At 41.1% G+C, this 60,575-nt stretch overlaps 9 protein-coding genes across 14 annotated transcripts; 2 read left to right on the plus strand and 7 right to left on the minus strand.

The window, feature by feature from the left end:
• The first annotated feature begins 483 nt into the window (after positions 1-483).
• On the plus strand, positions 484-11,301 carry LOC115753521. Its single transcript, XM_048276707.1, has 15 exons — positions 484-922; positions 1,004-1,282; positions 1,417-1,596; positions 2,414-2,549; positions 3,483-3,811; positions 3,937-4,066; positions 4,786-4,914; positions 5,032-5,076; positions 6,862-6,941; positions 8,578-8,674; positions 8,789-8,878; positions 9,310-9,363; positions 10,590-10,655; positions 10,724-10,877; positions 11,051-11,301. Exons 1-14 carry the CDS (start codon positions 579-581, stop codon positions 10,874-10,876), a joined length of 2,112 nt encoding a protein of 703 aa, XP_048132664.1. The 5' UTR covers positions 484-578; the 3' UTR covers position 10,877; positions 11,051-11,301.
• A 218-nt stretch (positions 11,302-11,519) lies between these two features.
• LOC115753531 (probable plastid-lipid-associated protein 10, chloroplastic) lies at positions 11,520-15,784 on the minus strand. 2 transcript variants are annotated; one of them, XM_030692172.2, is made up of 9 exons: positions 15,767-15,784; positions 15,498-15,655; positions 15,305-15,418; positions 15,010-15,144; positions 14,576-14,671; positions 13,906-13,986; positions 13,471-13,557; positions 11,986-12,041; positions 11,520-11,904 (listed from the first exon to the last, which is right to left on the minus strand). In XM_030692172.2, exons 2-9 carry the CDS (start codon positions 15,651-15,653, stop codon positions 11,787-11,789), a joined length of 843 nt encoding a protein of 280 aa, XP_030548032.1. In that variant the 5' UTR covers positions 15,654-15,655; positions 15,767-15,784; the 3' UTR covers positions 11,520-11,786. The 2 variants fall into 2 exon arrangements, with proteins under 2 accessions (XP_030548032.1, XP_030548033.1); XM_030692173.2 differs by lacking the exon at positions 15,767-15,784 and having other exon boundaries at positions 15,305-15,409; positions 15,498-15,669.
• Positions 15,785-16,552: 768 nt separating this feature from the next.
• Positions 16,553-19,590, minus strand: LOC115753534 (soluble inorganic pyrophosphatase 3). 2 transcript variants are annotated; one of them, XM_030692175.2, is made up of 9 exons: positions 19,368-19,590; positions 19,025-19,161; positions 18,895-18,923; positions 18,523-18,588; positions 18,110-18,217; positions 17,410-17,475; positions 17,180-17,300; positions 17,020-17,101; positions 16,553-16,841 (listed from the first exon to the last, which is right to left on the minus strand). In XM_030692175.2, exons 1-9 carry the CDS (start codon positions 19,403-19,405, stop codon positions 16,799-16,801), a joined length of 690 nt encoding a protein of 229 aa, XP_030548035.1. In that variant the 5' UTR covers positions 19,406-19,590; the 3' UTR covers positions 16,553-16,798. The 2 variants fall into 2 exon arrangements, with proteins under 2 accessions (XP_030548035.1, XP_030548037.1); XM_030692177.2 differs by lacking the exon at positions 19,368-19,590 and adding an exon at positions 19,253-19,271.
• A 1,262-nt stretch (positions 19,591-20,852) lies between these two features.
• LOC115753536 (protein CURVATURE THYLAKOID 1B, chloroplastic) lies at positions 20,853-22,540 on the minus strand. 2 transcript variants are annotated; one of them, XR_007197936.1, is made up of 6 exons: positions 22,284-22,540; positions 22,046-22,149; positions 21,835-21,921; positions 21,511-21,710; positions 21,292-21,329; positions 20,853-21,165 (listed from the first exon to the last, which is right to left on the minus strand). XR_007197936.1 is itself a non-coding variant. In XM_030692179.2 (6 exons), the coding sequence occupies exons 1-6, from the start codon at positions 22,450-22,452 to the stop codon at positions 21,108-21,110; spliced, it is 519 nt and encodes a 172-aa protein (XP_030548039.1). In that variant the 5' UTR covers positions 22,453-22,540; the 3' UTR covers positions 20,853-21,107. The 2 variants fall into 2 exon arrangements, 1 of the variants encoding a protein (XP_030548039.1); XM_030692179.2 differs by having other exon boundaries at positions 21,648-21,710.
• Positions 22,541-23,278: 738 nt separating this feature from the next.
• Positions 23,279-24,150, plus strand: LOC115753535. The gene has a single exon (XM_030692178.2). The coding sequence runs from the start codon at positions 23,539-23,541 to the stop codon at positions 24,061-24,063; it is 525 nt and encodes a 174-aa protein (XP_030548038.1). The 5' UTR covers positions 23,279-23,538; the 3' UTR covers positions 24,064-24,150.
• A 2,205-nt stretch (positions 24,151-26,355) lies between these two features.
• Positions 26,356-32,363, minus strand: LOC115753527 (CBL-interacting serine/threonine-protein kinase 9). 2 transcript variants are annotated; one of them, XM_048276722.1, is made up of 15 exons: positions 32,018-32,363; positions 31,426-31,488; positions 31,132-31,203; positions 30,915-31,022; positions 30,724-30,798; positions 30,179-30,232; positions 29,963-30,088; positions 29,804-29,893; positions 29,435-29,557; positions 29,073-29,180; positions 28,430-28,546; positions 28,277-28,333; positions 27,600-27,674; positions 26,672-26,783; positions 26,356-26,576 (listed from the first exon to the last, which is right to left on the minus strand). In XM_048276722.1, the coding sequence occupies exons 1-14, from the start codon at positions 32,192-32,194 to the stop codon at positions 26,712-26,714; spliced, it is 1,317 nt and encodes a 438-aa protein (XP_048132679.1). In that variant the 5' UTR covers positions 32,195-32,363; the 3' UTR covers positions 26,356-26,576; positions 26,672-26,711. The 2 variants fall into 2 exon arrangements, with proteins under 2 accessions (XP_048132679.1, XP_048132678.1); XM_048276721.1 differs by having other exon boundaries at positions 30,718-30,798; positions 32,018-32,362.
• A 5,400-nt stretch (positions 32,364-37,763) lies between these two features.
• On the minus strand, positions 37,764-41,813 carry LOC115753529 (probable protein S-acyltransferase 12). Of its 2 annotated transcripts, none has more exons than XM_048276750.1 (8): positions 41,245-41,558; positions 40,682-40,925; positions 40,335-40,426; positions 39,670-39,796; positions 39,475-39,560; positions 38,665-38,730; positions 38,018-38,135; positions 37,764-37,875 (listed from the first exon to the last, which is right to left on the minus strand). In XM_048276750.1, exons 1-7 carry the CDS (start codon positions 41,431-41,433, stop codon positions 38,019-38,021), a joined length of 921 nt encoding a protein of 306 aa, XP_048132707.1. In that variant the 5' UTR covers positions 41,434-41,558; the 3' UTR covers positions 37,764-37,875; position 38,018. The 2 variants fall into 2 exon arrangements, with proteins under 2 accessions (XP_048132707.1, XP_030548029.1); XM_030692169.2 differs by lacking the exon at positions 37,764-37,875 and adding an exon at positions 41,784-41,813 and having other exon boundaries at positions 37,878-38,135.
• Positions 41,814-45,266: 3,453 nt separating this feature from the next.
• LOC115753538 (transcription factor MYC2) lies at positions 45,267-46,851 on the minus strand. The gene has a single exon (XM_048276714.1). The coding sequence runs from the start codon at positions 46,849-46,851 to the stop codon at positions 45,370-45,372; it is 1,482 nt and encodes a 493-aa protein (XP_048132671.1). The 3' UTR covers positions 45,267-45,369.
• A 4,197-nt stretch (positions 46,852-51,048) lies between these two features.
• LOC115753526 (rho GTPase-activating protein 3) lies at positions 51,049-55,488 on the minus strand. Its single transcript, XM_030692162.2, has 5 exons — positions 54,444-55,488; positions 52,860-52,980; positions 52,635-52,754; positions 51,850-52,080; positions 51,049-51,668 (listed from the first exon to the last, which is right to left on the minus strand). The coding sequence occupies exons 1-5, from the start codon at positions 54,896-54,898 to the stop codon at positions 51,132-51,134; spliced, it is 1,464 nt and encodes a 487-aa protein (XP_030548022.2). The 5' UTR covers positions 54,899-55,488; the 3' UTR covers positions 51,049-51,131.
• Positions 55,489-60,575: the final 5,087 nt, after the last annotated feature.

Genomic DNA, 60,575 nt, shown 5'->3' on the forward strand with positions numbered 1-60,575 from the left:
CTATTGGCAACCACGCCAACCGGAGACGAGGGCCACCCACCCTCACTAGGGTCCGGCCAAGGGCAGCGGCTCTCATCCGGATCTAGGAGAGGATCGCGGCCCTCTCTAGGCTCTAGTGAGGGCCGGCGGGCCCTCGCCTCTAATCGGCGGTGGGGCGGCGTCCACGACCCTCTCGCCTATGGTTCTTTTTTTTTTTTTGTATTTTAATTTTTAGTTTTTTATTTCTTAATTTATTTAAAAATTAAGTTAAAATAAATTTTGACGAAAATGCCCTTGATTGGTCCGAATATTTGAGTGGCTGGTTGGCCGACGAGATCATACCCTTATTTGAAACAATTGTGCCTACTTCCAGCTCTTTTTTTGAATTTTTTTTCCAATTGAATTGTCAAGTGAGAAAAGAAAATACAAGAGTCAAAAGGAGGAGTCTTCAATTTGTATATTTGGAAAAATACAAGGAGTGTATTATATAATCAAATAATCTCGCCGGCACAGATATCAAGACAAGAGACACAACCATTTTCCAAAGAGAAACAGGGTCGCAGTGTGAGGTGGGAATCAATCCCCCGTCGTCGTCTCTCATGTTATCATGTCAAAGCTTAACCGGCATCGTTGTACCATCGCATTGTTCGCCGGCATCTCCCTCTTCGCGGTCCGGCCGTTTGCCGAGGATGTCTACTCATCCGACGCTTCCTGATCGTCCCCTTCACCTCCTTCTCAAATGCCACGAATTGCCGATTGAGATGGAGTCCTCATCATCATCAGAAAAGCATGATGAGGTCGATGACGATGAGAAACCAGAGCGGGTTGTCCATGCGCCCCGGCAAAAGTTCATCCCTGTCACTAAGGCACAGCTTTTGGACGCCATTTTGATGACCGCGTTCGACAATCAGGATGAAGCCCTTCAATTTCTCAATGTATCTCGGTAAGACTTCCTCTCTACTCCTCATCTTCAACGTCCGCACTGTATCGCGAAAAACTTGATGGTAGTTCCTCACTCGTTTAGGTGTTTGGACGCCATTATTCATGCTGAACATAAAGTGGTTTTGGAAGACATGCGGGCTGATTATTCCATCATTTCGGGTTTCACGGAAAAGGAGGAAACGGTTGATGGGAGGCACGGTGAGCACGTCGCCGATAAGATGAAGTCTGACGCGACCTCGAATGGAGCGGAAGGTAAGATAGAAGTTGAGGAGCAGTTTCCTCTAGTGTCCGCTACTATGTTGAAGAAACTGGTTGGTTCTTCTGGAAACAATAGGAGGAAATGCAGTGGTGATCCATCCAGGTTAGTAATGATGCCATAAAGCGGCAAACATGCTTCAAAATTCAAGTGAATTAAGTATCTCATTGAGTCACCATTAATTTGCTATTCCAGTTCATGCTCAGGAAAATCTGACTCACAACGGCCATTTTTGTTAGAGTTGCTGTGGCCACTCGTTTCCAGCGGGCTTTCATGCAACTTCTCTCTAATGCACAGTTTGAAGAACTATCGGCTAGCGATTTAATGTTGACATCCGCATTGAATACCGACTATCTTCTTACGTTGCCCATATATGTTGACTGGAAGAGAGCTTCAAAGGCCAATGCTATAATATACAGGTAAACATATCCCAAAGGTGTTTGAAGTTTGATACTTCACCAATTTCGGAAATGCCAACTGAAAAGATGTACTTCTGTTGGACAATTTTCATTCAAATAACCTTGTCGCAACGCAATCCACTGTTGCATTATTTTCCTTTGACTCATCATGTACTAGAGTGCCTGCTACATGTCAGCTTATCAAGTGTGTGAAGAAGCTGCTCAGATGAGAGTGCATGCTCTGTTCTTACAAACAAACACTTGGGCAAATTGGGACTGTGGGAACCCGATACAACATACATTGGTAATGCTAAACGCATAACTATAACTACAGAGTGTGTGTTGCTGATCCCACTTAGTGGGATAAGAGGCTAGTTTCCCTTACAGCTAAAGCAACCAAGAAGTTTGGCTATACTTCTATTAAGTTGGGTTTCCATTTCTGAGCTCTGCCACTATATCTCGAGTTATTTAGATTTTTACTCTGCCAGTGTAGAATCATTAAACTCAGATTGTACTGCTAATTGCTTTATATTAATACAGTCCAGTAAATAAGAAGGTGTTTGGATGTCTTACAGACCTTCTTTACTAATATACTGACAGTAAAATTTTATTTGTTGATCTGTCTAATTGTTCTAACTAAGGACATCAGTTGGATATTCTTTTCAGTCAATGGATCTTTACCTTAGTTGTGGGAAAAATTTGTAACTTCTCTGCAGCAGTGAGCTATATGAAGATGCTGTCTTTCTCATTTGCGATCTCTTCAGTGAATCTACATAGATGACTTGCTATTGGCTTACATTTTCTTTCCAGTCTATCATTATCACCTCGTATCATGCAGGCGGGGTTATGCAACTGAGAGGCAGAAGGGCCTACTGTTAGTTGAAAAATTGGATTACATACAGTCCAAACTTCTGCAAGGAATTCTCGTTACCATATCAAAACCATTGGGGAAGCTTGGGGCGTGGGTGATTGAGGTCATTCTTTTCTCTGCAGCATGTTTTTACACCCAAGGGCCTCATCTTTTCTTTGTAATTACCGAATGCTTGTAGATATAAGTGTAGACTGTATTTGTTTAGTTCAGTAGAAACATGCTTTTCATTCTGGAATTCTTTTTTCTACAGAACAATAAAATCTAAAGAACTTTTTGGATAGCAAGAATATAGAGTGAAGGTTTGAAATTTCAAAAGATGAAAGGAGAATTGTGGAGATGGAAGTTCAAGAGCAAAACTAATTTGATAGGAATCTTTTGGCCCCATATGAGTGTAGATTTCTTTTTCCATGGATAAGCTTGTTACGTATCCATGGAAGCTGTTTCGAAATATGATAACGATGTTTTTTTAAGCGATTATAATTGAAATGATAATTTTAGAAGATTTCTGTTAGTTGACAAAATACTTCAAAACAGCTGTTTTGAACAATGACAGCATTTTTTGAAAAGTCTATACATACTTACCTTACCAAAAAAAAAAAACAAAGACAGCATTTCATTTGTTGCAAAATAAATATAATATATATATTGAATTTTTTGTGCTGAAAAATCTAAATTTCCTTAGTGTGTCACAAGCACACTCTGTACTATATTATTTCCCATGAAAAGAGAAAATGATGGTTTGTAATTTTGTGAACCAAACATACTCGAAGGTTTTTTGAGGCTTGCCCTTTGGGTTCTGCAATTTAAGAAATGTGATTCTCTTAGTAATGTGTAAAGTCCACATAATGCAATTCTTCTCTAGGAACTTGCTTCAAAATGCAAAAGAGATGAAGTTAAAATCACGTTTTTACTTGTGTCAAGATGTACTTCCTAACAGAAAGAAAGGACAATATCTGAATACGAATTGCCCTTAACATAAGCATCATCTGCTTTTCTCCCTTTAGAGAATAAGGCTTAATTTTATTGTGTTAAACAGAAACTGAAAGATTCTTATTCAACTGAAGAAATCAGTGATTGGACAAAGAAGTTTAAGCAGTGGGTTTTAGAGGCTTCTGACTTGCAGAACTCAGATTTTCCAGAGATGCTTGATGGTACCTTTGAAGTAGGATCGCAGTTAAATCAGGAGCTCCCTATCTGGCTTGCAGCCCAAAAGGCAGTGACGCGTTATGAAGGCATCTTATCGTCAACTGGACCTCGTGGAAGGCTTTTAAGGAATTTGCTTACATGGACTGGACTTGTGCCACCAATGCCAGAAACCCCATACGAGTTCAAGGGTGATAACAATGAATCTGAACCTTATTTAAGGTTTGTGAACTCAATTTCAGTTTTCTTCCTTTTGTTGATAAAATCCTTCAATATTTATTGATGAAATTTTGATACTAGAAAGCATTTTGTTTAACCTAATAGATTAACTGTTTATGTTCATCCAGACCAGTCTCCATATCCAGGATTTCACTTAGTGACATATGGAGGCCAGTTACGGAGAAATCTTGGGCAAACAATGCTTGGGAAGTGTTGAAGACCGGAGTTTCCATTCTCCTCTCGCAATCTACCCTTCAGGTATTCTTCTGCATGACATGTACTTCTTTTTTAACATCTTAAAACTTTCATTGATCTATCCTTTTAAGTTTTAGGTTGTCGATTAGGTTAATAAACACTTTGTACTGTTGAAAGTGGAGGTGAGCACGATCCTTTTTCATTCTGTTGGACACCAACATAAATAAACTGCATTAATACAGCTTACCAAACCAAACCACACCAAGTTCATTTTGGTAATTTTTATTCTGCCCTATTTTTAAATGCAAGTTGAGCTGCTAACTTCCCTTGTTTTATTCGCAAATTGTGGGGCAAGCCAGACTCTGTTCACTGATCTTCTGCTTAGTGTATTTCTTCCCCTACAACCAAAAGAGATTTCTTCTAAAATCTATGGCATGACCCGCTTGATTTTGAGTAGGTTTTGGTGAACAAAAACAATAAGGCTATAGTGCCCTGCATTTAAGGTTAGAGTTAACCATTTTTTTTTTTTTTTGGGTAAGGTAGAGTTAACCATTTTTGTATCTTGAAAAAATCCCATTTGAATGTGTTCTCATCTTTGGTCTGATTTCCCTGTGGTATGGCTGTACTAATGGACGACTATGTGCACTATTAGGTGGTTTATACTATAACGTAACCAAGCTTTTCCCTATTTGCCATGCTCTACTGTCTTTATTAGGAAGCAGCCTTGTTTTATCATGTAACCAAGCTTTTCCCTATTTGTCATTTTCTACTGTCTTTATTAGGAAGCAGCCTTCCAGGAGTTGGTATTGCTCTACACTGAAGAAGCGAATGATAGTGATGTGCAAGGTGAATCTGAGTTCAAATCATTGCAAGTAAAGATCTATGAGAGAATCCCTATTCCAGATTTGCCGGTAAATACTTTTTATTCTCGACATTACCATGTTTGTCGTTTACTTAATATTTCCACATGAATCAATAAGTTCTGAACTTCTAGAATTGAATTCGCTTCATTTTTTGCAATTGACTAGGTCGTCTTTCCTCACAAAAGGCTATCATTCCGTATCATAGACACGGTATGTAGAAGATCTGCTCTCATCATGTCTCCAATGAACTTCTTTTAATTTCTCTAAATTTAGTTCTTCCTTAAGTGAAGTAGATCTAAAGAAAGTGATCTATGTAAATTACTCCATTCACATCATCCACGGCTTCTTGTTTAATTGCCAAAACCAAAATTCCCTACCAGTTTTACACCATTTCAAGTAACTTCTACGGTTAATTATAATGATAAGAACAAAACTTTCATGGTTAATATATTAAAATAAAGCAAGGTACAAAGGATGGATATCCACTGGATAAGAAGACCTTAAATCCCAATACTCATTAAATAGTGTTAAGTTGCTCGATATTGACGCTCATAATAATCTTTTAATATTTAGGAATGATGTTGAGTTTTGCCGAAATAAGAGCATACAAGTTCCAAATCTATTATTTGATACTCCTGATAATTGCTTACTTATAGGTGGTTTGTGCACACATAAAAGAGTTACCAATTGCTATAGGACTTCAATTCTGGCTTGCTGTTAACTACATGTTATGGGTTGTCACCCTATATTCTTGATATTAGTTAGAGAGTTCGGATTAGCGGTGTGCACCAAGTCCACTTCAAGACAAGAATTGGCTAGAACCATCCTGATCAAGTCTAGTTTCAGGTTGGTCCCCAGAAAAACCGGTCCAGTTCTCAATACTGAAACCATGGAACTGGCCTTCATCTGGTTTGACTCCTGGCTCTTATGTTAGAACCATCTATGTAACCTTGGACTGACCAACCAAGCTGGTTCTAGGCTGTAACCAATCTCGAACCAGTCTTACACCTTATTTGGAAAAAAAAAAAAAAAGGAAAAAGGAAAGCAAGAGCTTACTTGACAACATCTACATAAACTAATGTATGACATCTATGACCTAATTTTCACAAAAGAAACCTGGTTCTCAAGTAGTACTGGAAACCGACCTGAAATCAGCCAAGTGTAATTGATTCAGTTCCCAATTCTAGCCTCGGAAATGAATCGCCCAATTCCTGAGTAGAGTCTCTCTTGTGAAAATCAGGTCACAGATGTTGTAGGTTACTTTGCATTGCTCATATCCAGGCCAGTTGCATATCAAGTGTAGCCAATACCTCCAGGGTCCGTCCTGGGTTCTAGCCTTGAAATTGACATGTCCTGGTACCAATCACCCATAGTCTAGATGTCCAAGCAGCAACATTCTTTATAAATCTGATTTTTCAATCACAATTTTCCCTCCAATGATTCCAGGAACTGATATGCCACCAATTGCTGTAGGGTAACAACACTGTCCTTTTTTCCAGTTATCAGACCCTTTGCCGGATTATTACATATATAATCATAACTGGTTAAGGTACTGGCGGTGTGTGGGGGGGCGTTGACTGTTCTTCCCGCAGGGTGTTGTTGCTGCCCAGTCTCAGTCAGTAATGGATGGGAGAGTTATGCAATAGAAGGGCTCTTGAGAGCGCCTGCTTTCGGCACAGCATATCCCCTGCTGTCAGATCGTTAGCTCCTCCTAAAGAACTTGTGCTATCTGCCATTACCGAACTTGTGCTATCTGCCATTACCTTCACATGGCTTTCTTTTTCCTAGTTGAACGCTAAACCTAGCACTTGTGACTCTTGGACATGGAAAGGCGTTACACCTGACTACAAACGTTAGAATTTTTGTGAATTAGTGAGTAGTTTGTATAGACATGTGTTCCTTGATCATATGAGTCAGTTGTGACATAACAGCATTGTCCAATATCAGGTTTTGTCCCATATCAGGCTATTGATCAGATATACACTTAATTTGTAGGTGCGCTTGGACATTGCCACAGTATTGGGACTTCTGGCCTACATCATAAACTACAAATTTGAAGATATAGTATCCTCACCGTATGGAATTCCTGCCTTTGCACAATTCTTCGCCTGTTTTTGAGCATCCTCCTTTCAGAAGATAGGACGTTGCACGTAGGATAGAACCTACACACTATATTTTGGGCACCCGGTAGTCTTCTATTAAAATGGCAGATCGTATTTTATATGTTTTCTTCTCCAACTAAAGTCTCGAGCTGATGCTTTTCTACTATGTATGATGGCAGTTGTACTTCTAAAATTGCATTATCCTTAGAGATTTCTCTTTTTAAGTTTCCTTGAGAGTTTAAGCAGCAAAGATGCCCTTGCAACATGAACTGAAACCAGCTTTTTGTGTAGAAGAGTCCAGGAGGTCTTGCTGGGGAAGAGATAAAGTGTGAGAGATGTGCATTATATGATATAAGATGGCACTGAAGTTCTAGTCTGGGTTTGGGATGGAATGGATGAAATTCGTTGGAAGAATAGAAGTTCATGAATCAACTGGTTTCAGAGTTCGTACGCAAATAAAAAATGATGTTTATGCATCAGAACTTAACGAATAGTGGATAAGGACACTAGCCATCTTGGAAATAAGGGAAGCAAAAAAAAACACTGATCAACTTTTTAAGTGCTACATTTCTCAAGGTTGGACTGTTTTGTAGCTATGGGCTTAGATTTTAACAATTACTAATGAGATTTTTATTGCTTCTGAGCCTTTCAGTTGTCTTATCATATTGCATGCAGATTGTCCTATAGATTGGTTATATGGAATTTCTATTACTATTCTTTTTCCTTTTTGGCCCAAAGTTTCTATGCCTATTTAAAGATGACAATTATCAAGCTTTAGGGGTATTCTTTTTAACTGGGCTTTGTCCATCATCCCATGATCTTTGATGAGACAAAATGAAAAAGATGGAAGTCTTTCACTATGCTTTGGAAACTGCTGTGCCTTTTCGTTTCTGTGGTGGATGGACTGCAGAATCTCAAGACACATACTGATGCAAATATTAACATATTCCACTGTGTTTCCCTCAATATCAGTTCAATTGGATTTTTGAATTTTTCCATCTAAAGCACTGATGGTTTGTTGTCCTCTGTGTAACAGTACATGTAGTTAAAGAGACACCATAGGAAGTCCAGTTTCCCTGGAAGATCAACGGCAAAATTAGACCGCAGAGATTAGATGCAAAATTTGACTATTAAGGTTGGTTATATAGTGTAATGAAAGCCTTTGGGTCATTGACTAAGATGGAGGTGAAATGCAATTAGTGAAACTCTACTAATATTATGCAAATTTTGTCGTTCATAATACATAGTAAATGGCAGCAAGAAATATTATGTTAAATCGAAACCAACACAAAGTATTAAAGGAGCTTCGGCCTATTCTTGAAAATCTTGACTGGCTTGGCTTGGCTTGGCTGTGTGGTATAGTGGAGCAAAGAAAAAAAGAAGATTAGGGGACTGAAAGGGAACAAGAGGATTCAAGGAAGAAGATTAGTTACCTACTCTTAATGGTCAAAGCAAACCCTTCCATTCTGAGTTCTTTATTTCGAAATAACGTCAATGTTGTTTCGGGATTAAACTTTTGTCTCTATGATGAGTATTTCAGAATTTTCCAATTTTTGACTTTAATATCTCCTTTGCAGAATACTCAATTTTTCCACTAAAACTAATGTAGGTCAGCAATATTTCTGGATGCAATTGCCATTAGCGCCCTTGTTATATTTCTGATTCGTGTAGTGCTGGGTTACAAGCAGACACGAGATAGGTATCAAGTAAGCAAATATAACTTACTTTTATGTGATGAGTTGACTACAGAAGCATGCTTTTTTACTGTTACGGTTAGTTGAGATCATACTAATGATACTTTTAATGATCTGTTATTACAGTTATTGGTAAACAAGACTCTTTACGAGAAAACTCTAGCAAGTGGATTTGGCTCGGTTCATTTTCTTTTGGATGCTTCCGAACAGCAACAGGTAAGAAGATATCTTTTTGCTTTCGAGGCATGAGATTAGCCTATCATCATGGAACTATGGACAAATGGCTTCAGTTTTTAGGCAATCGAATCTTCAACTTTTTGCCATTAACTATGCCACTTGGTCTTCAAGTACATGAACACATTCTTTTTAAAGGACTTAACGCAATAAAGGGAGTAAATACAATTGTCTCAGAAATCAGCCTGGATAGGTTTGTTGGACAGAAAATAATATTAAACTGATCAGTAGCTGGCTCCGTGGAATTGGGAGTAAGCCGAATTAATACTGTCCCCTTCTGGATTACTTTACAAATTTTGTCAGGTTTTCAAATCATTCATATCAGCACTACAGCAATGCAAAGCATTTAAATAGTGAAATAAGAATACTTATTTTACATTACATAATTTACCATCTTTGATTTCTGCGTGCAGTACAAGGAAGCTATTTTGGCCTATGCAATCCTACTAGAAGCAAACCAAGACCAGGTTTTCTCTCTCTCCCTTTAATGTTGGTGTGTTCTACTGAGTGTGCATAAAGCAACTAATCTAAATTCCCCAGTACATGCCGCATTAACATGGTTCTACTAAACACCTGCGAAGTTGCTTTGTGTTAAAGTGTCAAAGTCATTTTTTGTAATCGTGTCAAGTTGACACTATTTTTTCATTAATCATGCTCAAAACAATTCATATATATTAAATTAGTATCAATTCATGTTGCTTTCGTGTTTGCTAAACAATTGTGTTTGATAGTGTTTATTCATGTCGGAAATTGCCAGCCTCTTTTTTTCATTCAATTTTCTAATAAAAAGCTAGGTTCGGAATGAATCGGCATGTGATATAGAGTGATCAGCTAATATGTAAATATAGAGAAAGGGAAACAAATAACTTACTTGAGTTGATTGATGGGGAATGGCTTTGGTAGTGCCAGATCCAGGTGCTGCATGTGGATGAGTGCAACCATAATCGCTCTACCAAATCAGCTATCCAAAGGACTCTTTCTTTACCTTCTGAATCAGCATCACTTGAAAACCTAGGTTCATATTCACCAGTCCTCCTTCATCAGGTGCAATGCCTATATAATTAGGACTTCACTCTTTTCCTTTCTGTTTGTAAAATTGTTGATTGCATGAGGGGGTTTTCTGTAAGCATTGCCAAAAGCATTGCTACTTCTATTACTGGTCCTTTCAATATCTGAGGCTCCTTGAAACTCTGAAAGAGTTTGAGCTGTCGCACAGCCCTTTTCCTGCTTCACGCCTGTGATTTGGAGAGGGCAGTCTACTGTCCTTATCTTCATCTCTTATTTCGAGAGCCACTATGCAATTTTTAATTAGGAAGAAAAGCTCTAAAACCTGTTGCTCGGAAAAATGAGTCTGCTCATGCTTATGGAACACTTGTTACACCTCATGCTTATGCATAGCCAACTTTCAACAAACATCCGACAAGTTTTTACCTATCGCAGCAGCTGTTTTATGAATTTGTAGAGCCCCCATACTCTGAAATACTAGCTGCATTTCCTGAGATTCCTTCGACTATGACATGCTCCAAAATGTGGATCATCCCATTATACTCACTTATATGTGCAATCAGTTGATCTTTGACATCTTTCCTTCAGATTGATAGTATGTATGAATAGCTTTTGGAAGGAATTAATGCATATGTGAAAGTCTCTGTATTTTTTACTTCAATATTACCAACAATTGTGGTAAGTACAGGTAAATGCTCGCCCTTGCATTGGAGACAGATGTGAGAAATTCATGTATAATACATTTAAAGTGAAGGTACGCATGTTTCCTATTCATGCATTATTGTTCACGTCCTGTGGCTTAGGGATGTCAGCCCCATGCAGGTTGACATGCCAGTTGATAAAGCAACGGACACTTTGATGAGGTTTGGTCTAGTTAGGGAAAGACATATCAATGGAAGAGCCTCACTGCAGGCTATTCCCTGTGTAGAAGCATATGGAGCCCTTAAGGTCCGATGGGACAGTATGCTTAGCTAATGTTGTTCGGCTAATTGTCCAAGTCTTCTTATTTTGCCAAATCTATCAAGTCTTTGTAAATTTTTGAATTTTGGTTGTGCAATATCTCAATATTGCTATTTTTTCAGCGTTGCTATCTGTACCATTTTGCAGTTGCTCTCTTTGAATGCTGAACTTAGATTGTTTGGTGGGAAGGAAAGGGTTATAATAAATTGTTCTTCCATGCGTGGTCATCACAATTTGTATCTTGTTATTTGGGCTTGATTGCGGAGATATCTCAACAACGGAGCTTCTCCGTCAGCTGTAGTTTTATTTTTTTTTTCTTTTTGTCTTGAATTCTTGTGTGTTAATTCTACACTACCAATATTGTGTTGGTGAAACCATTAAATGCTGAGTTGGCACGGACATAATGCTGTTAATGTCTATTTTAAAGTGTTTGCACGGTAAAAGAGCTTGAAAGGCCATAGGAGGAGACGATTCGCAATGAAGTCCTATGCTATGGGTACCTTGGTCCCTGCAATGATGCGACAGTTTCTAAGAGGATATATTGGATTTGGGTGGCCATCTAACCTTTGGAAGTATTGTTGTAGGAATTCTTTAATCTGATGAGCATTTCAACCATCGAGCCGGAAGATTGAGAGAGAAGGAAAACACTCTGCAATCATCTGAGAACTCCCGAATTTATCTGAAGGGAGACAAATTTAAGAAAAAGTGCCAATGTAGGCGAATCCTGGTTGGGTAATATACATTAATGGCGGAAGTACATTCAAGCTCTACTTCTGTATTCATGAGCCGAGGATAGAAAAGAAATGAAATGGCAATAAATTTCAAATTAAAATTCACCATCGGCTGCATAAAACCTTGTCATTGTGGTAGCACTTCGCAGATAGTTATCATCTAGGCAAAGTTCGAGTGTAGTTGTCCCCATTAGTCAAGACTCAAGAGGTTGAGCTCTGGTGAAAACAAAAGCTCCTCCACCGCCAACGGCCCGCCCCAAAAGCATGTTGTTATCTAAATATGAAAGATAGTATAATCCGCCAACTGACCGCCTGCAAGTGGATTCACATTCTCATTTTCGTAAGCAAACTGGGAAACACGCGAGGAGTAGGACTGGGGTAACGTGCAATTACCTATCTTGATTCCCTAGAGGAATCCGAGCCTTAAAAGCACGAATAAACTGCAAGATCTGCATTTAAAAATCCTTCAGCTCCCATGAGAAAATCTTGCAATTTTACTGTGGCAAAATATGCAGAAACATGACGTGGGCAGCCTGGTCAGTAGAAACTGCCATTGTAACCAGGAAATGTGCAGGTTCCAAAGTGAGTAGACAATCAAACATTCACTATAGCCAACTTGTTCATAATTTTTGGAACCTTAAACTTGCTCTGTAAGCTCTGGGGACAACCCCAAAAGTTGTGAAATTGTGGTTCAAAGTGCTCTGTACTAGTTTTCCGATCATTCACCAACCAAAATAATCCTGGGCTACCAGGGTACTTGACATAACATGACAGCAAATCACACGATAAAGAACATATGATTCGTCAATATAGGGAGAAGTTACAAAACCGAGAAACGTGGGGATTAGAGAAATAAGTACCGAGAAAGAGAGGTAGAACCACCACCAAAACCTCCATATTTATACGTTTGAATTTCCAAACTCTAAGATTCTAGTGGTTCAACTAGAAGAATATTAAATCGTCATCGAAATACTTGACAATACGTTAATGTAAATATAAAGAATAAGAGATGTATAATTTATTGACAAGTATTTCATAAGATTCTCACTACAAGCTCCTCTCATAGAACAAAGATGTAGGATGGTTACATGGTAGAATGACCTCATACCTTGGAACCTACCATGTAGGTATTGCTAGACCTGATGAACGGATAGGTGACCGACGGCCCAGCTCAGGCACACCTACAAATGGGTGAGCTTGGCTAGATTTCTTAGGCCCCCTGGGCACACAAAAGTTCCAAGCTTGGCCAACCCTTTTTTTTTATTTTTTATTTTTTTGTCTATACTCTTAGTAGTAACCTTAATTTGAAATTGAAATTTATAACACTAATAGAACAAAATAACAAAATATCTAATGTGTGATAGAAATCTAGTATAAAACTCAGATAAAGTAGTAAAGTAAAATAACACAAATCCCTAAAGTTCAGGCATGATGGACAGGCCCTGCCCACCCATGTTTTACCCTGTGCCCTGCTCTAAAGGTTCATGCCCCGAGCAGGCCCGGCCAGAGCCTGCCTATGATTCCAAATTTTAGAATCTTGAACATATCCAGCTCTCAACTAGCCATCCATAGATTTTATGTGCACTGAGATTGGCAAGGACTACAAAAAAAAGAAGAAGAAGAAGAAGAAGCTGCAGGGATTCTTGCACTTATGTTATGGTTGGACATCAATTCAGTCATCTATTTATCCAATAAAAGAAACATGCAGTCATCTAACTGAAGCTTATGCTGGCAAACACAAATAAACTGCATCGAGTTCTCCAGAAAGCATGACAATCAGGAAGCAATCATACACTGACGATAAAAAAATTTGAAAATTGTATGCATCTAGTCTAGGACGAAAAAACAGATTGATAGTAAATCAGCAAAACAAGATACCTGCAAGCTCAAAAATGACCGTGGAAGCAGCGCGGGAGCTATTAGAGCTTGCAGCTCTCCACTGATGTTTATATTTTCCAAAGTTACCTGCACATGCCTTACAAGCTTCATAAATATTTGGTGAAACAAGCATTTTGCATCCATAGAACATTCTGGCATTCCAATAAACCAATCTAGGAAAAGAGGGAGAAGAAGAAAGGAAAGGGAGAAAGAGAAGAAAAAAGAATGCAAAGGAGAAGGAGAAAAATAATAGAACGAAGAGGAGATGGAGGAGGAAAGATTGGTTGTGTTACCAAAGTCCAGGTTCATCGCAGCATCTCCAACTCATACAACCCCCTCCTCCCACACCCAACCCCCCCCAACAAACCAAACCCCACATCCCCCGGAAAAAAAAAAAAATAAAGTAATGAGTCTCTCAGAATAAGAAGTACTGACCTCTTCAAACTGAAGGTAAATGTTCCGAGCAGAAAGGACGGAAAATTTTGCAGAAACAAGCAGAGTGACACCATTGTCTTCCTGTTAGTTAGAGCAAAAGCAGTATGAGAATCTGCTTTTTAAGGACTTCTTCAGTTTCTCTTTCAAGTTACCTTGATCCATCTATAAAGAATTATCCAAGCATTTAGCTTCCCTCTCACCAAACTCCCAAGTTTTAAAAAATGAACTTCGCAATTTCTACATCCGAATCCTTACACCGTAACCACTTCTGATTTGGTGCTTCCCCAATCAACAATGTTTCTGGGAATCTCCTTATTACTCAAGATAAGCATAGTCCGATGTTTCAAATTGGGAACACAAGAGTTGGTTCTGACATTCAGATCATCCCAGCAAACGTTGCAGCACTTGTGCATTAAGAATTTATCCATGAAAGGTTTGTCAAAAATAATCTATAGCGTACCTCAGATTCAGCTTCCAATCAAATTGTCCAAAATTACATCGAGTATGGAAAGTACCATTCAGATAGAAACGTATACCAAATGATAACATTGTCCATAAAGAGGAAAACAACTATAGTTTCAAGGTGGAATTGCCAAAATTTGAAGTTGATGAACATTTTCCTAGCAAGTCAGACAACACAATATTGAAGGTAGAAAGGGCACAAATTTACCTCTAGCAAGGTCGGGATGCTCCATTTGACTACATTGTAGACGACGCCACCATTTGACTGATCCAGGCAATCAAATTTTTGGAATATCTGCCCAACCTAGAATAACGCATTTAGTTAGAAATGACCAAGTAGGAACGATTCTGGACACGATGTGAGAGAAATGTACATTTATCAGGGGACATAAAATCCGAAAGATGCACCTGATCTCTACAGAGAATACAGTTTAAGCCTAGTTGCTGTGATTATTAACATGCACAGAAGGAAAGAAAATGTTCCAAAGACCAGCATAAGCTCTCATCTAAAAACAAAGAGGAGTATATGAACGGCAGTCCACAGCAACACATAGAAGAAGCTAAACCAAGAATAACTGGAAGAAATGAATTGCTCACGGTATGTTATATCGCAAGAGGAAGTAGAAATTTCAATCTTACTACCTGGAAGAAAGGGAGAGTAGCAGCAGACTCAAGAAGAATGAGAACATCACGAGCAGATGTATACTGCAGACGCCATGTCCCATCCAACTTCACCAGATCAATTAGTGCACCGGAACAGTAACACTCTAGGTTCACCTGCCAGCGTTTTATACGGAACAGTGCATCACACACAACCTTCTCTTTGATGATCGAGGACTTAGTTTACAAAAGTTAAGAACCTTGTGAAGGGGGGAAATGAGAGAGAGAGAGAGAGAGAGAGAGTTTGTTTAAATTTAAGAGAAGAGGGGAAGCATGCCATAGCCTCTTCAATGTCAGAACGTTGATGGGCATTGGTAACAAGACCTCGCTGGGTGTCCTGGATAGCTCTTAGAAGATTGTGTTTCTCATTCTCCAACGAAAGCTCTGGCACCTAGAAGCTCAGCAACAGGTAAGCCAAAGATACTGAGATAATCAAAATGCGCAAAAGAAGAAGGGGAGAATCAGGTAACCTGGGCTCTCTGGGTGGCGCAACAAGCCGCTGAACGAGTTCCTCCTTGATGGTGTAGCTTGAACGGGCCATGGCGACTTGCTTGAGAACCATCAGTTTCGCGGGTGTCCGTCTTTGTAGGCCGGAAGGATAACAGAGGTCCAAACGCCAACTCCATTGCTTTACCATATGATGTACAGGCGAGTGGGAGTAGGGAAAAATCTTAAATTTGAGATGAGCAAAACTGGGAAAAGTAACGGAAGAGAGGAACCAAGAGGCAATTACCCGTACCCTCCCTCCTTTCCGACGAGGTCCTCTTCTTCTTTCCTTCCATTCCCTAAGTTCCCTGCCCTTTTTTTTTTTTTTATGGTTGCACCGTATGATGATGATGATGATGATGATGATGTGGATTTTGATACTGAGATAATAAAAGAGGCATCTTTCCTTTCCTTTCCTTCCCTTTGTATTAGATTCGTAGAATTCCGCGCCTTCTTCTTCGAGAAAATTAAGGATTTACCATGAAGTCGTGCGCGTTGCATCACTTCTTCTCGAAATATTTGATCCCAACTCCTCCTTTTGCTGTGAAACCATCAGCTCTCAAAATCACTCCTTTTTCTCCGAGTAATCATTTTCGAAGAAATTGGGTTTCAAGACCCCTACAACCTCTTTTGGATGTTTTTTATTCTTAAGCTCATTTGGGTTGTCATTCTGCATCACACACTTGAAATGAAATGAAGTTATTTTTTGACCAAAAAAAAAAATCATTTTCGACGAAAATTGATTGATTTTTTCTTACTTTGTCTACTTAAAATGTGACTGGAGATATTTTTTTTTTCTCTCATTTATTTTTCATCTTGATTCGACTTTAATAAATAATTCATTTTAAATATAATCGAAATTATTTATGACCAAAATCAACTTAGCTCTTTGCTTGGTTCTTTTTTCCACTTAACGTTATATCAGTCAGGAATACATTGTCCTGCAAAAATAGCTTTACTCCAACCCAACAACGCACATACATCGATCGATCGAGTATAAATAAGAAATTAATAAAAAAACTTCTTCTTGATTTCTTGATTTCGGAGATAGATTGGACCTCAATGCTGGATTATATAGCATCTTCCTCTGTCCCAAGAATACATTATTACCATCTTAGACAATGCATACTACTACTTTGCTTATTCTCTACATCCTGGACTGGACCAGAATGTCCAAGCAACCAGTCAATTACAAGTTATTCATACCCCCAACAACAACAACAAGAACAAAAAATTGATGCAACATCTCCAAAGATTGAATGGGCCACCAGCAGCAACACTTTGCCTATCGCCTCAAGGTGTGAAGAATGTATTCTGCATAAAGATCCCTGCATCATTGACTTTAAATTAGTCTTCGATAAGCGAAAATATGTACATGAAATCTGCCTAACGGGGCGGGGCGCAAAACATCGTGTGATGTCCCCTGTTCTAGTCTGCTGATTTGTGCTCAACTATTTGGTTTCTTGATTGCGTTGAGACATCATCGACTGTTGATTGTGAACTTACATGGAATATTGAATGGCTTCAGTTGCGGTGGACGAGGGTAGAAAATCATTCACAGCAACCTCTTTGTTCTCGTTCTTCTTGTCTGTAACAATCAATCATTAAAGAAAACAGTGGACTTCCAATCACAGACACAAGAAAATCTCAAAGGTGACAAGGATACAATCTTCAAAGAAGCGGCGTATTTCTGAAAGGCGGTGAGGCGCAAGCTGTTTGATGTCGGTATAGTGCTTATATTCGGGATCATCCGCACAGACTGCGATTATTTTGTCATCTTTTTCTCCCTGGATTAAGGCCAAAATAAGTTAACCCAATCTTTACGCAAAAGCAACTGCAGGCATCTCTGTTTCTTTCAGAGAGTCCTTTTTACCCATTTGGAGGAGGGGGAAGTACCTGGTCAATCATGGGCATCAGTCCAATGGCTCTTGCGCGTAGAAAGCAACCGGGAACGACTGGTTCCTGTTGAATTCATTCATCAGAGTTAAACCTAGATTGCCTTTACATCATGTGATTCGTACCATTTAAAGATCATCTGAAAATGTAAACCTAGAGAGGACAGTGTCCTGCTTTCATAGCAATCTATATATTCAGACTAACCAAATACACAATATCAGCGTCCAACATCTGCTCTCCATGGAAGCTCAAATCAGGGTTTTCGCCAATGACTTCCCTTGGAGAATGTCAGCTATGGTAATGCAAATTTACAATATTCATCTTTTTCCTTTCACTCAGAGAGCAAGTTCGCAAGGTTACCGAGGAAGGGCCATATGTTGGTTCATACAAAGAAAAAGTGGAAAAGCCAAAAATTAAAAGCCATATTCCATTTGCTGTTAGCAATTGTCGGTGAACTGGTATGAGTTCACCAAATCAGCCCAACCTTTCTTATCGCAATGCTAGCAATAGAATACATCAACATCACATTTATCCTAAACTAGTTGGGGTCGGCAGTCGATGAACACAAAAATAAATAAAATTGTAATACTTTTGCAATTGAATGACCGAAAGGAAAAATTATTATAGCAGAAGGCCCTTCATCTAGTTTGACAAGCTGAGGAGATATGCTGAACAGCAATCAAGAAGTGAAAGAGATCACCTGCATGAGAACTAACACGTCGAGTGGATCATTGTCTTCACATAACGTTCTGGGAATGAAACCATAGTTATGAGGATAGACTACAGATGAGTATAATATCCTGTCAACCTGCGTGTAATAGTACTGTGATTCAGGAAAGCAATGACGCTTTAAAGAAACAAAAGGGGTAACTGTTTAAGCAGGAGAAAATAAACTCAAATTGTGACAAACGTGATCCTCTTGGCAAGGTTCATCTGTCATTTCTCCTCCATCCGAATTCCAACAATTTCAAATCACGAATGGTAACTACTAAACATGGACAAAATGATGCAGAAACATCTAAGAATTGAAATGGCAGACGACAATCTCCACATAGCTGAGACACTTAGCAGGGCTAGGTCTACGAGAGATTTTGCCTTGGACGAAACTCATACCTTAATGAGACCAGTCTTCTTGTCAAGTTCATACTTGACCTTGCTTCCCTTTGTTATCTCAACAACCTTAATTGTCAGAGGAAGAAAGGTAAGGGAAAAAGATTAGAGAGCACACAAATCTTGTTGCTGGGACCTATGGGTTTGAGGACATAATTCAGAAAAACTAATTGTTTATCCAAGTCTATCAGGAACTAGTTCCGTTTCTGATCGAACAAGCGAAATTCAATCCATCTTGCAGTAGGCCAAGTTAGAAACATAAGGAAAAATAGACTCCTAGAAAGAAAACATTTTGGTTCCTCTTCAACAGTCAAAGTAGAAGCTTATCATAATCAGCACTCGCATTAACATGAGTAAGTTGGGATAGAAACCTACACAATTGAAAATTTGGGGAGCTTCAGGTCCTGGAGAGAAGATTAAAGGAAATATATTAGCGAGTTCATCGTCATCACAAAATCGTATAGATGATAACAATGTATTCAGCAATCAAAGGATGGGGAAACACCAATTTCAAGGTCATGCCAAGGATGAGCAGCAACTGATCTCCTCGACAAGGAGGAAAGAATGCGTTCATTCAGGCGTGGAACCGGTCGATCTGGATGGCTTCCATCACCTTCACTCATTTCGATTTGGTGAGAGAGACTGCAAGCAAAGATAGAGAGAGAAGAGTTGGATCGGAAACTTGAGAAGAAGTGGAGATAATGTCCCATCTCACCATGTCACAAATTCTTACATTCTGTCTAACAAGCAAATAGGCTACACTAAACTGCGCCAGGATCAAAGGAAGGTGCTGTGATTCTATTTAGATGCGGATACGAGACAGCAAGCAAGCAAGAAGGACAGCGTACCTGCAGAGGTAGAAAGTATTGTAAGAGAGGAGGAACATAGGAGAAGAGAGGGGCAAATGTTATATACGCGAGAGGCGGGAGTGGTTCAAACATGAACTTGGCTGTCAGAGCATTAAGCAGAGAGGAGACAGGTGATACTTCCACCTGTTGGGGGGTTGGGGTTTGGTTGGTTATTTTCAGATCCTGGATCCATGGATGCCCTCCTCCCCAGATGCGCAAAACATGGCAATTCCTCCAACACCACTACTATCATTGCCATTGTGTTTGGCAAGACTAATTAAGGGAGAAGAGTAACAACAGAAAATCAGTTTTCCATTCTAGATCATCCTGCTTTTGGAGGGATTTTGTTTAGCAAAATTTAACAGAGATGATCCCAAGGGAAACCCCAATATAGTGCTTGTAACATCTTTTCATGCGTATGTGGATTTTTGTTCATTAATGTCCGTTACAATACATACTAACAAAAGATGAATTGGCAAACATGTTGGATCGGTATTTGCTGAATCATAGTGATTCCTCTGGATGATATGTGATATTACTCGTCTTGAGTTCATGTTGTTTCGTTCGATACCAAGTCGAGTGGCAAGAATGATATCTTATATTAGACTTAGAATTTTTTTTTTTTAGATTGATATGACAACTTCAAGTCCTTATTTGAAACAATGTCCATTCCATGCTCTTATTTGAGAGAATGATGATACTCCAGACCCTTATTTTAAATAAGATCCACTTTAGGTCCTTTTATTTGAAATTTTCCCAAAGTAAAATCAGTGAAAAGTACAATTGCTTCCTGTCAAGAGAATAATCAATCATTTACAAATTATTGAACTCAGAAATACGTGAGGATGCATGACATTTGGTTAGGTGGCACCCCGAACACCTCATCTAATTCATAAAATGCCAATTTCTTAGAATTTGAAGTTGACAAAATGCGTGCTTCACCAGTTGCCACAAACAGGTGACAAAATACATGCCTGTCTGACAAATTTCCACTGCCTCAAGTTCCTCTGTTTTGGAGGAGATTATCTCAAAAGTGCCTCCACTCCACCCACCTAAAGAAAGAATCCTCCATGCTAAGGGACTTGACCGACGAACACAGTAGCCTGCTTCCGGGGTTTGCAGCAAATACACTAGGCAAAGACGGTCAGATGCAAGTTCAGCACATCGATCGGGGACTTGTTTCAGGTCCATTGAAGTGACTGGCTCGACTTGGCTCAATGAGCAAACAGATTCAAGGCTGAGAGGCTTTACAGTCGTCTGTTTCCACAGGAAAAGCTTATGGCTACTGACTTGGTGGCTGTCGTCTCTTTTCAACCATGATATTCTCAATTAAGTGTGGACATTCCCGGCTTGCAGAACTCCCATCTGATTAGATCGGTTTCTGGTCTCAACAGCTTAGCTAAAACTAGGTCAAAGAAAAGATTGCCAACTGATGATATCGACCAAAAATGAAATTCCAGTTGAGCAATTTTGTTGCTAGGAAGATTAGATGAATGCTATAGTTTATTGCTGAAGATAGCCCTTCCTCGTTACATCAGTGCAATAAGACTAGATCATTTCCGGTGCTTGGAATTTACAAATGCCAAAAGTTTACGAATATTGGTGGGGACTATAATAAGAAATATTCGAAGAACGTTACAGGAAATAGCTCTGGTCTAAGGTTGTTGATGCCGAAATGTGCTCTGCTCATTCCAATTGCAGAAACAGGGAATATTGCACCTCTCACCAGCAACCACTGTTTCAGCTGCTTCCAGTAACCTCACTGTATATATCCTTGATTTTCCAAAATAGAGCTTCCCTGGAATGTCATTGACCTGATGTCAGGTCTGAGATGTTTGGAGAGGCTTGTGCTCCCGAAATCAAAACTACAGGATGTCTTGGGAGCGTTAGAGTGAAAATTCTGAAACCAAATACAGCAACTTACCTATCTGGTTTGAAAACAAGGTTCTTGTATGCAAACCACTGCAAAAGTAGACACAAAAGTGCAATATGAGATGAGAGTTACGGATTTTATCACGCTGATGGTTGCCCATTATCAGATGTATATATGAATAAACTGACAAGCGCGCAGTAACTCAGTTGATCGAGGCTGAAAAGGGCATCTAGTAGAATTCATGCAAATGGCATGAATCCACATGTTCACCTGATGTCATAAGCTGTTAGATCGCTCTCAGGACAGTAGCATCACAATCATAAACTGTTCAGAACGAAGGTAATTATGCTCCTTCTGGGGGAAGGGGCAGACTAAAGAAGCAGATTTTGGAAGCCTGATGAACTCACCCCAGTATATCCAATGCCCACCAGCTCAAGAATGCCAGGAATGAGGGGAAGCCTATCGATCGCCTGAAACCAAAATGAATTGATCCCCGCAACAAGCTCAGTCAGAAGTACCAATGACCATCTTTTTTTTTTCTTTCTTTCTTCTTTAGTGAAGAAATGCATAAACAAAGAAAAAGGAGAGCCTCACCGAGATCATTCCGGAAGAGGCCCAGACGGCAACCGCACCAGCGACCGCCAGCGAACTGACGGCGTACTTATCTTCCACTTTGTCCCACTGTTTGTTTGAACAAGGTACAATGCCGACGAATCAATCGACTTTGAAAATTGAACCCTTTTCTTTTGTTGTTGTGACAAGGGCATAAAAATTAACAAGGGCGGAGACGGAGTGGAAGAATTACAGCTTCTTTGGCGGATTTGAGAATCTCAGGGAGCTCGGCGGCGGCGACTTCGGCAGGAACCTCACCAGTAGCCATAGCCGCCACATTGCGCGCAATCTTACGACCTGAAGAAGCGCGCGTTTTATAGCCAAAAAAAGAAAAGAGGGGTCAGCGACAGAGAAGGGAGTACAGTATATGTATGTATGTATGTAGAGAGAGAGAGAGAGAGAGAGAGGAGGAGGAGGAGGAGTGTCCGTACAATAAGCGGAAGCAGAAGAAAGAGGGGGAGAGTGGAGAGCAGGGGGAGGGGGAAGGGAGGTGAGGAGGGCGGTCAAGCTCTTCTGGGGCTGAGGTTGACGAGGGGCCTTGCCGTCCACCACAAGCGTAGACAGTGCGGAGGAGGACGAGGATGTGCTGGTCGACGCCATCTTCTTCTTTTGCCAAGAGTCGAACTCCGCCCCCCTGCTCACGAAAAAGCAAAAAGCAAACGAGAGAGAGAGAGAGAGACGGGTCGAGGTTATGTGTTCGGAGGGGGGGAGAGGGGGAGGGGAGGGAGAGAGCCACCACTGGTTGGCTGCTGTTGCTATGGTGCGGATGGATATTGTTGCTGACATGGCTGCACCAGAGCCTTTTCTCCCCCTCCCCGTGGATTTGGATAGCTTTCTCATTTCTTGAGAGCTGTGTCCCTACTTCCACAGAACCAAACAGGGCACCTCCCAAATATCTTCCCTCCATCATTTTCATCACGGAATCTCTCACTAACTCTCTTGCATTTCCGTTTTACCTCCTCCTTCTGGATCAGGATTCATTCAAGCGTCGAAAATGAACAAAGATAAGATATGGGATTTCTTCCCTGTTCTGACCTTTTTCTTCTCTTTGGATAATTCAACAAATAGAATAGAGAACAGGAAATTCCTTAGGCAATTCATCCCCATTCGGCCAAGTTTAATCCAAATTTGGATCCTTTAGTGTGTTTATGATGAGTTTAGAGGATTAGGCCAAACAACATTATGATGCTCTTCTTTTCAGGCAACGGTAGAGCCGAAAGGAATGGACGGAATGATGGTCTGCATTGACAACGGTTATTCTCTCCCCCTGTTTCTTCCAGCCCCCTTTTCTTTTTACCGTTGCCTCTTGTTTTCTTTCGCCCCGTGCAAAATACTTATTTTATATTTTACATGACATATGACTTTATGCATTGGGGCAAGAGAATCTATTCAAATGTCAACTAAACAATAATTATGGATGATTAAGGCCAAAACTAAGAATGTCAAGCAGTGCCATGGGGCCATCATCACACAATCCTGGTTTAGGTATATGCAGATTGTTACAGAGAAGAGAACTTCTGTGTCTTTTGGAATCGCTGTCATGGATAGGAGAGGCCTCAGGCAGCAGTATGCTGAGCCAACACGTGCACATCCATTAACAAATGATCTCTGACTTCTATCCATCTAGGACATAAGCTTTGATCTGCTGCAAGAACGACAAGTAGCTTACTTAGCTCGATCTGCAACATGGGCAATTGCCTTTCTTGTAAAGGGTTTCGGCAGGTCGAACAAATCGTAGAAGTAGCAACGACTGCCAGTGGCATCATGCAGTTCAAGGTACCCATCACACCCCAATGCATCACCAATGAATTCCCAGGTCATGCAATCTTCCGGAGCAGCGACTCTTTCTCAGGCCCTCTTCTTCACAACGAAGAGCTCCATCCTGGAGAATTGTACTACTTGCTCCCACTTCAGTCACTTAGGGGATCCATATCGGCTACGTCTAGACCCAGCTACCGCATTTCCCTCGATCACCAGGGAATGATGCTTGGAAAGGCAGACCCTGAGGTGCTTCCTAGATGCAACAGCGCTGGAGTGTGGAAGGTGAAGTTACTCATAAGCCCTGAGCAGTTAACCGAGATACTGTCTCAGGAGGCTCGCACAGAGGCACTGATCGAGAGTCTCCGAACTGTGGCCAAGTCTGGTCATGTTGTTGGTAATGGAGCATCTTCCGTGGCCGATTCAGAGTACTGCAGCCTATCCCAGAGTTAAGTGGCGTCCTCCATGTATTGTACTTTGTTCCTATGTTTGTTTGCTCTTCTTCATGTTCCGTTCCTCGAAGTAGTCCATCTTTCAATATGACTGCAGTGTCGGTAACCAATGTCACTAATTAGACAAAGGTCTTTGTGGATATGGGAGATGTCTAGAGGACTGTCTCTCTTTCATAGACCTAGATTGAAGAGCATACCCTGCTGAATCATTGTCCAACACTTGCATTATACATTCTGCTCCTTTTGCACGGTTTGGAAGCTATAGAAGATAAAGATATATGCGTCTTGTTGGCCAAGTTAAGTTTTATGGTGGAACATCTCCAGATTAAATTGAGCGTCCCCATTGAAGAAGCTGAAGGTTAAATGGTATACTTCTGCAATATCTCTTGAACATGAGAAGGGGTGTATGTTCAAGATGGGTTGCTGCAGAGTCAATCTAGACTACTAGAACTACTGACGAGAGCTAATATAATACCTTACGTGGCTTAAATAAAATGATAGAAAGAGTCGTTACAGTTACAGGAAGACAAATGGTGCTGTTAGCAGTTAGTCAACTACTGATATTGGTTTTGACCCAAAAACATGCTAATATTGGGAGCAAGGGTTAATTTTGAAGCGCATGCAAGGATGATTGTTGCTGTTCTAAGATCAACAATCATCCTCATCCAAACTGAACAGGTCTATCTAGGTGAACTCATTCTGGGGTAAGATGCTTGATATACAGATAATTCACAGCAACTATATCAGCAAGTGACTGAGCTCTCCTGCTCTCCCTTATTTTCTGCATGAGCGCGAAAAAATGCTTGAAAGTAAGTTTTTGTTTTTATATCACTGGGGCATCCAACATCAGTTGCCACTGATTAATCCTCAATGGATGTGGCCCAACAAAAGCAAGTTCCGACATGTAAGTATCACGGTCCAGCAAAATCCTCGACCGAGGATGGACCGTGGCACGAGCAATCGACCATGCAGTGATGCATTCAATGAACTAACTCATGGTCGACCACGAGGATCAACCTTGATCAATCCAACTCAGCCAAATGATCGATGCACGAACAATGCTGACAGCCGGATGATTGATGCACAGACCGAGTCATTAATCATGTTGAACCACCAGCTGATCGATCCATGGATGATGCAAAGTCCATGGGCACTCGATGCAAAGTTGGTGGGCGAACAATACAAGATAGCCGGATGGTCGATGCAAGAACGATACAACATAACCGGCTTGAATGATCCTTGGGCAATGCACAGACGACCCCTGAACAATGCTTGAACGATCCTCGCATGATGCATGAACCATGCGACTTGAACGGGCAGCTGATGCACGCATCGTGCAACATCAACCTAGCGGCTGAACGAGCGGCCAATGAGGCAAACGACGTGGCTGCTTCCTTACAGAGCAGAATTGAGCGAGGTGGCCAGCTGCTGTCCAAGCTCACTTCTTGGAACTCCAAGCAAGTCAAGAGTCAATCAAATCATCATAAGCATGATGTCACTTGAGTCAAGAGCACTCCTTGTATTCTTGTATATGCATTGGGCATGAGCCCCAATGTAAGAACATGCTAGAACACTTGAATTCAAGAAAACCTTCTGCACTTCCATCCTTGTATTCTTATTTATGCATCGGGCATGAGCCCCATTACAAGAACATGCTAGAACACTTGAATTCAAGAACACCTTCTGCACTTCCATCTCTCTCTCTCTCTCTCTCTCTCTCTCTCTCTCTCTCTCTCTCTCTCTCGTTTCCTCCTCACCTTGCCACGTTCGAGTGATTCGTGAGTGAGTGAATCGATCCGGGCCAAGGCTTGATTCGGGTGAAACACTCATCTGTGATGCTTAAGTCGTCACACAGTCGTGAGCGAAACACCGGTCCGTGACGTAAGGCTCAAAGTTCACCTTCATAAGCTTTCCTATTCAACTGAACGTCAGGAAAAAAAAAAATCATTTGCTCTGACAACTAAGAAGAACCAGGCAGCATCCTCAATTATGTCGGTTCCAAAGCGTTTCTAAACAATGCCGTTGGCTTCGCAGCAACCTTTCTCCCAATAGGAGAGAAAATGCCGCCAATTTGCTACTCATACCCCTATTCATGATGCAATAAAGTTGGCAGTTGGATCACAGAGGCAAGTAATTTGCAATATTCAAGTCATCGGAAATCCTAAGATATAAATAGAGGGCCTCCATGATGGCATCAATAGCACATTTACCTCTCCTAAAAACTGTCAAACACCGTGATTTTATACAAATCCGTTAAAAATAGTAAACTATATTAAAAAAAGAGCCAAAACCAGAGAGAGAAACGAAAAAGAAATATAAGAACCAAGATAATGTTCAGCAAAGGTTCAATCTCCTTCACTAAAGATAGCTTAAAACCCCGCCTCTGACGCAACCTGCCACATCCTCCACACATCCTTTCTTATGTGGAATGCCAGTGCTCAGATTAAATGTGCACGGGATGAAGACAGACAAAAACTTTAGCAACAGTATCTGATGGTAAGTTTGGTCTGATTTCTGTATCACAAAAACAAGGGTATTAAGAAAGAGTCAGTCCTTTGATACCAGCTGTAAATCCAACATTTGGGCGAGAGAGAGAGAGAGAGAGAGACCTTAAATCAGCAGTTTCGTCAGATTGCCAAACTATATCCTTCAAGCCCGACGAGCAGTTTCATCAGATTGCCAAACTATATCCTTCAAGCCCGATGAGAAGCTCTTATAGAACTGCCATATGGCGCATTACTCAGCATACAAAATACTAGACATCACCACACATAATTTATTCGTCTAATTTGTTGAACAACAGATGAAGTGTCACACTTAAAAACTACTTGATTATGGCTCAAATGTAAGAACTGATATTCTTATCATGGATGCATAAGAATTGAAAGACTCCTCACCTCCTGAATATTATATATATTCAAAACATTAAATTATAGTAACTGGACTACCATCTCATAATTAAATCACCAAAGATGGAATCTTTGGAGTGTTTATAAAGGGCTTGTTTTAGAAAATCAATTTACTATAGTATTAACTCGAGATAAACTTGACTTGTTATTCATGAGGTTAGAATAATGATAACCACGCGTCCTTGAAAATTTATGAAGAGGAAGTACATAACAGATATTTGAATTATTAGAATTCCTCCATGGAAACCCAACTAGTACTAAGTTGCCTCAATCATGCATCAGTTTGTCCACTCATAAAAACAGATGCTCAAAATGAGATCCAAGAGAGAAAAATCAGGATCTGTATGGAAAACTGCCAAACCACTTTATAGAAAATATGCTCTTCTAGAAATTTCCTTTCACAAAAGTGACCTCAAAAGTTTTTTCAAGACATGTGAGAGCTTATAGCGGGATTACTCCTATCAAATTAAAAGTTTGCCACAAAAACTTATCAAGGCAAAAGCAAAAACTAACTTCATGTTTCTGTTTTTGACTTTATTTAGGATAAATATGCATGTCCAATCGACATGATAAGCTGTTTACTTCTATATGTTTCGAGAGCAAACCAAACTGAAAAATAAGTACTCGCCCTATGAAACTCCAACGTGTCGCCACCAATTTTACGAAGCTCAACCATGTGGAGTGAAGGAGCCACCTCAAAGACCTGGAAGCGAAGAAGAGACCATTTCTTTAATTTATAGATCAATACCAAGGATACTACAATGGAAAGTATTGACTAGTCTAAAATTGAGCATAAAACATTAGACGAAAATGGATTACAATAGTCCTTCCTAGCTAATGACAGATTACATTAAAGGCAGAGGCTGCATGAGGTACACCGCCATATCCACTGAGCTTTATAAAGCTAGAATCTCAATGAATCACAGCACAAGTTGAGATTGAAATGGTCACCCCAGAATCTACTCCATCCATCATCTATATGAAGGTGTAAACACCTGCCCTTCCTGAAAACCCTCAAGTGATTAATAATCAGGCTACCCCACGCTTGTGAAACCAAGTCAAGCAGCTCCATAACCATATTGAATGAGGGTGAGCGAAAGAGTTGGTTCCTTCATTACATTTATTTTCACAACCTGTCAGCAGGGGCGAGGGGCCCTCCTGTGAGGGTTTCCACCTAGCTGTCACTTAACCTACCTCCTTTGTTGTGATGATTCACCAACTTGGTTCTTTTAGAGTATTAACTCCTATGATTCTGCATCCAAAAATCACGACAGTTTTTCCTTACAAGTTAATAGGAGACCATACCTCTGTAGCCACGGACAGGTGACCTTTTCTTCCAGTTTTATCACCCCGCAGTTTCATCTGCAATGATTCAAAAAATTAACAATCAGCAACATTATTAAAACAGAAGTACCACAAACAGAGAAAGTTGCAAGACAGTCTTTGCCAAGTGATTGCCTTGTAGTTTCTTTTATCAACATTAAAGCCCAAAGGCTTAGCAGTTTCTTCAATTTTAGACATGATTTCATTTGCAGGGTGCTGAGAAGTAAATCGGGTCTCTCGCTTCACAAGGTCCTACATCAGCATACCCAAGCAAAAGAGAGTTAAACCAAAATCATCCAGCAACAGTAAACAATTACAGAAACTTCAGTGAATGCTGTAAATTGAGCAGAACACCAGACTTTCTCTTCAAGAATCAAGCTTATACCTTCACTAGTCTATAGAGTGCAAATCTCAACTCAAGAATACGCAACCCTCCCTTCGCTCATGACTACGTAGAATCTCCATCTCATATCATACAACGATACCACTGCAGACTTCTCAAAAAATAAAAAAAAACAAGTGCCAAAAGGGTCATCTGTGTAAGTTAGGTCAAGACCCACTCAATGATGAGCACAAACTCAAGACACTATTCAACATGCGCCATGAAGCATAAACACCCGCTCACTCATCTCCCTTTCTGTGACATCTTGGATCCACAGTTAGAAATGAATGCTTTGTTAGATGTGATTTCATCTATGAAGAGATCCATAACACATGAATAGTTTATAGAAATGAACTATGCAATTTAGCAGTTTGGGGCAATACCATAAGCACGTACCATCTGCTTCTCGAATAAACTTTCGAGATTGAATCCTTGTGACCTAGAAATAAGCTCAAACGCATTCATGGATTCAGGCCTCTCTTTCCGCTCTGTTACAAGACGTTCCTGGGGAAGAAAAATGATGGTCAAAATGGAGGTTTCCCTCATGAAGTTTTTTAGACTATCCCTTGTTGTACGTAACGGCATGCTACAAACAAATGGACTCATGCAAGATTTGGATATAATAACATGAGAAAATTTTCGTAGTTATACGTGAGGATATGAAGAGAAAAGAATCACAGTGAAAAGACATCCATTAGCATGGTTAAGAAATAATAAAGTCAGTGAAGTATAAACAGATGAAATAAAATTTTCCTTACCTGTGAATCATTGAAAGCAGCATCAATGTCGTCAAGATTTACCTCCTCTTCCTGCTCGAAGTGAGGTGGCCTGTAACCCTTCTTGAACCATTCATCTTCCCGGATTTCAGGAATTGTTATTCGCTGAACAAGTTCAATTTATTGTTTTAAAGAACGAGCATAATCATCTAGTAAACCAGTCTCCTAAAGTACGAGTGTGAGAAAATGAAAGAGGAAGTCGGAGCTGACCGTGAGAGGACTTGGATTAAGAATACGTTTAATAAGATTCTTTGCAGCAGATGGGAACCATGAAGGACATGCAAAATCATCTAGTAAACCAGTCTCCTAAAGTACGAGTGTGAAAAAATGAAAGAGGAAGTCGGAGCTCACCGTGAGAGGACTTGGATTAAGAATACATTTAATAAGATTCTTTGCACCAGATGAGAACCATGAAGGACATGCAAAATCAGCGTTGCAGATCTGAAAAGATTCTCATGAGTACAAGGACATATTACAAGGTTGGATTTTGAAAAAATTGAATATCCTTACCTTTCTGTACAGAGCAATGACATTGGCTTCATCAAAAGGCAAGTATCCAGCCATTAATACAAAAAGAATTACCCCACAAGACCAAATATCGGATGATGTACCATCATATCCATTATTAGTCAAGACCTGAAAAAGGAAATGTACGTGCAATACATTAAAGAATACATAGAAGGTAAGGAGAACTAGAGATGAAGCCTTCAAGTTTGAGATTCAGACCTCAGGAGCTACATAATTCGGTGTTCCACAGGCAGTATGAAGCAACCCATCCTCCTACATACATACATACATACATACATACATAAATAAATAAATAAAAACGGAGAATATCTTTCCTTAAGCTCATACCCATCTTCTCTAGACATCCAACCCTATATTAGTTTCAGTAGTGCTCACAAAAAATAGACCATGCATCATCATAAATGTAGAGATATTAATTTGTACTGACTGTGCATCATAACATTTTTAAGTACGAACAAGACTGCTTTTTCCTATGGAAGGAAAAGGAAATTTTTAAAGAACAATAATGCTTCAGAAAGGAACACTTATAAAGTCTTAAAGGTGATAGATTTTGGGTACACCAACATCGGGTCCCCATTAGCAAATAAAGAAGAAACAGATTTAGAAAATTGTACCTTAGCCCTGTTTTAACATTGGTATCTCAAATGACCAGTGAAAAGCAATGAATTATGACCTAATACTGTTAAGACATAGAGAAGTGACCACATAAATCTCAAGTTATAGATAAAAGTACTTGCCCTCACTTTCTTTGAGAACGTACTCAATCCAAAATCTGAAACTTTGAGGACTCCATAGGTGTCTAGAAGCAGATTTTCAGGCTGCAACAAGAGCAATATCATACAGAAATGCTTATTATAAGAGAGGAATACAGGACATGTATAAGCAAAATCCCATTAAAAGTGCAAACAAGAAAACAAGGAAGAATCTCGTTGACCTTCAAATCTCTATGGTAAACACCCCTGCTATGACAGTAGTCCACAGCGTCAATTAGTTGCTGAAAATAGCGCCTGGCTTCATCCTCTCTTAGCCTTCCATGTCTTGCCTGGGAGTCAATCATGACACCATTTCAGAAGATGAGGATTTCGTTGATAACAGGCAATGATGGAGGTGCTGCAAGAAATATGAGGCCAAGCATCGCTGCAATTGCTTACTATTTTGTCAAAGAGCTCGCCACCATCAACGAACTCAAGAACAATGTAGATCTTTGTTTTGCTGGCCATGACCTATATATGTGCAGAATGCAAGACATTTGTCAGGCGATATACACAACGAAAGTATCTTAGCTTCAAAGTGGCGACCACTGTGGGCTGAAAAGGACACGCAACTGCATGCTTTAATTCATGATTTGTATGAAGATGAAAGCCACTGGAATCTGTAAAAGCATACGGGGGCAATTGCTCGGAGCAAAAGTAGCATACTTCACTGTGAAGGAAGAGGATGAATACCTCGAAAATTTTAATAACGTTTGGATGCTTGATCAGCTTCATGGTTGCTATTTCTCTCTTTATCTGTCCAAAAGAAACAAAAGCAGCGCAATCAACATTGGAACGAAAAAAGAAGAACATTGGAAGCAAGAAATCGCGGCACAGGCAGGCAGCATGAAGAATTCCTGCGGCAACTCCCCGTCGTCTGGTAATCAGAGACAAAGCAGATGCATCCAACTTCACAGCATATCGGTCAGGGTAAATTCAACTTAACCGCTATCTATCAGAAAGGAAATGCCCCGCAATTCCCTTAGAATGGGTATGGGTGCAGCGGGCCAAAGTAAGGAAGGAATTCTGAAGGTAGCATATTTGGGAATGCCTCAACATCAACCAAGAGACCCAAAAAACAAAAAGCGAAGAAAAGATATAGAGACAGTCTCTGCAGTGGACAAGCATTATGGTTGAGTTAGACATGAAGATATCAAGGTTCCACACAATGAACGCATAAGTCACGAAAGAAGTAAAGGGCACTGGATACATGATGGGTGGTGTAAGAGCTGGACGGATACAGTGCACGATTCGGTACTACAAAGAGAGAGAGAGAGAGAGAGACCTGCTCGACCATCTTATGACGGAGGACGTGATGGCGGTCGATGATCTTGATGGCAAAGGAGTCGCCGGAGTCGAGGTGCTTGGCGAACTTGACCTTGGCAAAGCTGCCTTCCCCGATCGTCTTGCCTAGCTCGTACCTCCCCACGCGGGTCCTCGTCGCAGGTACCTGGACGCTCATTTCTCGTCGAAAGACTCGACCTTGTCGCCTTGTCTCAGATGGGTGGACACCAAAAGAGGGAAGAAGAAGGGCAATTTTTTTTTTTTTCCTTTTTGCAGGGCGGGACGTAGAACGGGAGCGAAAATCTCTCTTGAAAGGTTGGCCTGTGTCCGTGAGATGTACAGATATAGAGGTTAGAGGATGATGAGGATGATGGTGTGGGCCCCGAGGGGGAGAGGTTAGGGTCCCACTCGGTTATTGGTTATGGGAATTGGCGGTCCTAATCCACCTCGAGAAAGAAAGTAATTCCACGACAGTGAACTCTCCCTCTCTCTCGCGCGCGCGCGCGCGCTTAGATTTTGACGAGGATCATCATCAAATAGGACACAAGTACGACAGAGCAAGCCAGTAACAAACGAACGAACGGTCCGCATAACATTAACATCTTCGTACCATTACATCTACATTTGGTGGTGTGGCCGCCCTCAAATGAGTGATGGGACTTGGACCGCACTGTGCAGCGCACCAATAATTGATCAGACGACTCTCTCTCTCTCTCTCTCTCTCAGAGTCAAAAGATAGCACTCACATAGTCACATACGAACAAGCGATGGAAATATCTGTTGTGATGCCATCCATGCCAACCCTTCTTCCACGGTCGCTTTGGCTGCATATGATAACATTTCTATTCTCAAAATAATTTTTAAAACAAAAATATTTTTTTATTTCTATTCCCAACAACGATTTTTTAAAACAAAAACGAGTTTAGAAACTGCAAGAAAATTTCGTTCCAAAAATAAAAAAAGAATAGAAATGCGTTTGATAACTACAACAAAATTATTCCTAACTTTTTCATTTAATTAAGGGGACTATATATATTAAAATTACAATGTGTTTATCTTTTTAAATTACTAAATCAAATTAAATCTCATTTGTTCATTTACTAAATCAAATTAGACCAATTTATGTGTAAATAATTTATGCACGATTTATCAAATTACAATATAGACAAGATCAACTATAAAAAAAAATCTGAAAGAGAAGACGAACTGGAATTGGACAATGAGAACATCAAATATGTTTTCTATAGTTAGGAAAAATTACAATTATGAGTCACACGTAAATGTTCCCAAATAGTTAAAAATATTATTACCTTTAAACGGGAACCCATAGAAAAATATTAATTGCTCTTTAAGTGAAACCAAGGACTAAAAGAAAAATATTTGTGCATTTAGGTTCTTTTAGTCCAATTGTGCAATTTTTCCAAACATGAGGACTGAAATGAGATGCGGGATATCAAAATCTCATGTCATGACTCTAAAAGTAAAAAAATTTGGCTAAAATGATTTAAAATTAAATTTTTCAGTCAATTTAGGATTATGTTCAATGAAGAGGCATATGGTCCCAAACTGAATTTTTAAAATTTAAGAGGCCAAAATGAAAAGTGAATTAAAATAAAAATATGGAATATTTTTTTGCATTTTTTAACCGCGAATACCATTTTTCCTGATTTTCTAGTATTTTTATAATTAAAATAAATCCGAAAAATGTCAAAAATTACGAAAAATATTTTTTGTTCAAAATTGGTTCCTAAGGCTAGGTCAAAGCTTCCAAGGTTGATTTTGTAATTTTATGAATTGTTTTGGTATTTTTAATTAATCTTCTAAAATATAAATGAGCAAAAATCGGGTGTCAACATAATGCAAGTACAAAAGAGAAGAAAGTGTGTTCAAAAATAAAATTGTTCCCAATTGTTTCTAAAAAAATATTCCAAATATATTTCTAAAAAGTGTTTCGGGAATACAGAAGCAAGTTTTTTTTTTTTTTTGTAAAATGTTTCTATTTTTCAAAAGTGTTCCTAGAATACTTTGAGAACACTTTTTACCATACGTGTTTCTGTTCTCAAAGTATTCCTGAAACACTTTTGGAATATAAATACTTTTTTTGAAGCGTTACCATACGTGACCTTTATGACTAATCTAATTATCTGTGGGACTTCACTTTGGGCCTTGGTCCACACTCTGAAGGCCAAAGCCTAGTTTCTCCCATAAAAGAATACATAAAATTACTTTATAACTCAATAAGGATTTAAGCTTTTGAGTGAAAATGAATCTAACTAGATTGTGATAAAGATGATATTAGAATTCTTCTGTAGTAATTCAGGCCCACCTATCCAACTAAATCCCATTCCAGATTGCTCTCTCAACTGTTCTATCCCCCACACCCAGTTAATGGGGACCTCAGTTCCCGAAATTAAAATTAATGGGGTGTTGATGATCATGCTTGCAGATGCCGAGGTTCCAATCTAGCCCTGCAATAACACCTCATCCCTGTCGTTGGGCTGCACAGTGAAGGGAAAGAGTGGGATCGAGCATGAAGCCCCAAGTCTATTGTATGAAGAAACTCTAGTTGGGCTCGACGCTTGTCGATCCTTAGATGGGCTGCCATGACCAAGTACAAACTTGTGGTCTATAATCAGCCAGTCGCTGTCCCATTTCACGTGCACGAGTAGGCAGGGGAAGAGCCGTGTTTTCGCAACACCTCCAGGATGAAGTGCAAAGCAAATTGTACATTTGTTTGTTTGTTGATTTGATTCCAATTCCGTCGCTGTAGTTTGTTATTTGTCTATTTAAGCAGAGCCTCTCGAGAGAGATCGAGAGAGAGATAGAGAGAATTATTGGGTGAAAATAGGTAAGCACTGCAACAATCACAGAACGTTATGGTATAAAAGAAAGATGGAACTTTGCCATCTCGTGAGAAAATTGCCAAATGGGGCTTCTTCTTCTTCTTCTTCTTGTCAGATGCATCAGAAGTGACCTCCACGTCATAAGAACATGTAACATTAGGTAGATAACATAGATATAGATATAGAACATAAACAGGCACAAGGAGAAAACGAGAACAGCTTACGCCAGATAGGTCGCCAAGCATCTCTCCGTGGCCGGGGGGGTGGTTTCAGCAAGAGTTAAAAGCGGGGACGCAATCACTTCACTTGTTTATGCACGTTGTCTTGACAATCCTCAACTTTGATGGAAAGGCACGCTTTGCCCTAGCTGGGTCGCTCAACCCGACAGTTTACATTTTTCTTATTTTTTTGGGCTTTACTAGGTCAGCACGATCCAAGGTCCTTTTGTCTTCCCTTTAACATATCAATATATGTACATTCTTCCTCCTTGCCTTGTTTATATCCCTGGTTTAGCACTGCCAAACAACAACTGCATTCTCTCTCTCTCTCTCTCTCTCTCTCTCTCTCTCTCTCTCTCTCCAGAATACATAGAGGACAACCATCTTCAGCAGCTACAGAACACAAACAAACCCGATATTTCTTCTTCATCGTATCCGCTCTCCCGCACTTGGTATTCATCGTCAGGAAGTGGAAAAAAAGCTAAGGGTGGAGGTAGCATAAGCCGCAATCTCATGGGATCGTCGACATCATATGATGTCAATATCAGTCAAGAAGAAGCTGGGAAGAAGGGGAGGAGGTGGATCGGATGCGGATGCGGATGCGGGTGGGCATTTGCGGCGAGCATGGCCGGAGGATTGATGCTGGGGTGGTGGGAGTACCAGTTCCACCCAAAGAACCGTCAGCTCTGGATGGTGCCCGTCGGCCTCATCCTCTTCCTCACTCCTCTGTTTGCTTGGCTCTCCCTCATCATATCCGACTTATCTTCATCTTCCTCTTCCAAGGATCATCACCGTTCATTAGTACCTCCCCCACATGCCTCCATTGAAGTTGCAGTTGTAGGCAGGGGATTAAGCCCTGCTTGCGTTCGATAACTCCATACAGCTGGGACGTCCAGTCCGCCGAAGGTTTTCACTTTGTGTTGAGAGTGTGCAAGGCAGGCCCTTACAGACTCCCTCTCTTTCTAATTTCTTCACCGGTGAGAGAGAGCCTTCTTCCCGGGTTGCTAAGCGAACAATGTGTTAACCAGGAACAGTGCGTTCTATAGGAGAAAGATGAAGACACGCAGATTGGAGGGAGCCAGCATAAGTCATGTGGAAGCCTGCCGGAGATAGATTTTAATGAGTGTGATTCGGCAAATACCCACGGAAATGTAGGATTTCGATGGGGAGAGCCAGCGATGCTTGTGCTTATGTTATGTAGCCTAGAGAAGGCATGGTTTCATTCCCTCTCTGTATGTACAATAAGAGACTGTAATTGATTCTCCCTAATAGTATATACCAGCTCTCCCCCTTCATTAGTTTCATCATTGAAAACGAAAGTAATACGGGCATTGGGTCATCATAGGCAATAAGAAGGCCTCCCCCTCAACTTGACCACTTTTCCATTAGATATAACAGAGGAAGAAGAAAGAGGAAGGTAGGTTTTATTCTCCATCTAGCTGGAGAAGATGCACACGGAGCCTTCCCTAGTGCAGGTTTTATCTAATGAAAGGTTTTCTGGGGATACCCACCGGTCATACCAATAGAAGATCCCCAGTTGTCATCCAAGTTTTTATATTGTTTACTCTGTCATTTCCTAGAAGCCCACACGGCTTCTCGCCATAACCCCGCCATCTAATTTTATTATCAAGACCGTCTCATATCAAACAATAATCAGATCCGGATCGAATTCCCAGAAAAAAGACACAGTAGCTTACACTGTAGTCGACTATGTTCAGTAATCATTCATAGAATCATTACATAAAAGACACACCCCCACTTTCTTTTCTTTTCCTACAGTGCGCCTCAGCACGAGAATTATCAATCAAAGGAGGCAAAAGTTCATGCATAAAAGTCCTAATGCAGGAAACACATCAACGAGAATTCGCAGCCAAATAGGATTAGGATACCCTGACCGGGTTCTGCTTTGGGAAGTAAAAATTTCCAGAAAACATGTTAATACATCTGCCCTGATCATCTTGCTTAATACAAAGAGAATGCAACATAAAACAGGTCGCGCTCATAAACACGTACGATGGCTGTCCGTCCGTATTCTACACATGACACGATGACACGCACATAGCCATTTCAACATGTTTGCCTCCCTTGTTAAAAACCTGGCTGGCCAGAGAAGATTTTAGTAACCCGTGATTTGCAGGCACCTTAAGTGAACCTCCCGAGGTTCATCCAATTAGAAAGTAGCGAGAAGGATGGGAAAAGAAAGAATGCTCTGAATTCATCCAACCGTATGAGTTGTGCTGAGTTAGTAAAGACCTGCTGTGTCACCGACTGAAGAAGCAATTTTCCTCACTTAACCATTTTCCTTATAAAATACCAGTCACCCTCAACTCAAGTTTTCTCCATGGAATATAATTCGTCAGGATGATGTCACCGCAAACTTAACATAGGAATCAGGAAATTGATTTTTGCCGCTACATCCACAGCTCCTAGGCTTGCTACATCAAATCCAGTTCAAGGGCACATTACTTTCAACGACTGGATAGCCATATTGCACTTGGAATATTAGCCTGTCCTGCTGGGTGCAATCCTGGCAAAGCTGAGACCACTGATTGACTCACGGCTGATCCTTTTTGAAAATATTGAAGTTCAAGTCTCATTGCTTCCTCCCTAGCCTTATGTGACTAAAAGATCACTTAACATCAAGACGAGCTATAGCTAATGCATTATGAATTACAGCATTCAAAGGTACCAGAATCAAGTGGCTAAAATATTACTTTCAGTACATAATTTCCGTTAGTTTCTCACTTTTTCTTCTTCTTCTTCTTTTTCAGCTGACAGCCTGACAGTCATGCATCACCCGTTCAAATGAAAAAATTTGCATTATGGAACCAATATTCAAAGGAAGAATGCACAGGCAAACAAACAACTCACAAGATAGGATTGTCAGCTCCATTCTAGCCATCTAAAGGCAACATCTACCCCTGAAGACTGATTCAGACTTCTACGCCTCAACATCAGAGCGAGTTGGAAACTCTAGGCCCTGAAGTGCTGGTATTTTTCCTAAATCCTCCTCTGAAAGTAAGGGAAAGAACCACAGTGCTTTTTTGGTGCCAAAAACCTTCACACAAACAAAAATCAAGAGTATGAGCCTAAGAACTCAACAAAAAGATCAAGACATAATACGCACACAAGGGAAGCTAAAGAATCCTGGTAGAAGATGGTATCTCATCCTAGAACACAGCATATCAATGAACTTTTAGAAACATTTCCATAGGGGATTTCTTTTGACTTTTTATCTAAGAAGTCAATTCATTCTACCATAAGACACCAGGGAAAAGGAAAATCTATCATCTACCCATGAAAGATACCCTCATAATCGAATCCAATAAGTTGATTACCTCCCTTTAATTTTCATTTTTTGGCCAACATAAAAGAGGATCCAACACTTCTTTTCCAATTTTAAGGAAATCTCACAATGACCAACGGGTAATATTGTTGATCGACAGTTAACAACATTGATAGAATGACTGCAAGTTAAAGGTGAACACATTGAATGTGAGAGGCATATGCACATTGGCACCATTAGACGTAGCACATGATAATTTGCAATCACTAGCCAAGAGAAGATCAGAGTGAAGTGCTATCACCTGTTCGAAATTCTTCCTCCTGCCCAAGTCATACTTCCACCTGACCCCTTTCTTCTTCTCATAAACCTGTAATGTCAATTTCAGAGGGTCATGCACACCCATCGGCAGAGATCAACATTGTGGACATGCTTAATTGTTCTCGTATCAGATTTCCAGCAGAAATAATAAGGTGAATGATTCATTTCTTGCTTTGCCAAATTTCACTGTTCACAGTGCTCCATGATGATTATTCAAATCTTTAGGCAATTGTGTTGATTAGGTTTCTGATGTGTCACCGTCCTGAACTCTTTCCTTTTTCTTAAGTTGGAATAGCTGATCTTCAATTCAAACATTCAGATGCAGGGAAAAGGTGATAAAAACTTCAGACACAGTGACATTAGGCACATTGTTTCCTAATTCCAGAATCTCACTATCTTTGGTAACTTCCCACAAAGCTACATATTTTGCAAATTCATTAACTCTTGATACAATGTTGATCATAAACAACTAGCAGGTAAGCCCTCTTGGTGGCAACCTATTAATATCTCAGTTATTTGCACTAAAGTAGAACAATTTCCATTGCTGCATCCAGGATATACATCTCACCGAAAATGAAGTTAATATTCAACATTATAAATGCATTACGCAAAACTACTAGTCGTAATTTTCTAAGTAGCTCAAGGTCCAGTACAATTTCAAGGACAATAACCTGTATAAATTCAATTTATATGCTAACGCAGCAAACATCACATATTAGCATAACTCAGTTTAACTCATCAGTTATAAACCAGAAGGAAATATAGAATGAGGAAGACAAGAACTTTTCCTCACCTCTATGGAAGTGGTGTTGCTGAAAACAAGAGACCCGTGCATAACAAGGAAACAAAGAAGACTCAGTGCAAAAGCTAGATTAAGAACTGCATCAATATACAAACTGTGTAATTATTATGCAAACTTGAGAAGATGTACGCAAGTATTAGCTACAAATTCAGAATACCAAATCGATCTCGCTACCAAAGCACTTACCAAATGCCACGAAAATAACAGCAAGTTCGCCAGGAGAGCTAGAATGATTCTTGGCTTCACTAAAGAAGTTGATGAAGCTTGGAAGCAGTAGTAAAGTATCCATTGTTGTCTCCAAGAAGGTATACAGCTGATAAGGCCAAATTCAAGTCATGAAATACCAATCTCAATGTTGGAAAAGAGGAACCGTATTGCATATCATAGAGAAATTCCATGAATGCAGAAGACATTTTACAGTGCCACCAGTCTAGGTTACTTGTGCCTAGCATCTGCTTGTTTTATGACAAAGAGATATTCGCCTTCTATAGTATGCTTCACAGATGTAGTGATAACAATCATGAAGGTCACAGCAGTAGACTATCACCAGCAAGATGGACCAGAAATTAAATGCCCTGTACGATCAGCAATTCAACCTCCAGAAAGTTTATTGTAAAATACTTCTCCTGAATTACCTGAATAACCATAATCTTTTCAAATACAAATATATCACAATGACGTCACCACCACAACAATCTAAACCGCATAACCTACCCACGACCCAAATGTTCAGTGAGTCCAGACAATTACAAAGACTAAAAAGCATAAAGTTCTGCCGATCACCTTCTATACATGAAGTAGCAACTATCAACTAACTCTAATTTTCAGCATCGAAAGAAAAACAGCAATACCAGGAAAAGAAGAAAGAACTTGTAGTTGCATGCACCAACGCAATTCACAACCCAAACACAGTGGTGATCCATCTTAAGAACGCATCTCTGGCCTGCAGAAGAATAGAGGCAAGTTACTCAAGACATTGAAAAGTACCTTAGGTAAGATGGAGGCAACCCACAAGCACCATCACAATACACAGCATTCTGGAGCAGGAAGTGATATTATTCAATTGCTTGAATACATCTAGCAACAGAAGCATTCAACTTTTTACCAACTCTTACTCCCAAAATTTCCTAAACCCGAGAGAAAGAAAAATAGGGTAACCAATGTTGAAGATCAAGATGACCAAGAGTGAAACACTCACAAATAGAGCAATGGTGACACCGAGGTGGCTTTCCCATTTGACAACGAACGCAGAATCCCAAAGGTGGTCTTCCTTCCGATCCATTTGAGGAAGGCCAGGTAGACCCTGACCCTGAGGCCTCATGTGGTAAACAAGAACCATCAGCTTCAAAATTCTCTTCATCTCGAACTGGTCTCCAATTCTCCGGGACTGAACCCGGATCCCTCAAAACTACCATAAAATAGCTCCACGATAACAGAAGGAGCTGCAAAAAAAAATGGCCGACTTATTAAGCAAACTGAGTGCTATCAAATGGCAATAGCAGGCAAGCTAAGAAAAGGACACTTCTCCACCTAAGCGAACTCTTTTGGGCACTCCACGTTTCAAGCAATTGAAGCACCCGGCTTGTACTTAAGCTAAGATGCTACCACAATGAACTAACTGGGAATATATCGAACCGTGGCGCTGCTCTAACACACTTAAATTTCCAACTATGTTTATTGTCGTGCCAACGCGTCACTACTAGGACTGGCGAATAGAGAAACAAATAAGCAAGAGAACGGAAGGTGTAAGAAAGAGGGTACCAGGAGGTGGAAGAGGAGGAGGACGAAGAAGGCGAGGAAGGAAGAGAGACCACCGCGGAGCAGGCGGGGACCCCAGGTGAGGACGACGACGGCGTAGTAGGAGACGGCGACGATGGCGAGGACGAGGAGGATCATCAGGTAACCGAGGAACTTGAGGCCAGAGCAGAGCTTGAAGAGGTTGATGTCCATCGCATTTCCACATCCAATTCCAATCGGAGACGGAGGAGGGAGTGCGAACCTGCTGGTCCGGGACGGGAACAGCCGTTTCAAGATATCGCGAGCCAGGGCTTTCCGATTCCGATTCACCAGTCGGAGAAGCTCAAGCTCCAACGATGACTTGCGTATCTCTGCAGCTCCTTTCCCAATTTTGAAGATCTGGGCTACGAGCTTCCAAGCGTTAATCGAAGTTTATTCGATTCCAATCGATGCTTTCTCGATCGTACCTCGAAATTTTCGTTTGCTTCAATGTTCCCCCACACAATTTCTCACATCATTTGACAAATCAAATTTCTAACATTACATGTTCCATCTTTCCCTTTACTTGAAAGGAATTTGGTCCGTGCTTCGTCTAGGTTTTGCACGTAATTTTTTCCGAAAAGCTTTATGCTTATTAACACTGCTTCTCTACTCAGTCGCACGCTCAGCTTACATGAAAAATACTAAGTTTAAACTTGTGTATCTATGGCAGTAATCATGAAATCGTAAAGAAAGAACATTACTTACACATAATTCATTTAATTAATTCGTAGATAATGAATATTATGGGTTCATTAAGTTCGCTCCCCTCTTACCAAACATATCATTACATTTACAAGAGAGATAGGATGATATGATCAAGATGATGGAGGAAGGTTGATTCTCGAAAATGTCTGTGCCGTTTGGATTTGAGATTTATTTTGTTGTATTGACGAGAGAGCTTACCTACTTGTCATTTGCTTTTATATCTGGGCGTTGGCTTACCCCTTTTTTTCAAATGTTGAATCAATTTAGTATTTAGCAAAAAAAAAAAATTATTAGTATAATTTTGACAATAGCAAGTGAGAAGAATTGGGTTGCACCATTTTAAGTTGTCGATTTCTAAGTTGACTTGCCGAACATGAACCAAGTTGTTGATATCCAAGTTATGGATTGTTAATTCGTGGATTCGGTGTTATCAATTTTATTACTTGTGGACTTTCTGATGAATTTACTAATCTTTGATTAAGTTATCATTGGTTACGTGAGAAATTAAGAGAGGGATAAGCATGTCACTATCATTGCCTGCCTACATGATCATTGAAAGGGCAAGGTAATTGTATTTCAGAAATGATTTGCATCGAAAGATGTAGTGCACCAAGTTGTCGATTATTAAATAGTGGATTCAGTGCTATCGATTTTATTACTTGTCAACTTTTTGACGAATTCACAACATTTGATTAAAATATCATTGGTTATATGAGATATAAAAAGAGGTAAGCATATCACTATCATTATCCGCCTATGTGATCATTGAAAGGGCAAGGTAATTTTATTTAGGAAATGATTCCCATCAAGAGATGTTGTGTACCAAATATAGACTCTCAAGAACGAGCGTTAATTTCGTTGTTGATGCAAGGGAGATAATATGGTTGTAATTTTATCATGTAATTTGCTACCATATGATAGTGACGACAACGCCTCATGTGTCGAGATGTCTTAAGAGTGTTTAGAATGCCTCGGAGTTGAGGTGCCCAACTTGTCAAGATGCCCCGGGAGTGAGTGTTAGGGATGAGATGATATGCTAGTAGTTAATGTGATACATGTATATGCCATTTGTTCGTATATGCTACATGTTCGCACGCGTCTATCGACGAACTAATCGGTGGTAGCTATGCATCATAATATGCATGTCATCCTCTTGCAATGAGGATCAATTTTCATTGGCATGTCGTGATAGGAAGAATAGTGCATTTATCCATTCAATTGCCTATTATTGCTATTTTGTACCCATCTTGATTTAACATTATTTTGTGGATATCATGTTGAGCGATGAAAATGATCTCCTAGTTTAAACCTATAGATTTCATTTATTGGGCTTCGGCCCATCGCTTATTTTTCATATTTATAGGATGGATCACCCTCCACCATTGTGGTTCAGAGTTCCTATACATTTCACTACAAATATCGAGATATGCTAGTACCTGAATCAATGGTAGTTTATACTAAGTGTAGCTATGTTGTATGGATCAACGTGAGATACAGCGGGGGATCTCTCATCGACTTGTTGCCCGGTACTCTATTGTCATCGGCGAGTTGGTTGGATTGCTTGGAGACTTTGGTGATCCCCTGGTTTCGACACGATGACGGCATGTCGATGCGTGAGGTTGTCAATCCACAGTTTAGCACGTGACTTTGTGTAGCCAAGTTTTTGGGTGCGTGAGTATGGGATAGTATGGACAAAGAACCGACCTTCTTCCCATAGTTAATACGAGGAAGAGGGAAGACCATGTAAAAATGCATATATTTACGTTTCTCGTGCGATGTGATTTTTGTGCTTCCACATGCTTAATAATGATAATAGTTTCAACAAAAGATCATATATCGTGCGTGACGTTTGGGGGCTTCGCAAGGAAAATGCCACACTGCTAACTAATCGAAAAGTTTAGCGAGAGCGATCGATCGAAAGATTTAATTACACAAATCGAGAAAGTTGGAGGATTTGATCGTACAAAGTAAAACTCAGAAGAACGAATAGAATAAATTAGAGGATTTAGCTGAAGCAACATAAAAACTCAGAGCACCAAATTGTACAAACGCTGAGAATTCGAGGGTTTTATTTTGGTCGATAAGGTAAGAGGATTGAAGACAGGACTTAACCAAACGATTTTCATATCCTCTTTTTTTATTTTTTCCAAGTCTTGTCATCAAACTTATATGATCTTGTGGGTGGAGTTAGCTTTTGATTGAACGAAAGATTTATAAACAATCAAAAGATAGTAGTAGTATTCTAAGGTTTTAAAAAAGAGGGAATTATGATTTGACTCGTCATTATATCTGAGCTTACCATCCCAACGACACTCACCTGAAGCTAAGAGCGAGGGGGTAAAGTTGGACATGTGATGCTTTGACATATGTCTGCATTTCCTACGAGACTTGATGGAAACCTTAAAAACTCAACGCGAGGCAACACGATACAGCAGGTGCGAGAGTTGTTGGCCGTTTGGCGAGTGGGGGGGTGGTGGGCGTGGGGCAATCCGGAAAAGCGTATTTTGCACGAACGGACGAACGCGCCCAATCTCGTACGCTGACGCATTTTCCAGTTTCCTCCACGTGAGAGGAGGGAGGGTGGGAGTGGGGACATGATGGGATATTTTAGGCCATGCGAAAAACGAGGCTCGCTCCATCTTTTTCACATCCGGGTCCACGTCCACCTCCACCTCCAACCTTTGTCCCTTTGTCCCTTTGTCTCCTTCCTCCTCCTCCTCGTCCTCCTCCTCCCTCGATTGATGATGGATGCCTTTCTTTTTGCTCGGTTCGGGCGAATCATCCCAATCCCGGTTCTTCATCATATGCATGGCTTATATGTCCGTCAACTCGGTGAAATCGACAAAAAAAAAAAGGAGATGCTTAGAGAGTGAGGGTCAGTCCCCAAAAACCAAATTAATCAACACAAGCAAAGCAAGCATCACTAAACAAAGCCGAGTTGCGTAGTTGGAAATACTTATTAACTATCAGCTCAGCTCAGGGAAGCTTGGTCCGTGATACATCCTCCTCCTTCTAAATCCTAACTAACGAAAGAGGAGAACAAGTAGTTTTCTTTTCAGCGCCTCTCGTCCATCAATGAGCTGATGATGCCTTCTCTTTTTTTATAACACTAGTTTCCTTTTCAAGGATGGTAAGAAGACTGTCGGAATAACTAAGAAGATACTAAATAATGCACAAGGCCTAGCTGCTGCTGCTGCTGCTGCTGCTGCTGATCTTTGTCTTCTCATGCGACTACAGCTCAGCTACGTAACATTACATTAAGTACACACCCCATTACCGAGCAACAGCAAGCAAGCAAGCATATTTGAAATACCACACGGGATTTAGGCATTCATTAGGCACTAACACGATAGATGATTAAACAGGCAGGGGCCCTTGGGAAAGCCACGCACACTGAGTCAGTCATTGTTCTAGCGCTCGAACAAGTGCAGCTCTGAGATCTTCCTCGCCTCTAAGCCCCTCCGGTACCCTAACCACCACGTCTTGGAGCATCAGGTCGTTCACCGTCGACATGCTCGCGTGGTGTATGTGCAGCTCCAGCTCCCGCATCGCCCCCATCAACCTCGCCGACGGGTAGCTCGCATTCTCCGACTGCACCCTTATCATCGCGTCGCACCCCACGATCTTCACCTCCACCTCCAGCGAAGATCCGCCGCATCCGCACGGGCTGCTGCTATGGTCGACGGACGTGGTGGTGCTCAGGTTGTCGGTCGCGTCCGTCACCTCCTGTTTGACCTTCTTGGAGTCTCTCTGTAGCTGGGACTCCAGGTCGACCATCTTGGACTTGAGCTCGTTGATGTAGGACACCGCGTCGGAGAGCAGCGACGCCTTGTCCATCCTGGACACGTTCGGGACCACCGCTCGCAGGGCATAGAAGCGGTGGTTCAGCTTCTCCCGGCGTTGCCGTTCGGCTTCCACGTGGTTCAGCGGCATGTCGCGGCCGAGGCCCGGCTTCCTCCCTCTCTTCTTGGGGTTCCTCTTCTCTGTCGTCGCCGCCGCCGCCGCCACCGCCGCCATGAAAGGACTGTCGGAATCGGAGTGCTCGGACTCCACCAGGTAGCTGGAGGAACCGAACGGGGCGGCCTCTGGCTTCTTCTTGACCTTCTTCTCGTGGTCATCTTGAGGAGCAAAATCATTCTCTTGAACGCCGGCAATTATTCCAATGTCGGCGAAAGAAATGTCGCTACGGTCCTGGTGGAGCTGGAACGGAGGTGGTGGTGGTGGGTGCTTGGGAAGAAGCAGATCGGAGCCGAAAAGAGACTGGGCTCGCTGAACAAGGGCCCAGTTCTCCGGGATGACGTCGCAAGACCCCAATTCAAGGACTCCGTCACCGGCGGGGATGCAGACGAGGGTGCGGATGCCGTGGAGCTCGGCCTCCTTGGTTCGGTCGCACTTGTACGACTCAAGCTCACGAGCGCCGGTGAGCCAGACCAAGGACCCCGTGCTGAGGGCCTTGCCGGGAATACCATCTCCGGCGGAGAAGGAGCCGGTCAAGGACATGACGTAGAACCACTCGGCATCGGTGACGTCACCGGCGGAGGCATCTGGGCGGGGAGGGGTGTTGGGGTTGGGGTGGAGGAGCTTCCTGTTGCGGTGGGAATGGGAAAGGGAGGAGGGAGTGAGGTTGGTGCCGGTGGAGGAGCCTTGGAAGTGGCCGTCGCCCCAGGAGAGGAGGAGGCGGCCATCGTCGTGGTTGAGGAGTTGCCAGAAGATGGCATAAGACCACCAAAGGGGGAGGGGCTGGATCTGGAGCATCAGCTGAAGCCTCTGCTGGAGGGTGAGACCGGGGGGAGTGGCCGTGGCCGTGGCCGTGGGAGACATGGAGGACTTGGGGGAGACGAGGGAAGAAGAAGATGGAGAGGGAGAGAGAATCAGCTCTTCCATGCCCTGACCTTTTTTTTTTTCCGTACAAAGGGAGGGAGGTACGTGCCGGTGCCACTGCCGAAGAATTACGAGAAATGGCAAAGGAAGTTATGATTTGTGCAAATTTAGGAGGGCGCATGAATTTTGTCCATTTTGTAGACTTGGACACAGACACAGTAGACAACAGTGAAGAAAGGACGAGGACGAGGACGAGGACGAGAGGGGTAGAAGTGGGAAATTTGGGAGGGTGTTGTGGGATCCAGAAGTTTGCAAAATTATGCACAGCCCCCTCTCAATTAATTAAATACAAAATCATAAACTAAAATGGGCACGTGAAATAATGGCCAGACAGCCTCTCCTCCGAATCCATCTAACTTCTTCATCAGCAATTAATGGCCCCCTCCAATTACCCTTCTGATTAGTGAGTCACTACCTTCAAACAAACGACACATACGTCAAAATTTTATGTAATTCTGTGCATGGACGATATCCGCAATGTGCAACTCAAAAATCATAATATAAAGGTTTGTAGGATGATACCGTCCATGTAAAGATAGCGTCTTGTTTTCATATCTAGACAACTTTGTTTGAGCGCGATTACAATCGAGTTTGAAGATGCCGTTATCCGAGAAACCCGAACTGATCGCTAGTGACCGAGTCCAATTGTCGAGGACTCCAATCCAATCCCTTCCGTATTTGATGACCTAGATCGACGGCTGGACAGCAGTGAATGGAGGACGGTGGCGATGTGATCCATCATCGTCGTGGCGGTGCTGAACCTGAGGGAAAATGGTTTTCAGAGCTTTAATGCCCTATCACTCCTATCGCATTATGGAATGGAAAACGTGTGACATTGACATTTTTTTTTGCCGAAGGGCCAAAAGGCGTACTCACTGTGTTAAGCAAATTTTAAATTAACCTGGAGTGACTCCCTCCCCTCCTCCCCCAATGATCAAGTGTGGTCCTGATTAAAGGAATATATGTCTTTAAATATCGTTGCCCATATCTAAAGGAAGGATCAGAAATCGCGATCGTCCTTTTTTATATTCAGCATGGCCGCACCGCATTCTTTTCTTACCTTTTGCTTCTATTTTACTACTTCGTGGTTTGCAGGAAAAAGGGTACAAAAAAGAAAGAGTCACATCTGCTTTGAGGGACCACCCACTTCATCCCAAAAAGCTCACACCCATTCCTCGTGCGGTTTAACGCCACGAAAGTGTGCAATCGACCGATCACGTGCGTGAAATTTATCCAGCTTTGTTTATGATTTCCGGCCAAGTCTAATGCAAAATCCCACCATTTATTTGGCATATAAATATACTTAGGCGCGTTGAAATAAGTCTAGTGTATTAATCATAGCCCTAATTCTTACTTTTGTTGAAGATATATAACAAAAAACGTGAGATCCGGAATAAAACAAGTGTGGTCCACCAAAATATTCGTTCCTCTTCGGTCGTAGTCGCGCGCGTCTTGTCATAATTCCTATGTGCAAAGGACTTAAAATACATTTTATGATTGATAAGCTATGACTTTTCAGCTGAGTTGAAATGACCCATCTCCTAATTTTGTAGGTTTTTTTTTTGAATTTTGAAATTTTTTTCTGATTTTTTTGGTTTTTATTTATTTATGATTTTTCCATTTTTTGGATTTTTAATCATTTTATTTTTTTTAATTAATTTCAGAAATTTTTATTAAAAATGATCATTCAAATTGGGTCCGGTTGACCTGGCCCACGCTTCTCAAATGCCTGATAAAAGTAAAAGAAGACTATCGTTGCCTTTTTTATTATCAAAAGTGTTCTTTCTTTTAAAGAAGTAATTTTTTTTTTTTTTTGGGTCCAAAAGTGTTCTCGGGAGAAGAATCAAAATCAGAATCATTTGCGTTACTAAATATGTTTCATATTCCTTTTTGTTCCATAGAACAGAAATAGAGGAATAGAAACGTTACCGAACCGGCCATTAGAGACCGCACATTCATAAAATTAACTAATCCGTCCTTCTTTTCTCCATAATCTTGGACTAATTCATTTTCTACTAGATCACAAGCAAAGGATCAAACCTTTCCCATCATCTCGCTTTAGATCTATAGTTTGAATAATATCGAGCTCCTATTCACATCATGATTATACACGATTTCAAAACACGTGCTTCAATGACGAATTAAACAATTGCTGGGTTTTCATATAACACCTTATGTAGAAGATGATGCTCTAATAAGATTCAACTATTGCAACTTTTATTAGGTTTCTTCGATTCATTAGTGTTATCGACTTTTATTTGTCCGACTTACCCCGAAGCGTCATTTTTAGATACTCTCTTTAGAAATCAACGACTTTGCTTGGAGCTATTGCCAACTTTTACTCCGATAAGTTTTTACCGACATTTGTTTGCTTTGTTTAAATTATCATTTTTCTTATTTTTGACCAAAAAAAAAAAAAAATCTCCCATCCTTTATAAATTGTTGTTTACAATTTTCACCGACGCGTGCAATTATTACATGCGACTGTTAATTCGTACTTAAGTGATTAACTGCTTTTCTCCCATTATATTATCAATTAATTTTGGCGTTATCGACTATCATTTGAGTTGCTTATTAGCAGCATTTCTTTATCTTTGTTTACCTCATCTGCGTGCCTTTTCAATTACCAACCTTGACTCGATGATTACCATCTTCTTTTCAATTAAGTCACTAGTTGATTTTACATTACCAACTTCTAGTTGAGTTAGTTACCGATGTTGATCGGGTTTTGCTTGAAATACTAACTTCTCTTGTCTATGATAGAAAAGAATTGATAATTAAGATGAACATATCAGTTGACAGATAAACCTTGGCAAAGTTGGTGAGATGAGGACCGACAGGGAGGAAGTCAGCCTGAATCGTAATATGAAAAGGGGGAAATAGTTAAATATTCGAAACCCCGATACACAATGAAATACACGTGCGTGGGATTTGCTTTTTGTTTCTAATGTTGAAAGCAACGGGGGTGCTCCAAAGTAGCCTTAGGTTAGGCCAAGGATAGATAGCATCATTGACAATGGGAAAAGCGATTTCCGGGAATATTGTTCTGACGAAATGCTTTAAGCTCGAATGAATTACTGATTGGCAGCGTCCGGGTTCACGCCGGTGAATTCGAGTCGAATTGGAGAGGGCAAATTGGGTGAGACTCATCCGATATCGACCAGCTTTTATAAGATCTTGTCTGTGGACATGAAGACACTATGCCGTGCTTAGTTCAGCTGTTAAAACTTAAAAAAGAGTGGAAATTGCCCCCCAAGTGAACCCCCCTTCTCTCTCTCTCTCTCTCTCTCTCTCTCTCTCTGGGGGGTGCTTCGGACTTTTGTGGAGGAAAATGGCAGGCACCACCGGCCCCACCTGCACCCCTTGGCCATTCAAAGAACAGTGGACCTTTCTGTATTAGCCTCGTGCTCTATGTAATTTGTCAACTCCAAGCGCAGGAGTTCCGCTATGGAAGAGAAAATCTACACCCACTTCAATCGCACAATCTGTTGATTAAGCTGGGGCCAAGCGTTTGTGGTTTCTGGAACATGAGAAAGCGGGACAACGTAAGGAAACGATGTGATGTGCTACATGTGCGGTTCATCCATTCGTTCTCTGCTCTATTACATCACAGGAACCCCAATAATGTCTTGACAGTACGAGAATTAAAGGCTCGAGAGAGAGAGAGAGAGAGTGACAGAAGCTTCAATGGAGTCGTACACAAACCCCCATCCATTTTCTACGGGTCCCCCACGTGAATCTCGTTAAAATTGGAGACCTTCGCAGATTACAGAGGCGTTTCCCCATCTCATTCATTTACCTAAAAGTCAAGCAACTTGCTGAGTCATTCGGCATGACTCTACTTGCAAGTTTCTGTCGTAATCTCACGACTTACTCAAGAGACAACCCTTTGTTTCTTGTGGACGACGAACGGATATACTCTTTTTAAAACTGATCCCCATTGTAAAACATCGAAAGATCATTCTATCATGGGCCATCCCCCACTGAAGGCCAGGCTCGTCTATTTGGGCCATCCAGTTTTGATTGACTTCCCTGGCCTCACCAGTCACAAAGTCACAGCCATCCATCCATCCCAATTAGCCTTTCAGTTTCAGACATGATAATGGTCAGGGGCCCAGGGGGTAACCCACACAACGAATTTGAGGCACTCACACGGTTACACACAGCTCCTCTCATTACTGCATTCCCACGTTGTCTATCTTTATCTTGAGCTACTCAATACTTACTACTACTTACACAATACAAACGGCCATGAACCGACACACGTACCGACCGCTTACATCTCATGCCCAAGTTTCTCCTTCCCCACCTCCTCTACTATTTACCGTCCCATAACTTCTCGTCTTCTTTGCCGGCTTGCTCATCTGGAACACCGGGCGCCTGCACAACTTCCTCACTCCTTTTCTCAATCTCAGCCAGTCCCCGCTCCCATAATCTCCGTCTCCAGCCTCCGACCTAGCCAGGCTGCTGCTACTTGACGACTCCACCTCCTCCTCCTCTTCGACACTTCTCGTTTGGCATCCCGCAGGTCCCTTCTTTGTTGTTGTTTCCAACTCATCCAAAGCACCGCCGTTCAAGTGTTCCATCGCCACAGGCCCCTCTACTAAACGAGCGCCTGGAGTTTGATAATGAGATCTGTGTCTGTCCGAGATCGTCGCAGGATGCTCAATGATTTCATTGGTCGGACAATTCAAGGACAACAGAGGCAACCTAACCTCGCCAACTGTTTCTTCCCACTCCCTGAGGGTCTTTAAGATGAGCGTCTTGAGGAAGTTCATCACTTGCACCGCGTGAATCAATGCAGTCAAGGGATCGGCCATCTGCAATAGGTAGACACGACGGAGAATGAGATTCCATTGGATGACATGGGGTAAAGCTTGGGTCTTTCAGTAACTGAAAGCTACAAAGTGTCCAATTGTGTGTTCCTCACGTAACATCAAGACCAATACTCCATCCATATAAGGCATGGAAAACTCTAACATTATTACACATCCCGATCACCTGAGTCATGTTGGGTGCAAAAACCATGGCAATGTTCCGCGCGTTCATCTTGTTGTGTGCCTCATGCTGCACCACATCCGCCATCAAGTTGATGGCCCAGTCAAGCAGGGCGGCTTCTGTCGGAGGGAGTAATTTCACTAGCTGACTACACTCTTCTTCTGTGTTGCAGTGCATAACTTGTTCCGGTGTGAGAGAATCAAGAACCCCTGTTGGAAGCTCTCTGAGCCATGCCTGCATCAAATGGCACTTCTGTCACTAACCTCGGTCAATAAACATACACAAAACCTTTCTCTCACATACATTCCAAGAACTTTTTATTCAGCAAAGTGGTCTCATCTATCCATCATATTATGCATTTCTAACAGATTGACTCTGGAGACATATTCCTCTTTGAGAAGCCTCAAATCCACTGCACTTGAAACTGCATCCCACAGTTAAGGAGTACGGACTTTAGGGAAAGCATGTCTAGTCTAAGTCGAGTAGCCGAAAAGGATGCTTGTTTAAGTACGATAATGGACATAGACCATTTTACTTCTTCAAGTAGTTGGTGCCTACAGATGAGGAAACACACACACACACACAAAAGGCTGGCAGAAAATGAGATCAACTTGCCCGGCCAAGAACTCAGAAGGCATGGAAGTCAAGTGGCTAGCTGAGACAAGGTCATATATTCAACCCCATGTGTCAAGCAAATACAAAAGAGACAGTTCAAAGAATTAAAAAAGTGCAAGTAATTTCGACAACGGAACTTTTTACAAGTTCAATGATGATGGTCACTTGCTTACCTTAATCAAACCAGCCAAACAGTGAACATCAATTCCATAAGGCACGGCACCCTTGTTGAGCTGTTCCCTTACGTACTCCTCTTGGCTATTCTCTGCATTTATTCTGAATATTCCTTCTGCCTTCAATGAAGATGGGCATCAGTTAAAATGTCAAAGTCACAGGAAAAAGGAAGTTCCTACCACAATTAAGCAATTATTTCATTCAGAGTGGAAAGAAGATCATACTTTCAACCCTCCTTCCGCATATAGTCGCCTTTGCATCATTAGAAGAATCGTTGGTATGCTGTTCCCTCTCTCATCATATGAACACTGCATTGACTTGGCAGAAACTCCGAATACGCTGGCACTGATAAGATAAGTATTACAATGTAATTTTCAGAAAATCAGAGTTAATTGAAGCAAAGAATACAGAGTACACCATATCAATTGGGGAAGCACTGAATCCAAACCGGACAACATATAATGCTGGATTTCAGAATTCTATGGTCAAACACTATGTTCGTCTGATGAGCGATTCTAGCTAGTTGAGGATATAAGTGTGTCAAACTGTCAATGAATCTCCCTGAAATAAGAGCTGCAGAAGAACTACTGACATTCGTAGCAATTAACAGCCAACCCAGGCATATATAGCTCTGCATGCCAAACATGTGAGGCAAAAATTTGAATAGACTATGTATCAGAAGATGTTTCTTCACTGTACTCTCTGCTATCGACATGTGTATGTCTTTGCAACCACATCTTCCAGGGGAATATTTCACATAGAGTCACCTTCTATGCTATCCATGATGCGATTTGGTATGTGGGTCTATGCTTTGGTCCTTAAGGAAAGGGAAAAAACCACAAAAAAATCCTGAACTATGCCAACTGTGACACATTTATCCTAAACTTTTTTTTTGCGACACCAAAAATCCCAAACTTTTACTCATGTGACATATTTACCCCAAACTTTTTCTCGTGACATTGAAAATCCTAAACTTATACTCGTGTGACATATTTACCCTAAAATATTTTTTTGTGACATCAAAAATCCTAAACTTATATTCGTGTGACACATTTACCTCAAAAATTTGAGGTAAATGTGTCACATGAATATAAGTTTGGAGTTTTTAGTGTCACAACAAAAAGTTTGGAATAAATGTGTCATATAAGCACAAGTTTAGGATTTTTGATGGCTTTTTCCCTTAAGGAAAAGGAGAATCATTATATGCTTGTTTTCTCGAGAAACCTCATTGATCTAGTCTTCTAATGGTTTAAAGAATTCTCGCATCCTCATCAAACGAAACGTAATTTCAACGGATACGTGATCAATAGCACGAAATCCCATGAACGGAGAGTTTTTATGGATGATGAAGAATTAAATCTTCAGCAGCATTCGATGCCAATCTCCCATTAATCAAACTGATAACAAGGTTAGAATGAACTTCAGCATCGAAGGTCGAAACACCCTGCTCTGAATTACAAGAAGCACACAAGCTGAAAAGGGTTCTACTTGTACAAATAAAACCAGTCACCTAAGCTATTGTGACCTGGGGATTCGTATAATGTCGTCATCGAGATTCAGAGCAACTGATAATCCCATTAATGAAAGTGGATCATGCACTGGCTCGCTCTGGGGGTGTTCATCTAATCTGATCAACAAATACGCAGCAGCATCTTCCACTCAACACGGGGTGCTGCGTTCATTCAGAATGTACGGAACGAGAACGGGCAAAGGAATGCAGGGATGAGACTGAGATTCACGTTAACTTAACTCAATGGCAAGAACAGCAATCAAGAGCTTTCCACGAGCGAATTAAAGCAGACACTCACCTGGCACTAGGGACCTTGGGAGGGAGATGGGGCTGGAGCTCGTTGGGGAGGCCGAGGAAGCCATTGAAGCGGTCGAAAGTGACGTGGGAGACGTGGCGGACGTCCGTAGGCCAGCTGATGTCAGTGGAGGAGAGGTCGTCTCTCTCCACGCTGCATGTCACCAGCGACTTCCTCAACACTCCGACCAGAATGTCCAATATCGGCATCTGCTGCTGCTGCCTCTCCCACTTTCTTCCTACTCCGCCGCCTCCTCCCTTCTTTCCCATGGAGTCGTTTTCCTCCTCCGCTTCCTCCTCCCCTTCCTCCTCCTCCTCCTCCTCCTCTTCCTCCTCGTCGTACTCTACCACGTCGAAGCAGTCGTTGGCAGAAGTGGGGAAGAGGGGTCTCTGCTGAGCCCTGTTGAACTCTGTCGTTCCCGGGAGCCCACAAGATTTGGATCGAAAGAGCCTCGTCATCCTCTGACTCTCTCTCTCTCTCTCTCTCTGCCCCGCGGGCGAAGAAAAGAAGGATCCGAACGTGGAAGGAAAGGGAAGGCTTTCGGGATTCTGACGGAGAGATCCAGAGAAAAAGAAGAAGATTACAGGGGGTGGGGGGCAATAAGAAAGTGCAAAGAGAAGAGAGAAAAGCAAAGACGCAAATAAGAGAGACTCTACTAGGGGTGGATTAGAGTTTACTTGACTGGGAAAGAGAAGCAACAAAGAGCTAGGGTGGATTTGGTGGCGAAGCAAAGGGGTTGAATAATACAATCACAAACTATGCACTGCAAGAAAAGCAAGTCTAGAATTTGGAAGCAAAGCAATAGATTAGGGAGAGGGTGGTAATGCTATCATGCTGCAGCAAACATATTTTTGGTTTCTTAAAATATTAAGAAAAGGTGCATATGGGATTTGTTTATTCTTTGTCATTTTCTTCAGGGTCTAGTTTTGGCGATGCAAGGTTGTGAAGGAGAGGAGGAGGGAACGGTGAGAAGCTCTTCTCGTGAATGACGAGGCTCCATGAAAAAGGACTTGGAGCCAGAGCCAGGCAGCCTCCATACAAGTGAGTGAGCCTCTGTCACAGTTAAAAAAAGAATTTAGACAGTAGATTCGGACTCTCTCGAATGGGAGTGTAGTTATATACGTACATGTTCACCATCCTTACACAGATGTTGGTGAAGCGAACGTGGGGGATGCGATGGGTATAACCCAGCTTCTTTCCCTTGTATTTTAACCAAAAGACAAGACACCAAAGTAGAGTCACATGGCCACATGGCCTCTGTTCCCCTCTCTCTGTCTTTCTCTTGCTTCCATCCATGGGGATTCACATACACTTTCTTTTAATCCCCAGCCCCTAGAAAATCTCTAACGGAGGCGATGGGAGTAAATGAGCAATAAATAGGACCATCCGTGGGCAGGACCATTCTCGTTCTGAATCCATCGGTCCATGAATTCCAGAGTTTCTCCAGGAAGAGGTTAAAGCAGAGAGAACATGCTACTAAGTCCAATTGACGCGGACTAGAGACATATCACCCGTCGTCTTCGTCTCTCGTCTTCTTCGTATTGTTATCTGAATAGGAGGAAAAGAACCCGCTGCGACAGTCGCCAACGCCGCTGCTTGATGTCGATCCTACGGCGATTCGTGCTCCCTTTTCGCTCCCCGATTATTAATTAATCTTCACGGGACAAGGCACTCTGTTTAATGTTCACAGCGTGTGTGGCTTGTTCCCTCGAAACGTTTAGTTTAGTCCGCGGGCATATGCGGTCATGCCCAAGTTTCCTTGAGCCTCCAAATGGAAAGCTCATCGCCAAGCTACGGAATCAAATACCGAGAGCTTTCCATATGTCAGCAGCTTCATCAAAATCGCTTAGACCCTTTATACCGTTTCAAGGGGGATGATTTGTTGCCTAACTGACCCAGATCCGTCACAACGGAATCCATCCCTTGAATGTGATCAGATCATAATATGATCAATCCATGGCCATGAGGCGCAACCAACATCACATCATGGTTCCGTGATAATGAATCAACATTCTTGCACGTAAACATCCCAACCAACTAAACACACTCCTCCTCCTCCTCCATCCTAATCTTCTTCTTCTGAGGAGGAGGCCCACACGGGCTGCAGCTTATAAAGACAAGCTACGGCAAATATGCTTGACGTTTTTGGACGTGTGTTGCCGGTGGCGAGTTCCTTTGCAGTCACTCCAAGAATCTGTGCCTTCTTCTTCTTCTTCCTCTTCCTTCTGGAGGATTGCGAGATTAGGTAGAAATCTTGCGTTACCAACTCAGATTAAACCAACCCCACCAACTAAAACAATTCTTTCTCTCCAAGGAATCTGCCACCCGTCACTCATCGCTTTTGCAGCTGTATTGAAACTCGAATCGGATGGCGTCGTGCAGGTCGTCCCGGTCACCATCCCAGGCCAGCGGACATTATACGACATTAGTAAAGGGGAGCCAACAGAGATCAGTCCCCACCCTACTTACAAATAAATGCACTTTGCTATGACCATATCTTACCTCCTCGATTTTAACGGTTCTTTCTTTTCGTAGCGTCAAGCAAGGTGTTTCCAGTCCATCAAATGATATGAACCCGTCAACGCTGAATCTTACCAAGTTTGACTTTGTGGGTCGTATCTTGGCAGATACAGCTGTAGATTTAGAAGCATTGGGCACCCACCTTCGCAAATTAATCAATGTGATTCGGGCCTGCCTGCCTGCCTGCCTGCCTGCCTCGTTTGTTTCCATTCGAGCCATCTCTCTAAAACACTTGATTACTGTTGGGCCTTCATGCCTGGGCTTTTCGTTCTGATCTCACCCTGCTTTGGAATCTAGTGGGCGAGCCCAATTACAACTTAAAGAAGCATCTGGCCGAGCAAACGAAGATGCCAGAGGGCTTGAATGACTTGGCCCTTTCCAAAAAGACACTCTCAGAGAAACTCATTTGGAGTCGTCCAACGTACTTTTGAACAACTTTATCTATCTCATCAGTGTTTTGAAGCGTCAGTTTCCATATCGTGGCCAAATCGAACCGGATACTCCGGTTCGATAATAATAGTACGACAGGTAAGTAGGCCCGGCTTTAAAGGTGACTCTGACCATGTTCGCTTATTTTGTGATGTATAATACAGTCTAATTTAAGAGCAGTAGCAGATTAGGGCTTTGAAGAAATCTGAACATGAAACTTCGTTGCTCACCAAAATGTTCACCTTCTTTCTTTTTCGCTGGGTTGCATTGGATTATAGTGTGCCGGAAAACGACCATAACTTTTGTTTCGGAAGGAGTTAGGAGCCTCATAATACCCAATTTGGAAAAGTTTGTGTCCAACTGCTATGCTATGACCAAAGGCAAAGGGCACCTCTTCACATGAGAAAACGAACTAATTCTATAAGAAAAAATTGGTTATCTAAAAATAGAACTAATTTCTTCAAAACAAAATGACCCTTATGTTCGTATGTAGATAAAACACTAAAAGAGTCGGGAAATTATCATTAGTGATGTTAAGAGAAATAAAAGTTGACGTTCCATAATACATTATTGGAAGCCCAATGAAATGCAAGCTCAAGCCTTTAAGCTCATATGATAATTTACATGAGAAAATTAGTGAGATGTTATATTTGAAAACCCTATTTATGACGTGGAAGAAAAGAACGATCGTTCAAAGACAGTAATAAGATGACGTTGTACGGCTTTCATCAAGTTGATGATCGGAGTTCGATTCGTGGTCCGATAGCTTGCAACACATTGTTCTCGAATATGATCTGTTTGATTTTCATCTGAATCTTCCTTCATCAGGGTTTTTGTGGGAATTTATCCTTGATCTCTTGTGAAATTCATATACATTGCCAAGGTTGATGTTCTTGATGTTGTTGCTGCTGCTATCTACTTCTAGTATTAAGTAGAGAAGAATTTTGTTCGCACAACTTTTTGATAGTGAAGATATTGGGTAGAGTTCGGTCCCATGATTTTTGATCTCTCCTCACACCTGGGACTGGGAGATTCTCCATGTTGCCATGCACCTCTATTGAGTTTTTAATCATACGCCATGCCCATAATGAGAACATTGAGTCTTTTTTGATCTCATGTGTTATTCTCATTGTGCACATACGAGTGAAAGTGCTTTTGGATTCTCTCGTGATCGTGACACCTATTGTGTTTTTGGAATATCTATTTGTTTCTTTTCGATATTTCAGACAACTTTTAACATAGTACTATAGAATACAGATCAAGTTTCCTCTGAGCTGCATCTTGACGGTAATCATCGCTAAATCAGTTGATTGGATGCACTGGTTCCAATAATATTCGACTTGGCTTTTGAATCTTACTACAGTTCGACCGCAATTTCGTATTATATTGCAGGTCAACCCCGCACAGTGCACTGGGGGTCCTTCAACAAGCTCGATTGCCATGGATTTATATAATATGCCACCTTACCCTATATCCTAAATAGCACCTACATCGACAAAAGCGACATGCGATACGACATGTCGACATATCATTTCTACAAAAATAAAGAACTTTGACACGTGGTGTGTTAAATACACACACATATATAAATTATTTTGTATATGTAAAAATATAAGCGGTGAGTTTTTTCTTTTCTTTTCTTATGTTAGGGATTCGTGATTAGACTTTTTTTTTTTTAATGGCCGGGTATATTATTTTTGGGATGGCTGATATATGACTTAAATATTTTATATTATTGATGAATTTTCATTTTAACTCTTAATTTATTAAAAATGCTAAAAATTAACATCCTACTTGTTGAAATAGCATGTCGGGATGCTTGATTCGCGTGTCTTTGGAGTGCTTGGAGGGCTGGCATGTGTCGGTCGCATTTTGGGGAGCATCGGAAAGTGTCGAAGTGTCGGAAAGTGCCATACACAACACGAAAAGCCTCCAGAGAGAATGTCGGTACTTCCTAGCTTGTAACTTAACTCGGACGATTCTTCTCTCTATGTCACAAAATCTTTACAGGATTTACAACCCCGAATAAGGATTGCGAAAAAGGGGAGGATTTTAGTATTGAATTCATTACATGGCCCGCGCATATACTCGTAAATGCATTCCTGTGTATGTTGTTTTTCTTCATGTGCTAAATATTTCATGGGTTTGATAAATTATCTTTTTCACATGTTTTGATTAATAAATTAAAATTCCATCTTTTATCTGAATTCTTTCTCTCTCTCTCTCTCTCTCTCTCTCTCTCTCTTTAAATTTTCAATTAAGTGGAGCCTTGTCATTTTTTTTTTTTTTTTCTAAACAAATATGCTTTAAGTGGTGTAAGTTATATCTAAAATAAGTGGGATTTTGAAAGGAAACAAAACGTGAACATGCATTTCTAAATTTAGTAAATATCTCCGACCGTCGACTCGCTTCTTTCAAATTGTTTCTTTTTATTAAGAGAAGGCAACTAACATATAATACCAGCTTCACTTATAGTAGGTCTCTCGTCGTAAGGCTCGCGTTTACTAAATATTAAGTGAAATTTATCCCCATAATAAAATAAGTTACCCAATCGATATAGCTTCTATTCTATCACAAAGTGAAGATGGCATCTCACTCGGTTAATGCTAATTGATCTAACATGAGCAATTCGGTATACGTACGCCATGTGAAGTATCACAGTTCAATTTCAATCTCATGGTGACAGACAGCATTTCATGTAAGTTACATAAAATCAATCATTTGAGTTTATAAAATGCGTCTATTTGAAGACGAAACAAATAATTAAATTCCTTATATACACACAGAAAGAGAAATTTATGTTTCACCTGAATCCGGACAGCCATAATAAAACAATGCAGCGGATTGGGGAGTTGCCTTGCAGACTGCAAATAAAGGTGCAGTTCTTACGTTGGACCACCACAGAGCTCAACATAGCAAGTAAATAGAATTAATGGGAGCCGGTAAGAAGATAAAGTTGGGATTTTTAAAGAGTGGCCGTGGAGGAAGCAGGCGATCCCAAATCTTGTGGATAAATTGTGGGTATCGGGCAGTTAATGAGGAAGTTGATCCTCCAGATCAATCCCCAAAGGCTCCAGTCCAGCATAAATGGGTTGGTACGTGAATGCAGGAAGGTGCCAGCTAAACCCCAAAAATGTTTACGTCTCTTGGGCTTCAGGAATCAGATGGAATCACGGGCTTACCAGC

This window comes from Rhodamnia argentea, chromosome 3 (assembly GCF_020921035.1).
Source record: "Rhodamnia argentea isolate NSW1041297 chromosome 3, ASM2092103v1, whole genome shotgun sequence".
NCBI classification, from domain to species: Eukaryota; Viridiplantae; Streptophyta; class Magnoliopsida; order Myrtales; family Myrtaceae; genus Rhodamnia; species Rhodamnia argentea.

Coding starts and splice junctions, on each gene's coding strand:
- LOC115753521 (XM_048276707.1), top strand. CDS start 579: ATGTTATCATGTCAAAGCTTAACCGGCATCGTTGTACCATCGCATTGT. Junction 2,550..3,482: donor TTGGGGCGTGGGTGATTGAG/GTCATTCTTTTC, acceptor TGTGTTAAACAG/AAACTGAAAGATTCTTATTC. Junction 4,915..5,031: donor TCCCTATTCCAGATTTGCCG/GTAAATACTTTT, acceptor GCAATTGACTAG/GTCGTCTTTCCTCACAAAAG.
- LOC115753531 (XM_030692172.2), bottom strand. CDS start 15,653: ATGGAGTTGGCGTTTGGACCTCTGTTATCCTTCCGGCCTACAAAGACG. Junction 14,672..15,009: donor CTACTCTCCCTTTCTTCCAG/GTAGTAAGATTG, acceptor GCGTTATTCTAG/GTTGGGCAGATATTCCAAAA. Junction 11,905..11,985: donor CCTCTAGGGAATCAAGATAG/GTAATTGCACGT, acceptor ATCCACTTGCAG/GCGGTCAGTTGGCGGATTAT.
- LOC115753534 (XM_030692175.2), bottom strand. CDS start 19,405: ATGTTCCTCCTCTCTTACAATACTTTCTACCTCTGCAG. Junction 18,924..19,024: donor TTGGCATGACCTTGAAATTG/GTGTTTCCCCAT, acceptor TCTTCTCTCCAG/GACCTGAAGCTCCCCAAATT. Junction 16,842..17,019: donor GAAGCCATTCAATATTCCAT/GTAAGTTCACAA, acceptor TCAATGATGCAG/GGATCTTTATGCAGAATACA.
- LOC115753536 (XM_030692179.2), bottom strand. CDS start 22,452: ATGGCGTCGACCAGCACATCCTCGTCCTCCTCCGCACTGTCTACGCTT. Junction 21,711..21,834: donor CCTCTTCCGGAATGATCTCG/GTGAGGCTCTCC, acceptor TTTTGGTTTCAG/GCGATCGATAGGCTTCCCCT. Junction 21,166..21,291: donor CTTGTTTTCAAACCAGATAG/GTAAGTTGCTGT, acceptor ATGACATTCCAG/GGAAGCTCTATTTTGGAAAA.
- LOC115753535 (XM_030692178.2), top strand. CDS start 23,539: ATGGGCAATTGCCTTTCTTGTAAAGGGTTTCGGCAGGTCGAACAAATC.
- LOC115753527 (XM_048276721.1), bottom strand. CDS start 32,194: ATGAGCGTCCAGGTACCTGCGACGAGGACCCGCGTGGGGAGGTACGAG. Junction 30,089..30,178: donor CGAATTATGTAGCTCCTGAG/GTCTGAATCTCA, acceptor TTCCTTTTTCAG/GTCTTGACTAATAATGGATA. Junction 29,558..29,803: donor TTAATCCAAGTCCTCTCACG/GTGAGCTCCGAC, acceptor GAACTTGTTCAG/CGAATAACAATTCCTGAAAT.
- LOC115753529 (XM_048276750.1), bottom strand. CDS start 41,433: ATGGACATCAACCTCTTCAAGCTCTGCTCTGGCCTCAAGTTCCTCGGT. Junction 40,926..41,244: donor TCCTCCTCTTCCACCTCCTG/GTACCCTCTTTC, acceptor TTTTTTTTGCAG/CTCCTTCTGTTATCGTGGAG. Junction 39,797..40,334: donor AGTTCTTTCTTCTTTTCCTG/GTATTGCTGTTT, acceptor TGGCCTTATCAG/CTGTATACCTTCTTGGAGAC.
- LOC115753538 (XM_048276714.1), bottom strand. CDS start 46,851: ATGGAAGAGCTGATTCTCTCTCCCTCTCCATCTTCTTCTTCCCTCGTC.
- LOC115753526 (XM_030692162.2), bottom strand. CDS start 54,898: ATGACGAGGCTCTTTCGATCCAAATCTTGTGGGCTCCCGGGAACGACA. Junction 52,081..52,634: donor GTTTGGCTGGTTTGATTAAG/GTAAGCAAGTGA, acceptor CATTTGATGCAG/GCATGGCTCAGAGAGCTTCC. Junction 51,669..51,849: donor TTGCACCCAACATGACTCAG/GTGATCGGGATG, acceptor TACCTATTGCAG/ATGGCCGATCCCTTGACTGC.